General features: G+C 40.5%; 1 protein-coding gene across 2 annotated transcripts; it reads left to right on the top strand.

The window, feature by feature from the left end:
- The first annotated feature begins 33,810 nt into the window (after positions 1–33,810).
- On the top strand, positions 33,811–48,415 carry VLDLR (very low density lipoprotein receptor). Of its 2 annotated transcripts, XM_053932167.1 has the most exons (19): positions 33,811–34,024; positions 38,039–38,158; positions 39,097–39,219; positions 40,077–40,199; positions 41,478–41,849; positions 41,956–42,078; positions 42,164–42,286; positions 42,756–42,875; positions 42,952–43,077; positions 43,449–43,620; positions 43,969–44,193; positions 44,348–44,466; positions 44,834–44,973; positions 45,076–45,217; positions 45,530–45,676; positions 46,606–46,695; positions 47,089–47,166; positions 47,276–47,445; positions 47,766–48,415. In XM_053932167.1, exons 1-19 carry the CDS (start codon positions 33,811–33,813, stop codon positions 47,799–47,801), a joined length of 2,763 nt encoding a protein of 920 aa, XP_053788142.1. In that variant the 3' UTR covers positions 47,802–48,415. The 2 variants fall into 2 exon arrangements, with proteins under 2 accessions (XP_053788142.1, XP_053788143.1); XM_053932168.1 differs by lacking the exon at positions 46,606–46,695 and having other exon boundaries at positions 33,892–34,024.
- Positions 48,416–72,089: the final 23,674 nt, after the last annotated feature.

Raw genomic sequence — 72,089 nt, 5'->3', positions numbered from 1 at the left:
AACACATGCAAAAAAGATGTATTCATTCAACTGTAATAGAGGAAGACAACCCCTTCCTTGAACTGTAATAAAATGCCCACTTATGCCTATCTCAAGGATTGACCAAATGCAAAGACTGTCACAAATTAGGGTTTATGCTTACTATTATTTATCAAATATTTCCAACCAGAGAGTATTTTACATAAGAATCAGTTGAAGAAAGCCAACTGTCTCCTAACTGATTTCCACATCAGTCCAGCCAGACCATATCTTGGGCTGACATGCATGTCTTACCGAACACACTCAGAGCCATTCAAGATGCTTAAAAAAATGCTTTTAACAGATGTTAGAATATCTGCATTAACTTTTGTATTTCTTAATTACCCATACAATGTGTTCTTTGTATCAGATATCTTCTGTTGACTGGGAGGAGCATTGTTATTGTAGAGAATTAAAAATAACTTGTCTTCTCTACAAAATACAGCAAGTGGAACTTAAGGAAAAATGTAAAAAACCTAACTGTTTGCTTGTCATATGTACCCCTCTGTCATTCCAATTTTTTTATACTGAGATTATTTTCTTTTGTATACACAATAAATCTTACAGAGCATGTATTGTCTTCCATACAGGGAGATTCTATATAGTTTTAGTGGAACTCAACTAAAAAAATACTACCTTAAGTATATATTTACAGCTAATAGTAACATCAAATGGAAAACATTCTGTCTGATTTCCTCTTCTCCTCCCACCACTTTTAAGGTGAGAATTGGCCCTTGTTATTTTTTGCACACCTGCAAAATGCAAAAGCCTGTTTTTAGAACCCCGGGAGATTTTCCTGCTGGAAAATCCCACCATGCTGTTAGGATGTTTCTGCTGCCAGCTGTAGGAAGCATCTACATGCAGAATAAAAAAAATGCCCTTTTCCCAAGCATATTGCAACTGCACAAATCTGTACACTTTGTTAACAGAATCAGATTTGTTTCATATCTTCAGTTCACTATTAGCACCTAGAGGAAGATTAACAAATCCTGTGCTCTCAAAAAGAATAGAGAGTGCTTCTTCAAAATACACTGATTGGTTTATTAAATGTATTTAAATTTGTTGTATTAAATTGAAAAGGTTTTTGCTATGTTGGTTAGCTGCATGAGGTTTTTGGGGTTTGTTTGTTTGTTTGTTTTTTTGGTTTCTGTTTTTTTTTGTGCAAACCTTCAGCAACCCAATTTTGTTATAGAAACAGCTTAATTTCTACAATTAAGCCTGTTTTCTTTTTGCAGCTGCAAAGGGTGGCTAATAAAGCTCTTACTGCTTAGAGATGAGGTAAGCTACCCTGGCAGTATCCTCCCAAATCCTCTATGAGAAAAGGGGAACTGGTACATAACAGAGCTGACTATTTTCTTTCCTAGGGCTTCAATTAAGGACAGAAAATGGTTCCTCTCAGAGCAGAGGAAATGGTTGTTCAGTAAATACACACTGAAAAACAACATACCGCAATAGATAGACTGATAACAGTGGACACCATACACATTGCAACAATAGCAATATAACAGTATAACAGTGTTATGTAGTATATGTACATGTAGTTATGTAGCATAACAGTGGTCTGGATAAGCACGACTCCCCCTGGACCTCCACAGCTTGACTGAGGAAAGAAGCTATTCGGAGACTGAAAAGGAATGATGAGTGACAAGCACTTATGGAAGAAGATGCCTTAGAGGAGCTGTGAAGGAGCCCGCATGCTCCTGACAGCCAGGAAATTTATCTTACAGCCTGCAATACTGGATTTACTAGTGGTTTTTCACAATCTGTGTCAGGATAGGAACAGAGACGCTCATCCCCTGGAGGAGCTGCAACAGGAGTGAGTCAGGCATTAATAGCCTTAGTTCTCCTCCTTTCCTCAGGGGAACATCAATTTGCTGCTGGCTGTGCCTATCTTCTCAGCTCTGTGCAGATGACCATCAGCTTGCCTGGGAACATAACCCAGATTTCGACAGTGTAACTGTCATGTAGGCAGATACTGTCCATGTGCACAAAAACCAAAAGATGGGTCCCAGAGGAAGCACAGCCAGGATTGCTTCAGGCTTTTCAATAATGGAGTTCAACAGGACCCATGGCTGCTGCCGGCAAACCTGTTCATAACCAGTGATGTCTCTCAGGGCATCAGCATGCCTCCGAGGAGGATCTCAAGAGGAGCCAGTATGGTTGTGTTAGCACTGATTAGGGCGTTGAAATCCTTTGAAGAACTAGCTGAACAACTGGTCTTATCCTCCATAGAGCATCTCGCAGAGCGCGTCTCGTTAAGCCCTCAGGATATTTGTAATAAGCCTGGAAGAAGGCTTTTTATCACCTCCAGCTGAGCAGGAGTCTTCCCTTCTCTCTAGATAAGCAATGGTCACAATGACCCAGGCATGATCACTTCTGAGCTGGATTACTCTAATTCTCTCTCTCAAAGGCTGGATGCAGACTGCACCAAATTTCTGTTCTCAGGCTGTGACAAGAGTAAGTGAAGGCTCTGCTGTTTTATCCACTGAACTCCAGTAATTTTCAGAAGATAAGATAATAGCTTTGGTCCTTGTACTCCACACAGATAATGTGTGGGCCAAACAATCTGTCAACAGCCAATATGCCTAAAAAGCCAGTTTTCAGCCCACCATCTCCCTAGAGACTTCCCTGGAGCAATAAGCAAGGCAACTCCATGCAGGCACATGACAGGCAGAACCAAGAGCATCTCAAGTGAGAGGATCCACATCTAGAATAAGGAACTATAAAAATATAGTTACATTAGGAGTTCACAGTTTTAAGGATTTTTTTTAGAAATTCAGAAAAAAACTTCTCTGCTCTCATGGTGTTGGAGATATTCTGTAAAAAGGAACAGCATCTCATCCCCAGAGACTTCATAGCCTTTTCCAGAGTTTGTGTGGATTTGTCCACACAATGGCAGACACCTCTGAACTTGGAAAGGTAATTATTCTGCACTAGGGACATGACAGAACTCCAGTGGAAATTTTCCCAGGTAGGCAAGTAGCAGGCTGAAGTGGAACTGTTATCCCACATAACCCAGTGCCAGCTGATGGGTGCTGGGATGTGACAGGTAAGGGCACTCAGCATCTGACAGAACCTCCCTGTGACTAGTCCCAAGTTGTTGGCCCCATGCAATAGATTTGCTTGTTTCTTTGGAAGAATCTCCAGGATCTCCACTAGCTGTACAGTTTACAATGGGCCCAGAAATTTATGCATAAAAATAATCTACTTTGGCTACCATGCCTGGAGGACACCTTGTTTGCAAGCGTGAAACAGTGCATTACAAGGGCATGAGGCAGAGTGATACACAAGCTTGTTGAAATAAAGTATCATGAGAGGGTTACAAATTTACTGAAGTACAGTGCAGGATAAATAAAAGAGGTTATTCCCTCATTTTATTAAAAGAGAAGGAAGAATCAAGCCTGCAGGAGTCAAGAGCCATGACTCAAGAAGTAAGAACAAGACACTGTAAGTCAAACTGTTGAAAAAAACAAACTGGTTATAAAGCTAAAGAATAATCTTGATTGAACTTTGTGTTAATCTTAGTCATTAACACAGTATAATATCTGCCCATAGGTTATATTTGTCCCTTACACAGGCCTTTTCATTGTAGAGCATGTGCCGTGTAACAAGTGTGCACTGTGTCAGAGATGGAAGAATCCAAAGTCAAGGACTACAGCTTTAGGCTGTTACATATATTTTCATTTTAAAAGTAATACTGGTTTCAATTTTTCATTTTAAAAGTTACACTGAAGGTGTGCCAGCTTTGTGGATTTACCACCTAGCATCCATCTCTGCACAGAAATTAAATTAATACATATCTCGACTCTGTCTGTGAATTGGCTTCATACATACTGATGTATGTGGTTTTCACTGGGTGAAAGAACACATCTTTGTGGCCACAAGCTGAGAAAATAATCTTTAAAGGTGTTGTGGATGGTTTCCAAGTAGATAGCCAATATCTCTTCAGGTCCAGAAAGCCAGTTTGGTTTCAAAACACATCTTGTGCTTCAAATGAAATTAAGTTGTAAAAGCCCCTCTAAAGTCTCATTCTTGCTAAAGGTATCACTTACATAAACTTAACACTTCCAGCAACACAGTGTTTGCTACCCATATATATATTATCTTACATAACTTCTTCTTCTTCTCCTCATTATTTTTTTTTATTTACCTGAGTACTTTCTCCTTTGTTGCCTTCAAAATTCACATTTATATAAGTAACCTCTGTTCTTTTCTGGTTTTCCTCTTCTTTCTCTCTTGCTATTTCAATCGTTTTAGATGTCTGTCCTTTGAATGTTCTTTGCTCATTTCAGAAGCAAGATAAAAACCCTGCAGCAAGTCAACAGCAGGTAGTGCTAAATGAAGATACTTGTTCCACACCATGACATACCCTAAGTGAGCAGCAAAGCCTTTCCCTGTACCCAGGCTCCTACTTGGTCTATGTGGAGGATTTCAGGGGCTTGAAGCAAGGGGTGCAATGCCATATGTTGTGAAGATGGAGTTGTGCTGATCTGGGGGGGAAGAGATCGGAGCAGGCGGTGGTTACAGGATGTTTTAAGTTAAAGAGTACTATAAGAAGACAATTGTGCTCTTGGGTTTCAACAAGAATCCTGAAATGTGCTGAATCTACTGTTTCTTCCATTGCTTTGGAGTTCAGTATAAATAATTTTAATTCTTCAATTTAATTAAAGAATAAGTAGACTTAAGGTATATCTCCTCTTGTGTAGTCAACAAACAAAAACAATTTGACAAATTGTCTGCCTAACAAATTAATTTAGCTAAACAAGAGGTAAAGCAGAACCTACTAGATGAAGCTGGGTAGTAGTCCCTCCACAAGGACATTAAAATCTCAGATATGCTGTTATCTGATTCCCAAAGAAAATTAAGAACATTTAGAGCTAACTAGTGCTATTGCTTACACAGTAAGCAAGCAACTCAACAGGCTACACTTGAAGAGAATGCACAGCCCAGTTCCCTGAACAGCCTGAAGTCCAAGCTGTTGGCTCTCAGGAGAGTGTGAGCCACTGGGTTGTCTTGCTTTCTTTTCTATCTATGCTATCTTAAACTATCTGGCATAGATAAACCAGCAAAATACTGTCAAAGCACTTTCATTTAGCTGTGGGGAGACAACCTTCACTGAGTGGTAAGCACCACCTCTCTGCCTTTCCAGAAGTAAAAACCTAAGTAACAGCAGAGGCTATTATAGCCTTCTGTTTATTTTGACACTCTTTTTGTGTATATTCCTTTTTGTTACTGAAATCGGAAAGGTTCTTTCCTAAGCAGAATCAAATCCCTCTATGCAGGCTACAATTTTTCTCAACAAAGAAGTTGTGACTACTGTTGTTACTTTTCTTAAGCAAACAAGCCTCACCAGTTAGCTGTACTTTAAATTCGAAGTGGTTGGAGAGGTCTCAGCAATATTATAAACTAGTGGGATTAGAATCCTGGCTGCTTAAAGAACTGGAAACAACACTTATGTTTGCTGGAGTGCAGGAAGGAAAATTAAGTCTGAAGACAGAAGTTCACTGAATAGCTTCTGTCAATATGGGCCTTAAAGCCTGTCTGACTCAGATCCAGAAAAACTGCACTCTCCAAAATTCCTTGAATCCCTAAGGTCTGTAGCTAGAGAATTGAACTCAAAGTCCCTAAGAGTGCAAGAATGTAGGAAGGTTCATCAGTCACACCTAACAGCATTCTTGGCAGCTTTTTTGATATCCATTGAAGCTAGCTATCAGGAAAAGCTGTATAGTGTGGGCACTGAGCCATGCCCTGATTGATTTGAAGTCCCAGTACATGAGGTAAATGCAGACACTATGACTTGATCAGCACTAATTTGTATCATATGTTTTGGGAATAGCCATAAATCCATTTTTCCCAGAGATGTGCTTAATTAATTACTGATTTAATTTTTCCTATCAGTTAGAATTACATTACATGCTACCTATGTAATGTAAACCTTACAAAATGGAAAACAAGTAACTACATTTGGCTCCCACTAGCACTAATCATTGTCTGTGACTGCTTTAACAGACTGGCCCATCACAAAATAGATTGTATATCACATCAAAAGTGCCCCAGATGAAGATCTGAAGATAGAAGATGTCTTTTCAAAGTATTTTAATAAGTTTAATTGCTGTTTTACTCTCCTATCAAGTACACTAATCTGTTAATCTGTAGCTCAGCTTTGGTACACTTAAGCAGAAAAGACCCATATGCAGCTGTGATTTCCTTGGCATACCCAGGAGGACAGGAGAAACAGGATAAATGCCCTCTTGTTTTACTCCTTCACCTAGTATGCTGGTGGAGTTATCCTTAGCTCTTGGAAAGGTTTAGAGAAGCCCTAAAATGCTTTTACATTCTCAAGAGCATCATCTGCCAGCTCTGTATCATTCAGGTGCATTCTTGCATCCTGTCCTGGTAATGCTACATCATGGCCCTTGGCTGCAGGCCTGTTCAGTTTCTGTCTTGATATTGGCCTTTGCCACACACTTTAAATAATCTTCCCAGAAGTTAATAATCTGTAGCTCCTAACACTGAAGGCTTGAAGTTCATCATCTTAGAAGATGAAAATTTTATAGTCAAAAGAGAAAGATTTATAATCAGTTCCTGGCCAATTGCATAGCACCATGAACAGAGAAACTGAGAACTGAGGAATGTGTGATGGTTGTAGTTAATTAAGTACAGTGCAAGAGACAGACTCTGTAATTCATATTTCAAAGATTTGGTGAAGATTATAATAAAGCCTAGGATGTTTGTTTTACTGTGTTGTTAGCTCTCTGCTTTTGAGAGCTGTTTGAATAGAGTGTCCTCATAGCTCATTAGGAGCTGTTAAGCATGAGAGCAATGGCTGCTTTCCTGATTTTGGAGTTTCCTCTCATTTCAGGTCAAGGAAGTTCAGGATCTGGTCTGAGAATCTAGGAGTGAATAGTTTGGAGTTGCTTGAAGACAGTATTATTTCACAGCTTACCCCACTCAGAAACACACCGCTGTATCTCATGTCACACTCTTCTACAGTGCTGAAAGTGGTGTATGTTATTAGCACCATTTCCTTACAGGCTTACACTTGGCTCCTGCTTTTCAGAGAGTCTCCAGTGCCTATCCAGATACCCCTCTTACAAAACACAGAGGTAGTCTTTGATTTTTGTTCTGGTACCATTGGCATCCTTAGTAAGTGGTCCACAAAAAAGGACATTTGAAACAGCAATTTGAGATAAAGTCTGCAGCACATTGCATGTAACATCTGTCTCAAAGTCCTCATGAAAATAGCCATAAATAACTCATCTACATGTGATGGAGTTTTGTTTGCTAGTGATGATGACGATGGTGGTGGTGGTGGCAGTAATAATAATAACAACAGTTGATGTGAGATAGGCAAGGTTGGAGCCAAGAGAAAGGGATTTGTTGAAAGTTCTGCCTTGGAAAGAGGTGGAGAGGTCAACTCCTCTCCTTTTTTTAAGCTGAGACTGGTGACATTAGACATAGTGTTAGACACATTGTAATGATGAATATCTTGAGACTATTGATAAAATAATATGTTTTTACACTTGGCTTATGGTTCCCATTGAGACATTAGTGGCTACTAAAGTACATTACAGTCACTTGATGAAGTTTATAATCTTTCACACACTATTTTCTGGAATTGCATGAAACAATACTCAAGCAATGGGTAAATAGTGTGTTCACTTGTGCCTTCTCTTTTGAACAAGAGCTCTTCCACAAAAAAAAAACTTGTAGAAAACGCCTTCAAGAGTACATATATAGTTATATAATTAGTCTAATCTGGTGGTCCCAAGATGCTGTGGTCTCTAAGGGTTTTCTTTGATATCTCAGTTAATGGATGCTTGAACCAGAGCATAGCCTGCTTGGCCTGCCCACTTCCTGCAGGCACTTCTCAATTCATTCAAAACAGCCCAATGAGAGTATCCCTGAGTTTAGATCAAGCCAAATTTATTTTGAGAGACATCTTGTTTTCTAGCTCTTGATTCTCTCCATATATGAAAGAGAGGATTTTAGTACTTATAAGAGTAAAAAAATTAAAATTATCCCAATATAAATGAATATACCAAGGTACCTAGCAACAATACTCTGAAACTTTCTGCCACAGTTAATTACAGTGAAGGATGTAATCCCTCTTTTTTCTTATTACTATCACCACACAGTCTACTCATCCAACTGCAAAATCCAGTACACCAAAAATTTTTTTACTGGACTACTGAAGTCCAGTAATGCCCAAAACTCTTTACCAGGGTATGCTACTGACAAAAGCAAACGGTGGAGTTCCTTCATCTCTGGAAAGGGTGTCTGTACAATCCTGTAATATGCAGTAGAATCAGCTAGAAATGAAAGTTACAGACAGAGTAGGAATTTAAGGAGCTAGATGTTAAGAGAAAGAAGAGCCCATATGCAGAGAATGAACATGAAGAAGAAGGACACTTGGGAAGTACTGTCAGGAAACACACAAATCACTGGCAACTCAATCAATGGTGAAGGTGTTAGAAATAGAGAAGGAGCAGAGAGTAACAGCATGCCCTAATAACCTAAGGGCATTTATGTACCTTTCTGACTGCCTTACTTTTGGCTGGTCGTCCTTTCCCATGCGGAACAAGGATGAAAGAGACTGTAAATATGGGCTCACAGTACTGACAGACATTTCTTTTTTCCTCACCATCCCACTAGTTATGTGTTCACAGTCAGCATAACTAAAGCAATGTGGAATGCTCACTTATGTTGCATAACATTTATCCCACTAAAAAAAGAAAAGCTTCATTTTCACAACACAGCCACAGTAGCTGCTAATGCCAACACAAAAGAGGCAGCAGGAATGTATGGTCTGGTAGTTGAGACCATTGTGAACTTGCACACTGCTTAAGGACAGGGCCATTGTACTGTCACTCCAGGAATACTCTGTAAACAGAGAAATGCATGACTGGCTTTTGAGAAGCCATGGTTTATCATTTGCCAAACACTGCTTTGTTCTGATGTAATGCTCCTCCTTGCTCCTCCAAGAGCACATCAAAGTGGTGTAAATTGTAAGAAATGCAAAAGGGGTACATATCTGTGTAAATCACTGCTGGTTACATAAATCTCTTCACCCATGTGACACAACCTGGAGGAAATTACAGCTTCTGAGCATTTTATGGTTCTTTTCTTTTGTGGTTCTTCTGCTCGGTTCTTTTCAACAGAACGAATTTTGAAGAAATAAAAGTAGAAGAAGACATGTCAGAAGTTTCTTATAAAAGTATTTAATTTAGTAGATAATCTATTAAAAGCTGATTTTAAAGCTCCTGCTGTGCCAATGTCAGAGGTTAGTTATTAAATTAATTATATTGTCAGTACCAATACCTGCAAAAAAAAAAAATTATGCCACTTAAATGCTGTTGTAAAAAATCATTAATTTGGCAGATGAAAAAATGGACTATTTCAGGTGGTGTTTAACTTACTTTCACTAAGATGTTCCAAAAGTATCAGCAAACTTTAATAAACAAGGCTTAGGGTTGAGAAATTTTGAGCCTCACTTCATTCAGCATTCTGGTTAACCACAGATTTTTGATGTGGAAATCATAAGCAAAGACTGCAATAGAAGGTATATACTGAAGTATATACATATATGTGTGTGTGTGTGTGTGTGTGTGTGTGTGTGTGTGTGCATCAATATGTATATACACATAGAGATAGAGAAATAAATCCAGTGCTCAAAACCGTGGTGATTACAGTGAAATCATTCTCTTAGGCTAAGACCAGAAATGAGACAGAAGGAGTAAGAGCCTGCATTAAGTCCTGTTGCTAAAATATCTTTAATGACCATGCAAACAGTTGATGAAAGTGTCATGTGCCATCTGTTCATACTACATAATAAAGCAGACAGATAAGATAGCACATTTCCCTAATTTTTGTCACCTCTATGTGACAAAATTTCTTTGGATTGCCAGAGCTGAAGCAACACTTCTAAGTAACTCTGGAGAGCTGTCTCAGCATTCCTAATTGGAGGATAAGCAGAAAAAATCCCACAGCTTCATGGGCAGTCCCCTGTCTCAAAGTCGGCAGGTACAATCATTCACAAGCTGTACTTACACGCAGACTAACCCTAGACAAAATCGCAAATCGCTCCATTTGTGGATAAACTCTCAAATTGAAGGCCTTTGTTTAGTGTTCATGCTTTGGAGGTCTGGATTAAGGTGTGGGCTGTGTGCCATACTTAGAATTCTATTTGAAAAACTGGTCTCCTTGAATCTCAGGATAGCAAGGGAGTATGATACACCTAGATATGGAGATGTTTACAGGCTGCGGCAGAAAGCATCTGTTGGGCCATGCTCTAAGGCAGAGCTTTCTGTCCTTTTACATTTACACCCTCAGGGGTTACAACTACTAGCAACTGCTCCCAGTACTGTGTGAACTTACAGTGCAAATAAAAACTGAGGAAAAGAAAATAAACTTTTGAAACTGCATCTTAGACTTCAGTTTTCCATTTTAAAAATTATATAAATTCAAAAATATTTTAATCAGATCCAGAACTTGTCCATTTTTAAGCATTAATTGTCAGGAAATGTCTCACTGACCAAAAATCTGAAAGAGTACCTCATGATCTGACTTCATAAAAAGGAGCTCTGATAGTATGAATGAGCATGATTACTTCAGATTTTTGTTTTCTAAAACAGGGATTTAGGGCTGTTGTGTTGCTTGCAACTAAACTATTGTGGAAGATAGCTCAGAAGATCAAGTCTTTGCTTCATAGAAACAAACCAGCTGTCTCCTTGTCTTTTCTAATAAGGGTTTTTTAAAAATTATTTTTGGCAACAGAAATAATGTTATTGCTGAGAGGAAAATTGGTCTTGTAATAAAAACAACTTCTCACCCATTCCACCTATAAATTTTTCATTCTTACAAAAAATTCTTCTCAGGGAGCTAATTAGAAAGTTCTTTAATTGATGAACATTCTGACCATTAGGGCATTTTCAATTTCTCACAGCATCCCAGATGACACTGTTACAGAGAGGCATAACTGAAAAGAGACTAATTGGAACAATTAATTGAAACAACATACAGTTAATTTCAATTATAAGAATCATCCTGGCTGCTCCCTTGTCCCTTGTTGTGTGGCCTGCTGCACTGGGGTGGTGTTCCTACAGACTCTTCAGCAAAAGCTGTGTGAAAATCTCATCTGCTGCTGATTATTCCTATATTTACTATTTGTATTGTTGTAACACACATCAGCTCTATTGCTGCACACAGTATCCAGTGTGAGGTGTCTTATAAGAGCAGAACAGGAAGATTTGTGACTGTAGATAGGAGCATGGCTTTGCATGCTTGAATAACCATTTGGGAAAAAAGTTAAGCCACTCATTTGAATGCTTTGGTTTTTAAATGTTCTCATCACAAATTTCCTCAAGAAATGTCAAAGAATGCTTCTAAGCAAGAAGTCTGTTTCCAGATAAATTATCCAGCTCTGATACTTAATAAGCTCTGGGGAAATGTTCCAAAATGTGTTTTTTACAGGCAAAGGTTTCATGCTCCAGTTTGGATGCTCACAAACATTGAGCTACAAAGTCTTACCACCTGTTCATCCTAAAGCAGGAGGATTCTTGCTGTCATTTTTACAAGAAACAACTGTGTGTCGCTGTCTCTGGCACCCTGCTAAAGGGTGTGTACTCATACCCTGTCGGCTGATCTCAAAGTCATCACACTCCCTTGCTCCACTAGTTTCTGCTAGTCATAGTGATTAATGAAGTTATACTTCTGTCAAATGCATGCCAAGGTTTCCACTGCTTTCTGTGGGGTTAGGATTTCCTGCTGCATCATGTAGTAGATGCAGTAGCTTTTATGCAGTGTGCACAAACACCATATTCACCTGCAGAAGATCTCCAGGCTGTAGCTTGAAACAGCAAATAACTCTTTCATCTTTATAGAGCTGGTTTTGACCCCAAGACTTAAGCAGTGCTACAACTTCTTATGGGAAAATCTGTTTGATTTTTTTATACTAGAATTCATTTCCTATGCCATGACTCCTAAGTCTGCTACAGGGATCTTATATAAACAGCCTATTCAGCAAGCTGTGCTGAGTTTGGGACATGACTAATTATAATTTTATATGGTTGAGAGAATCAGGACTGTTCTGTAAAGAAAGGGCTGTCTGGAGAGTTACATTTATTCATAACATTCACCAGTATTTTACCTCACTTTCTCACATATTGTCCTCCCTTCAAGAAACTAGAGAAGCCATTCTTACACACATCAAATTAATTTTTCCTTCTGTATGATTCCCCATGCCCTTCTCATGGACTTACACAGTTCCCTATAGGAAATACCATAATTTCACAGTTCCCTTTGCAGGAAATATCATCTGAAGCTGCATTTCACACTGACATAATCTCTTCTGCTGGTAGTGAAGTGAGCAACCATCCTGATTATCAGCCAGATTAACAGCTCCTGGGCCTTTGAATCACTGTGAAGACACAATCTATGGAAAGTCTGAACAATGATACTGCCTTAAATATATGTCAAATCCTTAATCTTTTATTTTGCAAACCATGCTGTTGAAAAAGTAACTTTTCTTTTTCAATGCAGGCTATGTGGGTGGGCTTTACATTGAAAAAAAAACTAGTCTTGTAATGACTTTCTGAGTGAATAAAAGTAACCCTAATGCCTGAGAACCTACATCAGGAATATGATCTTGTATAATGAAGTGTGCCAGACCTGTTTATTGAGATTGGTCATGTTGGTTTCATTTTAAAGTACACTCTTAGGTAAGACAATGGTGCACTGACAACAGCTGTCTGCCAGACATCCACCCAATTGCTATTTCAGTGCCCTTCCTCAGCAGGAGAGAGGACAAAGAGAAATTGAAAAAGCACCTGGATTGAGATAAAGTCAGTTAAGTAAGAAAAGCAAAAGCTGCATCTAAAAGCAAGGCAAGAAAAGGAATTTACTCACTACTTCCCATCACCAGGCACATGTCCAGTGCAGGGCCTTGGTACCTATAAGGATTGTTTGGGATGACAAATGCCATGAGTGGAAGTGTCCCTGCATCCTCCTGTTTTCCTTCAGTTTTTATTGCTAACCATGATGCCATATGGTATGATAGAACATCCCTGTGATGTTTGCACCTGCTGTCCCAGTTAGTCCCCTCCCAACCTCTTGCCCATTCCCAGCCCACTGACCTCAGGAGGTAGAGGGCTGGTTTAGAGGAAAGGCCTTGACACTGCAAGACAGTACACTCAGATAGTGTTCCTAGATCAACAGAAGTTATATAACTGCCATGAGAACATTACCTAGATCCTCTGTAGGCAAAAAGAAAACCTACATTGCAGTGAACTCTGCAAAATGCCACTTGTCTACGCAAAATTAAAAATTACAGGAAATTGAAAAATGGCATACAGGAGATTTCAGAGTTTAATTAAGCTAAGTCATCAAATAACAGGCTACAAACTGCCAAACAGGTAGCACACGGCATCTTCAAACACAAAGGAGAGCTTCCTTTGACTTGTTTCCATCATTACTTTTCCACATTTTCACCTGGTCTACCACATTTCTATGGTTAGAGAAACCAACTGGAATGTCTGGTACAACTGGCCTGTGAATGAGCTTTGCTAAAATATCCACAGCTTCTGAGCCATTAAAAATCACAAAGCAACTGACTGCAGCAGAGGAAACACATTGTGAACTGAAAAATCTGGATGAGAGAATATTTCATATTTTTGTGTGTTCATGATTTCTTTCAAGGGTTGATGAGAGGGTCAGCATTCTGTAATCCTCTTGGCTCCTTGCTGAATATAGCCTAAAGCTCAGGATCTGGGTGGGAGATTTCACAAAATTTCCTTTGCTAAAATTCTGCCAGTGGCATCAGGTATGACTGAAATAGACTCCACAAATTTGTCATATGTTTATGTTCACATCTAGATACATCAGCACTCAAGATAGGTTGCTTTACATTTATTTTTCTCCTACCAATGTATTTCATGTCATCATGTCTCTATTATTCAGTAGAGATAAAAGAAAATTGAGAACTTCCATTTGTTCACACAAGAAGCAAGATAAGGACAATAAAATCTAAGTTACTGGCATAAATGAAGTGATCACTCATAGAAGGAATTTGCTCTGTGATGTAGTCCTGTTGCACAGTTGGTTAGATGCAGACAAGCTGATTTTAAAACTATAATAATTATTATAACTAATGTTGATGATGACTGGAATCAATGAACTGATACGCAATGCCAAGCCATATGGTTTTACACTTTCATGGCAGTGTTTAATGTTGTTCTTGTCTTTATGTTTACTATACTATAACCTAGGCAATATTTCAGAAATACTGATTTTTTTCTTTTGAGGCCTTTTGGCAATCTCAAATTTTAGGCATATATTACTTTCATTATAAATAGCCCTTTTCAACTAAGCTACTACTAAGCAGTTGCATCTGATTACCAGTATGATCACCAGTACTGTGTAAATTTTAAAAATTCTATAGAAGCTAGGGTATTTTCAGATTTTATAACAGGTTTTCATGACTTCTAATAGTCTTAACCAAAATGGAACATTCTTAAATAGTGGAGAATATGTCACTGATTCAACCCTTAATCCCTTTAGCTTGCTTGTGGGCTGTATGTACAAGAAACAGAATCCATGCATCCGGTTGCAACACAAAATACTTATGGATGATTAATTGATTCAGATGTAATGATAAATGTCACCTAAGTGAGCAGCAAAACCAGACTCTGTACAAAATTGGACATCAAGTCTTACTTTGATGTCTCTAACAGACTGTAACTCATAAAAAATGCTGGCAATCTGGTATTGGTGTGTGCCAATATCTGGGTCTTTGTTTATTATATTATTATATTATTATATTATTATATTATTATATTATTATATTTGTTTATATCTTTCATTATTGTGGTACTGAATAAACAAAGCTGCTAATCCCATTCCCCCTCACTGATGCAGGTGTAGGCACAAATCTCCGTCTCTCATTGGCACTCCTACACTGCACTGGCAACATAAAGAACCTTGGTAATTCAAAAATTGTAAACGTAATTTGACAGAACTCAAGTGTGTCTCTCTCACTATGCCACACTGATATTAGACAACCTTCTTGTCCGTGTAACTTCTTCAGTGTAACTTGTCATAGTAACTTCTTGGTTACTATGCAACTTTTGTGCTTCTGGGTAAGACATAAATAATAAGGGCTGAAAAAAGTAATCCCCAGAGACAAGCCAATATCCAGAACACAAGGCTAATCATACCTTTTTGTTGAAACACATTATAAATACGAACACTAGTAGATCAAAAGTCACTGCAGGAACTGAAATCTGTGTGGAAAAAGAACAGTACAAAGCCTGACAAAGAATCTGGGGCATGGTGCAGGCACTTCCATGCATAACATTTCATTACTTTTTTGAGTTTCTATGCAGACCTATGACCCACTTCAGTTCCCACTGAAATCCATGGCAGATTTAATAGGTGCTCTATTTTTTTCATTTTAATAGGCACTCTATTTATAGAAAAATGTGTAACTTAAAACGATGTGAATTCTAGTCTTGCTTCACCTCTGTTCCTCAAGGGATAATTCTTACTGAAGAACTAAATACTATTCCACAGCATAACTATGACAGTAACCATACACAGTGCCTAAAATGCCTGTAGTTAGTAGTATGTTTAGCATATTATCTTACACTGGAGAATAAACTTTATTTTCCAGCAACAAAGATACCATGATCACAGTTTGTCATTAAGGCTGTGCCTGCTTTCAACAGATCATCCATCAAAATAAAATCAAATTATTTTACACTTACTCATCTTCAACTTCTACCAATCGGTATTTGTCAAAGCATAAGACATTCAGAAAAGGCACTGATGACACATGAAAGCAGCAAAATATGGAGCTCTTTCCCATTAGTCAGTCTTCTACTCTCTTCTGCAAAAACATGTCTTAAAAGACATGTTTTAAAACATGTCTTGATTCTCTGATACACTCCACTTTTTAATTTTTTTAAGATGATCTGAGAAAAACCCAAACCTTCCCTGCTACCACATCTGGGAATTACCAAGGTCATTTCCCTACAAAAAATTTTACTCTCAATACCATGTACTCAAAGTTCAGTTCCTATGATGGGCGTAATACAGCATTCAGGACTTCAGAAAAAGTAACATCAGGCAAAAAAAACCCCAACAAAACAAAAAAAAAAAAAAAAAAAAAACCACCACCACACAGATATTGTCAGGCTAAACTGTAGTGGCACTTAAGTGTAGATTCGTAGATTCCAGTTATTCTTATTTCCTGCAAACCAGTGCCTGGCTCCACTGCAAGCCAGATTGGAACTCAGAAGCAGCGCCCACAACACCTGGGCTATGATGTGCCTCAGGAGAGGTGTAATTTGATGTTGAGCCATACAGGCATACTCCAAGAGTAGTAAGCAGTATGCAGGGATGGCTGTACAGGCAGCACAGTGAAAATCAGGGCTGCACTCGAATGAGTGGTTTCACCCGCTTCTCCCTGCCCACAGCCACTTTCCCTCTCGTGCCTGTGCCATCACTCATGTGGCCACGCAGAGGGGCTGGAACTCAGAAGCTGCTCAGCTGAATGCCAGTAACAGGGACATGAATGACTGGTGTTTAGCCAGGTGGTCCACCAGCCCAGTTCTCCATGTGGCTGCACAAACCTCATGCTTGCAGCAGAAGGCCATGGGGAGGAGCAGTCAGGCACGGCGGCAGGCACAGTGACATCTGCAGGAGCAGCCCGCGCTGCAGCTAAGCAGCCAGTGAGCTGCGAGCGGGTAAAGCCGTCCTACAGGTCAGGTGTGCTTGCAAGCCCTACACAGGACAAGGCTGGCATAGTACCATTTTCAGTGTGTGTTAGCCTGCCTCTAAGTAAAAGCCTTTAACCTCCCCTTCCATGGCCTTTAAAAGTATATGAATGACCCAGTCTACAAGTAATATACAAGGTTGCTTAATAAAAATAGTTTTGTTCAAAAGAGATCCAGAGCATTCTATTCATTTTTCTTAACCTGCGTTACTGCTTATCCTGTAAGTTCTTATGGGATGTGGATAAACGAGTTACAAAATGCACACCGTAGCTCCCCTTGCCTGCACACCAATCTAATTGGGCCTCTAGCCAGCACTGAACTGAAAACTCTTGCGACCTTGCGAGGGTGACACTGCGCCCAAGCTAATAAGCTATATGCAGAGGCTGAGTGATCTGGGCTGGGCTTCACAAACATGCTTTTGAACTGGAGCTCAACACACTGGCTGGTGTCCAGGAAGCTGAGCACGCATGCAGAGGGCATTCGTGCATGAGGTCAACCAACCACAGAGACATATTTACAGTGTCATCAGACTGCAGGCTACCGCTTCTCTCCACAAGATCTCAGTATCTGCAAAGCCTTTACTCTAGATTTCAACATATATGCCATGTATTTCACCTATCCTTCCATTCTGAGACAATGGGAACTTTCTGCATTATACAAGCTATCCAGTCATCTTCTGGCTTTGTTAACTCTAACAAATCATAGGATTTCATAGACTTGGCTGTTCCTTGCTGCAGGGACCACCCATTTCCATGTGGTTTGAGGAATATTCCTGTAATTACCATTGTTTTGCAATGCATGTGACACACCATGATGTGTCTTCCAGTTTGTAAGTGCTATGTCTCACAAACCTAAAATTTGGCCATATTTTTTATTTGAGAAACCATGCATTATGAAAGTCCTCTTCAGCTAAGCTTTTTTTTTAAAGACATCAATAAACCTATACAAATTATGACCATGTAATACAGTTAATGAGTGTTTTAGTTCACATTACTTCAATCACAGTTCAACATAAATAAAGGCTAATATGTTTTCTAACTTGGCCATCATTGGTTTTACCCAGGTCCTATTGCACACTTCAGTAGGGATATTGCAATTATTTACCACACCACCACTGACACAAAAACAAGTATTTTTACTACTTGTATTGTTTTATTAATACAACTGGAATTAACTCAGTTCTTTAATTCTCTCCCCCCACCTTCCCCCCGCCATTTTTTTTCTCCTTTCTAAGACCTGCTGACAAAGCTGGATGCCTAAAGCTCCATATATCTGAAAACATGTAAGGTTATGCAAACAGAACACAAAATAAGTGTAAAAAAAGAAACTGGAAAGCAAGACTATTCTCTGTCCATGCATAAGAATAATAGATTGTACAAAGTATAGAGCAGAAAATGGCAGCTGTAATTAAATGTTAGAGAACACTTCCAGCAGGAATAAGTAATCTAAAAGAACAGGAATGGGAGGGAGAAATAGGCCTACTATTGTGCAAGTGAGGCAGAAATCAAAATGTGATATTTCAAGTGGGGAATAGGAGCACCATGTTATGTTAGGTAGCTATTCTGACACCTTAGGTGTGTCTGGCAAATATCTGCATGCTAGATGAATGTTGAAATTTCTTTTGAGAAGTAGGCCTGTACAGCTAACACATGTAATATCTCAAAAAGAAATTCAGAGGTTTTTTTCTGAATAAGTTATGATATAATTCTGTGCCTTTACTCTGTAACAGCTATATAATGTTAAGAAAGGCCAGTTAGGACTTGCTTAATTTATTTAGAAATTGTCTGTATTATTTGCCATTATGTATCTTGCAGCCGTCTCAGTATTCATAATACCTTATTTAAACTGGAATTAAGAAGCATGATTCACAAGCTTGACACTGTGAAAACAAACTTGTATTAAAAATGGTACCATTATTTATGTGTTATTAAACAGCTGGAAAAATTCTATTGGCACCAAAAAATATGTATTTAAGCATACCACCTAGCACAATGAAAGCAGAAACTTTCAAATTATTTAATTAAGCTCAGTTAATGGCTGAATACAGTTTGCCTACACTGAAGGAAATAGCTCAGTTACCCAAAATCCAATAGCAAAAAATATGCAATCAATATTTTTCCCCTCTGGGAATGAGAGCAAGTACCAGCTGCCACACTGTATACATAACTGAGATCTGGCTGGAGGAACAGTATTCAGATTTGCATAAGAATGAGCAAGGGGTGTTTTCAAACTGCCTACGTGACCCAGGAACATAAGTGTTCCAAGTGCTCATAGTGAGAGTTAAAACAAGCAAACTAAACTTGATACTTTAAACTCCCCTTAGGTATCTTTACGATTACTCACTTAAATATGCCTCTAGGAGATGTCTTTGACAAGAACAGAGGGAAATCTGAGCACAGTAAGAACCCACTATTTAAATGGACGGATTTCCATCAGCTCCAAGGTGGGCAAGAGCTGGACTTCCATGTGAACAGAAGCATTCTCGCAAGATTTGCAGTTTAGCTGCATTTGATGGTAAGAAATTCCTGCTAATGTAACTTTGTTACATGGTACACCAGTGCAGCATACTGGTGTACATACATACATATGTACATACACTAGGAAAAAAATAGCTTGTGGCCATATGTTTTTAATATGTGATACAGCTAATCTAGTCCATGTGGGAACATGCACCAGCTCTTCGCAGGGCTCTAGCTGTACCGCTCACAGAGAAAGGATCTTAACTGCTGTTACCCAAACTCTTTGCTCTGTCACGGAGATCCAGCCACGGCATTGGGAACATTGTTGAATCTCTTGTGCTTTGGGCTCCCTCAGCCTGTAAAGCTAAGGTAATAGAGCATCCCAACTCCCATCCCTGCCCTGATGGGAAATACATTAGAGCCTATGAGCTTCTGCTGATATAGGACATGACTGATCACTGCAGTTACAACGTTTTCCTTAATCTAGGCCATTATGAGAAAATTAAGGCTCCTTTGTGTCCTCTGTGTTTCAAGACACAAATTTGGTTCCAAATAAGGAATTACTCCTTAATTAGCAAAGTCTTTCCAGCACCATGTTTTTCAAAGTTTTAAAATTTAAATAACAAAACAAACAAAAACTAAATAAAATAAAGCCTAAGGGGACAAATATTAATTCAACTGAAATATTGTACCAGTTAAAAATGGCAAAGTAAATAACACTGAAACATAAATACCTGAAACACAAATGCTTTGTCCTTCTGTCAGAGATCACTGTTTCTGTATTATAAAAATGCATTCAGCTATCCTACACTGTACTGGATATTAATATGTAGGTTTTTCTTTAAACTCAAATTAGATTACAATGTTAGTAGGTCATAATGGAGGTATTGTTCTCATAACATGTGCTCTCCTGTGCAGTTCTGCTGCTGATAACTATTCAAATCACGGAATCTAGGTGGAAGTAGAATGTTATAACTTTCATGTCAAGCCATCTAAAAAATGTGAATATAAAGAAATAATAAATTCAACATCAACAAGTGCTCAAATAAGTTTTTACTTCTGACATTACCAGTGAAGACAACATCCTCAGGCATCTTTCTAGTGAGGCAAACTCTATAAAAACTTACCCAGTCTGACCTTTCAAATAAGAAGTGTGAAGTTTACCTCTTGAAATCAGAACAGGGGAGAAGTGAATTTGGCAATGAATGTTGTTTTACCACATTGCCCCTGCAAACACAGTTTTGAGATGTTGATGTTTCAATGACAAAACTCAGCTTTCTGCATAAACATGTTGAAGCTACTGAATGGAAAAGGTGGGACTGAGAGGGAAGCAGGATGTTTATATACTGTGCCAGCTCTCTGCCCTGTGGCCTGGTGCAGTGAGGAATTACAGTACAGAAATCTTATCTGCTACTACATGAATCTACCACTTCAAAATAATTGTCTAGAGCTTGCAGAGGCCTCTAGTACAGGGGTAGGTGCCACCTGACTTTGTTCCTGCTTTGCAATCCGCAAGTGCAAAAGTACCATGTGATGGAAAACTTTGCCTTGGAAAAAGCAGAGGGCTGGGACAGGAGCCCAAGAAGGGTCTGGCTCATTCCCTTCCACCAGAGTCAGAGGCTGAAGGGGGACAAGCTGCATACAGAAAAGGAAGCAAGCTGCTGGCTGCCATCCTGCTCCCTGCCATCCTGCTCTCTGGCTACCTGGCTAGTAGAGGGTAAATTTCATCACCCACCTGCGTCATGACTGCTACGAGTAAGGAGCCCAGTTAGCAGTGTGTACACTGAGCATTTTATTCACAGAAGTCAGATCCTTTTGACTTCTGGTGTGAGCTTTCACCAAATCACATTCAGATCAATTCATCAGGTGAATTTGTGCAAGGACTGCTTCTGGGACACAAAACAGCTATAACTGAAGTTTTCACCTCTGCTAAAGTGCCCTTGAAAATTTCTTCATACATTAGACAGGCATGCTGTTAGCACCTGGCTTGTTTAACCAGGAATAAAACGATGTTATATAAATTTGCAAAGATACCCTCTCAATCTTGTCCAAAACATAACACAAACACTGCATCCTTAGCACAGTTAACTTCCTCTCTATAAGACTTAGTGCATCTTAAATGTCAGGTGGAAAACTGTAGATAACAAATTACAGAACAAGTAATGTCCTGCTGTTGCAGAAAAAGACCTGAAGTCTCCATTGTTGGAAGGTTTTAAGAACATGTTAAGACATGCTTTTTCCCACATCAAGAACAACCTAGGAGTATCAGCCTTTTCTAGAGGCAGGAGTTGGATCAGATAACTTTGGATAAGCAGTTCTAGCCCAGTTTTTCTATAGGTCTGTCTTGCACTGCTTACCACCAACCTGTACTTAGCCAGATTTAAGTTTACAAAGGCAAATACTAACATCAGCCTTTGCTCACCTCCAAGTCTGACAGAAGTTTCACTGGAAGCCTTAAAAATTCAGTGAAGATGTTAAGATGTTATTTATTACGTGATTAGTGTTAATTCTTAATAACAATTAATAATGATGAAAACAGCTATAAAATAATAGTATATAAGAGTTAATTCTGTCATAGTGGTAAGACAACTCTCTGATGATTCACATCACTATATTTTGGGTTTCTAAGGAGCAACTACATTTTACAAATATTCATTTTTTGAAGTTTTTTCTTCACTTGGGATGATCTGTCTTGAGCTTTCATGCAGAATATACTACCTTCATACAGGCAGATATGCAGTTGCTTATCAACTCGTTTGCAACACTGACAGACCATTTCAATTAATTGATATTACAAATGCTTTTTGTTAAAGTAATTGATTGAGCTATTAGTAAACTCTTCAAAAATAAGAGTGAAACTAATTAGTTAAGCGACCATATAAGCACTTCCCCAGCTGCTAATGCGAAGCTAAATAATACAACATTCTTAGCCAAAACTGGAGCCTGGGAAGAAATATTGCTGCTTCATTTATAGCCATAGCAAAATCAGAAACACAGCAGCTAGCTATACCCAGGCAGCTGCCAGGTGTGCCTTTGGCAAGAAGCTGCTCTGAGAATTCCTTTGGCCCACAGTTAGATAGGGGTGGAAAGCAGAAAAACAGACGCAATGACTGAACCAGAGGCCTGCGGTTTGACTACATAAAAAGTCCTTAACTTTCAGAGTGAGTAGCAAGATCCTTCTATTTAAAGTCCAAAAATTTTTACCCCAATATAAAGCACATATGTGTTGACTTTATTGAAGAACCTGGATTTAAATGGAATTAATGGGGAAAAGCACATCTAAAACTGCATAGAAAATACATCAACATTTCCTTAAAAAAGCTGAGATAGGATCTAGTTAGAAAGTGTGCATTTGGCACAGGAGAAATTTAGCACTTCACTACCCAGAGAGGGCTGGCCCTGAAATATAGAGATGCCCCTGCTTGATAAGCCTGAGGATGTCTGGGAAGATTTAGGTGCTTATGCTTTTTCAAACCCAAAGCTTTCTCCCTCAGATTCACTGCTCCTGGGGAATCACTAGTCCAGAACCAACTTCTGAGGCAGTAACTGCACTGAGAAGTGAAAACAAATAAAACAGGGCTAAAGACTCCATGGCACAGTGAGGCAGCAAGAAGTGGATAAACAACTATGGCAGCTTAACATGGCAATTGCCTTCCTGCTGAACCAGTCCTGTGGCTGTCCCTCAGGCTCACACGCACGAGTTCCTTCACAGAACTGTCGCAAAACTTAAATTATTGATATCAATGGAGCACAGCCTGTCAGGAGGTATCAAAGAACACTCTCCCTGCAAAATAAATATGAAAGAGAGTAGATCCTGCTGCCACTTAAAACCTGCTGACAAAGGGCTGAATCTTGCTCTGATCTTAAACCTGCAGATGGGCCTTCCAGCTCCAGCTGAAAAGCAGCATGCAGCACCAGGCCTGGTCACATTCCCATTTTGCAGTTAAACAGTCACGTTCCCAGGCTGTAGTTTCTTGCTGAGGCTGTTTATTTGGAGCCAAACACCATTTCTGAGCTAACTTTCAGGTTAAAAGCAGGAAGTCTCATTGCTTGTTACTTGCTCAGAGCAGTGTAACAACCATGAACAGGGCAAACTATCAAGTAACAGTTGTTGAAACCAGTGGACAGTCTGGAGACCAATGCATGACATTTCCTGTTTTTTCCTATCACAGGAATGAGTATTTAACAAAACCACCAAAGATAAAACAGGAGTGGTTTTTCTTGGCAATTTGAACTAATGAGGACCTAGAATTTCTAATTCTTAACAGGAGAGGAAAAGGGATCAGGAACTTTCCCAAGATTTCTTTTTGTTTTTCCCTGGAATGTGTTAACACCACAAGGACTTCTATATCCAAGCCCCAAATACAAGTAGACCTTGACTCTTTTTTTTTTTTTTTTTTTTTCTCTCCAAATAACCCAAGTAAAGCCTAGATAAGCCACACTGCTGTATTCCCCTGCTGAAATTAGTCAGAAATAGATATTGTCACTAGCACAGCAACAAATGTAGTGAAATACACAGGAAGAAGAAACAGGTTAGGGTCACACTGGACCTTTCTTGCATGCTTTTGCTGATGCTTACACAATAGATAAGGACTGCAGTGCACTTGAACATGACAATAATATGGCAATGAGAATTTACTAAGCAACAGTGAGAGAAAGATGTGGCCTGCTGGGAAAACCAGAGCAGAAGACACACTTAATTGCAATAGAAAATGAGACGAGATAGAACTTTATCTCACTGAAGCCACTGGAGTTCACAATCCTGGCTGCAAAGAGACATTTCAGTACAATAGCCCACTGGCCCAACATGATTGGCAGCTGTAGAAGGATTTATAAAGATGATGTAGAGAAACAGATTGACTTTTGTAAGCTCTTGAAATAACTAGCAGCTGGAGAAGCTCATCTCCGTCACCTAATCTGTCCAGCTCCACTTTGCAGGAATGCTCATAGCCTCAGTAACCCATCTGCAGTGCCACTGCACTGCCCTCTAGTTCACTGCACAATTACTCTCATTGTGAGAAACATTCTCTTATAACTTGAGATTTTCCTATTTCAGCTTCAGGCCATTGCACCTTGTCTTTCTTTCTGCTGAGAATGCAGGTAATTCCCTTCTTTCATTTATACTATTATCTCTGCAATTATTTATAGTCTGTAACTGTAAATCTCCTGAGTCCTCCATTTAACACAGCTCTTTCAGTGTCTTTTTCTACAGTCTTACTTTTCTGTCATCATCCATTACTGGATTAGTATCATCTCTGTTTTTAATAATTGTTATGATATGGGGTCTTGGCTGAATTCACCATTCTAACTGTAGGAAAATCATAGCTACATGAACCAGAGACTCGTTATTTTAATACTATTACTTGAGAAAAGGTAGTGTGTTTTATGTGACAATGAGACTCAAAAAGCACGGGCAACCTCATTTTCAAATGGCAAATCACATGTCCTAAACTTGGAGTATAGAAGCAAAGCTCTGAGAATTCTCAGAATGAATTCCCAAAATACGGCAGTTTCCTTCAACTATATGTAAGAAATAGAAGAGCAAGCAATTTTTTTCTAAATTAATAAATAGTAATGAGAACATCAGTCTGAAAGCAGGATCTCATAATAGAAATTATTAACAAAAACTTTTTTCTAGGTGACAGTTATTTCCTTTTACATATATGAATATGAATTTAAAATTTGAATACTGGTGTGTATTTACCTGAAAATAAGCCAAGAGCTCCAATAATAATAATAATTATTGGGAAAGGCATAGATAGCATTTATTCTACAAAATGGTTATTGTATTTTGAAATTTTTCTAAGCTTTCATTTTCAAAAAAAAAAAAAATCTGGCAATGTATTAACTGCTGTTCTGAGGACTGAACCATCCAGTCACTATTTCTGCTGTATTTACTACTAAATTACTTGAGCCCTGGCCAAAAATTGATAAATACAGCCCCTGGAAGTGCCTTCTGACACAGGAGACATATTTCCTTCATTTTACTGGGCAAAGAGACATCAAAAAAACTGATCTGTACAAGAACATTTGAAAAAGATTTCTACAAAGTCAAGTCATAAACTGAATCTAGATATCCTGGGCTGCTGTTCAGTATTGTCACAGCAATATTCTTAGAAAAAAAAACAGAGAAGGTAGTTGCAGTTGAAAAGCCTAAAGAATCACCTGTTATATGCAAATAAGATTTATATTCTTGTAATAGGAGATGCTATGCTGTATTGACACTGAAACGAACTGCAGAGATCATGATAAAATGGATCTCCAAGGAATCACAGAGACATGCTAAAATTGCAACCATGACAAAAACACAGCTTTGAAAAGATACTTACTCATATTTTAAAGAATTTAAATAATGAAATAATGAAATAATGGTTATGACAGTGTAGTAGTTTTGCATACTAATGATGTGACAGACTTCAGGAAAAAATATCAAAATCAATCTGGAACAGATTCTAATGGGACAGAGCTGGGCTCTGATATGGGCTACAAGACAGGATAGCAGGCACAACTCTACAGTGTTACGTGGTAGAAAGATATGTCAGAACCTTTTATTTTTACTTGAACTTTCCATATGCAGAAAAACATACTACTGATTGCTGTCAGTTCTTGGCTACTTCAAGCACATGAATGATGGTGTACCTTCACCAGGTAGCCAATAAACCAACACTACTGTAGTTGAGGAGTTTTTTCCTATTAAGTTATCCACATCAGAGCTGGTAAAATATCATTTGAATGATCACCAGCCAACTTACTTTAAATCAAATGAATTGTTTATTGTAAAAGATAAAATTTTAAAAACCTGAGAGAACTAGAGAATTCAAGAGTTTGCAATTCTTTCAAATGATCATTAAATGTATTAATAAATTAAAAAAAGAAAGTCCATTGCACACATATTGAATATTATATTAATATCAAAGATCCTCTAAGTGTAGATTTGTAACTAAATTAATACTTGATTCACTTTTCAACAGAACAATGACAATGCTGTCAAGTGTAGAATGGTTAAAGGAAAAAAAGGAAACAGTGCTGTGGCAAGCACATTTCTCTCTGTGCACTTCAATAAAAAATCTTGAGAGAGAGAGAAATGTGCTTGCCACACAGTGCAAGTGAAGCAGAGTTGAAACTCCAAAGATCTTGCAGAGGCAAAGACAATCTCCATCCTAAGATATGCTTTGGAAGAACAAAATGAACATTGTTTACATTTAAGGAAGACAATGGGAAAAGTTTCTCCAACTGCTCAGCCAGTCACCTACAGTCTCAACATCAATAATATACTACGTTTTAGAACAAATACAGAATAGAAAACTTCATAAATTTCAGGTGTGCTTGGAAAATGGGAGAAAGTAATTGGGATTTACAAGAATTTGAATGTACCCAGCTAACTTCACTCTTTCTTTCAATAAGCCACGTGAATTTTTCAACTTATTAGCTAGATCAAGTCCACGCGTCACTCAGTGAAGAATCTAAATGAGATGAACATCTAAATGAGAATCTAAATGAAATGAGGAAACTATTAGTTAAGCAGCAAATGCTGGCAATTTGTACAAAAGTTGCCAGATGGGGTAACGTATATAGCTTGAAGGGTATATGAGGAGTAATGGTGAAAAGAAAACTTTAGGATAAAGGAGTTTACTAAGAGGTGATCAGCCATGGGACCCATCAAATAGTATTATCACCAATCTTAAAGACCAGTACCAATACTCTAGAAATTAGAAAGGAGGTTAACAAAATCAAGGACATGAAGTTGGACAGCACGCTTTAACAGACAACCAACATACAAACTAAATAATAGAAATTGTATCAAAATCTCTGAATGGCCATGCAGAAATGTCCATTTCTCCCCTTTGATTATAAAGGTACACTTGCTTACCAATATAAATACTTAGGGTAGGTGGATATGTACACCAGAGACCATGACACCATCTGATGCAGTCAGAGGGAGAGCACATGATATCAGTCAAGGTACTTCCAGCAAGGAAAATGATCAATGTCAGCTTAATGTCAGCATGGAAGACTTGAAAAAGTCCTTCTGTGGAGCTCTTCAAGCCCTAAAGCACCACCAATCTTTCTGTCCAGTCAAGCCCAGGAAAGGTGGATTCAAGCTGAGAGAAGGCCTGATGATCCCAATCACAATGGTTAGAGGAATGGTCTCTCAACAGTGAAGAGCTTAAAAGAGTTTGGCTAGTTTAGCTTGGAAAAGAGAGACCAAGAGAGGACAGGGAAGAATGTCAGGCACAGTCACTGAACACAAGTCTCAGTCTCAGAAGCAACAGGAACAAAACTAACAGAATAAAGAAATTCTGTGTGCAAATTAAAAAGTAAACTGAATAACACAGAAACAAGACAGTATACTCTTCATAAGGTTTACAGTAAATGTCTCATTGTAAGCAAAAAATAATCAAGAAACCCTCATTTTCAGTTGTAACAATGAAACAATTGACCATAGAAGGACAGAATATACTTGTATCTATCCTATCTGGTATGTCCTAAGATGGCCCAGGCCTAAGAAAGTTGATTTTCAACCTGCAGAATTGAAGTTCAAGTCTATGTACTGCTATAGGCTGACACATTTTATTATACACGTTATGCTACTGAAATAAATTCAGAAACTGTATTTCATGGCATCATTTAATTTCACAGAAGCAATTTCCTTGTAAGCAAAATCCAACAATATTTCAACATGCAGAACTATAGTATCTTGCATATAGATGCAAAGGCATCAGAACTGATCAATTCAATGTAAGTTAAAATGTAAGGGAGTGCTATTATATTGCATTTCCTCTGGTTTATAAATCTGTCTACCACTACTTGCCAAACACCACCTGCAGCAGAGACAAGCTTGACCACCTGCCTGTCAAATATTACACCACTTCCCTAACAAGAGTATCCAAAAAAAAACTGTGAAATTTAAACATATGGAGAAGAGGAAGGGCTAATGAATGAAAAGGGCAAGAGTTTACAATACCCTTAGTGATGAAAAATTATATCTGCATTTAAAATGTGAGTAGGCAATGCAGAGTGTAACAACAAACCGTTTTTGCAAGAATTATGGGACAAGGAAAACACAATCCACTACTAAGTCCAAATAACTGATGTGCCCAAGTCAGTTCTCTCACCATGTCCTTAGTCTGCTCTTTTTTTGATCAGCAAGTCCCACAGTCTGTCTGCACAGAACAGTGAGAATTTCCCCAGCATGGTCCGCTACTGCTTATTCTTACACAGAGGTACACACAGGTTTTCTGCACCACCTGTTACCTTTTGTCTGAACTAAGAACATATTCTGGAATCTCTATATTTAGGATAATACACTGTATTCTGTTTCCACATTATCCCCCAAATCTAAATGCACCCAAAATAATGCAAGAACATCATGGCCCACTCCAAGCTTGCCAGTAATATCTTGCTCCCTCATCTATTGTCTATGCTCTACAGGCACAACACCACAATCGGAAGTTTTAATCCACTTAATTAATTACATTTCTTATTTCTAACCTACAACACATCATTTTTCATCCTTAGTAAAGAAGAAAACAAATATTAATATCCTTCTCCACTATAGAATTTTTTGGAACACAAATGTCAGATTTACCATGTAAAAGCATGTGTACTTCCACAAAGGTGAACATATTAAGAAAAACATGAAAAAAATCAAACTTCAAATTTGTCATTTTCCATTGGAAAGCTTTACAAACACACACTTTCAGTGGAATTTTAATACACTTTCATCCTAGCAAGTTTTCTCACAGGAATATCTGATCAGAATATACTCCAGCTTATGTATAATAAATCTTGCAGTATCAGCAAGATCAAGTTTTATTTGGCTTATTACTAATCATACAGAATTGGTGTCGCATCAGGGCATGATAGTCTACAGAGTTTCTCATTTCTAAAGATAAGTATAAAAAGTGCACAGCTGCGAAATTCGTAAGGGTATATTCTGAAGCCACATTCTATGCCACATCTGACAGAAATGGAGGCTCTTTTTTCACAACTAAAGTTGTCACATATTCACATATTACACATAAATCACATATTACTGAAACAAACAAACAGAAAGGATAATGGAAATTTTGGTTCCGAAGCATGACTTACAACTCTCCATTTCCAGGCTTACACACTGCACAGTACCACCAATGAAATCAAAGTTGTGTTTTGAAAACGAATTAAATGGTTCCAAAATTCCATTCCTAACATAGCATAGCTGTTATGAAGTCTTTTAGTACTGTAACATTAAGAAAAATGCATTTATGTTCATATCACACATGCTCACAAACAGGGGAGCCCCATTAGTAAGTGACTATACAAAGAAAACGGAGCAGTTTGGAGCAGAGAGGAGGAAACCCTGTCCTCAAATAAATCAGCAGCAAATTCCAATTGGTATTGATATTGGGAATTGTATCCATTTTTTTCTGCCATTGTGAAGAAAATAAGAAATAAGTATTTTCTAGGCTCCTTCAGAGATTAACTATCTATTTCTTGTACCACTAACAACCAAAAAAAAATTTTAAAAGTGGATTAAAATCACCAGTGAAACTTAAGTTCTGTCTTATTTTTACAGCTCATATAATGATGGTGGGTAAACAGGACTTTTCTGTGAGTCCTGATTCACTCCTAGATATCTTGAAGAACACAGGAATGGTGCATTTTTACTGGAAAGTTGTGTATATGTTTCTTTGTTCCCCTTCTTTTTGTGTAAAGCTGCAGACAGAACACAGAACATGGACATGAGCAGGACTTTTAAACAAGAGTATAAACCTTTATGCAATTTGCAGAGAAGCCTTCAAAAAAGAAAAAATAGGCCAATTTATCCCTCAGATACAGACATGCAATCACATGAATCAGGATTCTTGCACATACCTATTTTAAACTATTCCCAAAGGATGCATTCTCTCTCTCTCGTCCTCTGTACAACTCGTCTGAAGTCAGTAATACAGATCTTGGCTCTGCATGTCCAAAATACAGCCATGAACACACCTCCTTCATTTACTGTAAGTTCAGGCATGCAATCTCAAAAGCAGTTAATGCCTTTAACGCCAGCACACAATGAAGAAAATATTTCTGCAACTGATCCTAACACAGGTGGTTTTCCCATAATACATAGTTCCTGCTTTTCTACCCATGAGGCTTTCCTTTTCTTTAATAGATTAGGCTGAATACTGTAGACACATCCTCACTTCATGTCCTTCACCAAAGGAGCTGAATGCAAAAGTCCCATTGATTTAAGACCTGAGGCTGAATTAGTAATCCCAGTTCTTCAGTAATTCATTTAGAAATGGAGACTATATGGTCTTTAAGGCAATAAGAGAAAGGAACAAATCACAGTGAATTCATGTTATGTGTACTCCAGAAGGTCCTTTTTGTTCTTTACTTTTTCTTTTACCCCTTATCCTCTATAACCAACAGAGTAAATTAATTATCCCAAAGGATCCAAACCAAAGGATGGGATCACTTACCCATTTTTTTTTTGTAAGTCCAAATGCATTAACCAGTGAATTGATATTATAAAGTCTCAGGGAGCCAATATCTGCCACAATTCCCAAAAGGGAAGGTAATATGATGCCTTTTCTTGTTGCGTCATATTTTAAGGTGAAGGCAATGCATAAGTGGTTCGCTTAGCTTCTTGGCAGTACTTTCCAGCTTTTTCAATGGAACATCTCATATTCAAGAATATTTACCAGTTACAGCCAGAAAACAGGGTGGAGACTTGGAGACTTTGCTAAAAACAATTAGCAGTACTAAAACAATTATGCATAATATTCGATACCATATACCACTTGACTATGGGAACTTGCTTAACTGAGGTGGCAATGCCAGGTTTCCCTACAGACCCCCTCTCTGTACTGAGGTTGTGCACTTTCTTATTTACCGGCTGTCTGCAGCTTCCTGACTTCCCCAGAGCTGAAGAAGTTTAACTCAAACACGTTTTGCAAAAAACAAAGACTGCAGGTCACTAATGGAAACAAACAACTGTTAATGCATTTTCCCCAACAAAATGAATAAAGTTACAATTACAAGAGCCAGCTCACATTCCTTACAAAATTCAGCACCTTTCCTAAACCTTAGACCATGTAGGTGCTTTGCTCCTACATTATCACTAGCACAGCAGGGCTGTTATTCTCCCAAGTGCAATTTTTAACAGACAGAAACCCACAATTTTATTCTATTCTTATGTATGGATATATTCTAGCTTGTATCCTTGTATGAACAAATTACTCTCTATTCATTATACACACTGCACACCCCCCAAGATACCTTCCCATTCCCACATGAAGCAAGCCTTTGAAAGAATATAGCTGCTGCAAAGGCATGAAACCTCAGTGCAGATAGCACCCATCTTGCAGACCATGTCAAAGCATCCAGATTACTGCTCCTCTCCTGAACAGAGTTCCTGTAAGGATGGTGTTAAGGATGGAGAAAACTTTTCTGTCTGAGATCCCTTTATGGAGATGCCATCAAAAACTGTGGATTGTAAGATTCATGCACTAACTTACTCATGCATTTTAATATAGCTGAAGTTGTAAAAATTACTTTATACCGAGTTCTGCTTTGGAGTCCAAACCCTGAGGTGTGCAAAGAGCTAGGTACATCCCAGATAGAAAGTTGGACCCCCACCACAAAGCCAGGTGCAGATGATCGTGGAGCAGCCATAATGCAAGGCACAAAGAATAATTTTTCTCCCTCCAGTAAACCCGTATCTTCTACAGACAAACAAGGAAGGCCATCAGCTACTCGGATACAACAAGGTATGTCCAGCTTTGTATTTCTCCATGACTAGAGTCTTCTTGTGTATCAGGATATGGCTTATAAAATACTTCTGTAATGACAGCAAGACCTTTATGAAAATGCTGTTCAGCTCAAAGCACAGCAGACCATGCAATAGTGAGCACTGAAGGCAGTATGTTGTGTTGTAGATCTGCAAGGGGAATTATATTTTCAACATACTACTTACACTAAGCCACCTTCTTGAGGGCCCCAGTCAACCCCCATGTACACATAAGATTTTTCTTACTTGGAGCAGCATATGTTTGCAAGAACAAGGCTGTAGCATCTAATGCCACATACCAGGCAGGCTGGGAAAGCAGTCTTTGCCCCTGAGGCCATGAAGTGGAAGAACTGTAGGAAGGCAACCACTAGGAACTGCTCTTCATATTTACACACATATGAGAAATATAATCTCCAGATGTATTTCAGTTACACAAAATCAAATCTTAACTTTTTAAACAAGTCTCTGATACACCAACTATTTGCCCATTTGGATGGTGTGTGTAGTCATTCATTACATGAACTGCAAGAGATAATCCACTCCAAAGTTATTCATGCAGTAGTATGGTTTGTCTTTAGTGTAGTCATGATACAACCGGATGTGAATCAAAAAGAGCTTCACTCTGCAAATAAAATACAAAGAAATATGTTATGACATTGAGGAAACATGGAAAATCAAAAATACTCGCTTCACCAGAGGAATCATTCATGCTACTGGAAAAGACTTAGAGTATTAGACTAACAAATCAATACTTCATTTCCAAGGGAAGAAACAGCAACCAGCTTTTTCATCATTTTTTGATGGAGCTGTTTGCTGAGGTTTGTATCTGCACAATAGTATTAAAAGCACAGCACACACACCACCATGAACTAGCAGGTCTATAAAAATAGGGGTTTTTTTAGAAAGCAGAGTATTTTAGAAAGCACAGTTTCGAATTCTAAGGGTGCCGCGTACAAATGCAACTTTGTATTTTACCAGTCCTTCTTTTCTATGTATATTTCACCGAGACGTAATTGGAGGTATAAAACTCTACAAACGTGGCATAAAATGACCAATTCTCCTCCTTAAATAAAACTTTAAGCTTGTAATTACACGATTTTGACACATCGTTTTGCAAAATTTCTGATTAACTACGATCCCTCTATCGGATTAAGCAGAAGTAGTGCTTTTCTTCCTCTACAGCTGCGCCTGCTTCGTTTTAAATCAAGTTCCGCTACGGAGGGAGGGAAAACCGCACAAACACGCGAGCATGTACGCATGGGGCCAGTGGGCACCGCGTGGAAGAAAGCTTCTTCGGAGGCAGCCAGGGCGCAGCGCGGGTTTCGGCACGCCCGGACAGCGGGAGCCGCATCCCCCCTCCCCGCGGCCGGCGGCAGCGGCGCTGGGGAGACGCAGGGGAAACAAAGCCGCCGCTGCCGCCGCGTCTCCCGAGCCTCTCCCGCCGGGAGTGCCACGCTCCGCCGCCCGGTGCAGGGTCTGGCAGCAGGGTCGCACCGTGCCCGTCCCCGCCCTGCGGAAGGAGGGCCGGGTGGGGGGGGCGCGGACGGCTCTTCCCGCAGCACCGCACCGCTTCGCGCCGCCGCAGCGCCACTCACCGCGCCACCCGTGCCCCGCCGAGCCGCGCCGAGCGGTGTGCGGGCGCGTCGCGGCGGCAGCAGGTGCCGCGAAGGAGGTAGCGGGGGCGGGCGGTGCTGGCGAGCCAACCGGGGCCCGGCGCGGCGCCGTGAGTCACTAGCGGGCGCTCAGGGCGGCCGGGCGGCTGCTATAAGAGCGCCGCGGGGACGGCCTCCCCCCGTGCATGTCTCCGGCTGCCGCCTCTGCTCCTCGGCTCTCCGCCCGCAGCGCCTGCCTGCCCGCGCACACTGTCCCCGGCGCGGCGATGCGGCTGGACCAGGAGCCCGGAGACCCGAGCGCCTCGGCCGACAGGCGCGGCGCGGAGCAGCGGGGGGTCCCGCGCTGCTGGGCGCTGCTGCTGCTGCTTGCCCTTGGCTGCCTGCGCGCCGCCGCCGACGGTGAGTGCGGGGCCGGGGGAGTGGGCTGGGGCCCGCACCGCCGGGGCGGCTCCCGCCGTTGCCCCCCGCGGCGATTCCGTCTCCCACCGCCCTTTACTTTTGCCTCGCTCTCATTATTTTCTCCCGCTCTTTTGGCCTGCTTGCCCGCTGCCCCGGGGGGACCCGGGTGAACGGGGGCGGGCCCGCGTGAACAGGGGGGCGCTGCCGCCGCGCCGGCCCCGCCGCCCCCCGTGCCGGGCGAGGCGCCGCCTTCCCCCCGGGGCTCCGGACGGCGGGAGCGGTGAGGGGGGACCGAGCCCCGAGAGCCACCCGCCTGCTGCGGGAGGGGCCCGGCTTGCTGTTCGATACTAAGGAGGAGGGTCTGACGGGCTGGGGCTAACGCGAGAGCGTCGAGGAGGACTGGGGCTCTATTGTGGAGGGGGAAAGAGGAGCGCTTGGGAAGCTCGCGGCGTTAAAGGTGCTGTCAAACTGCGGTGCAACTCAGGCTTTGTGTTATCCAGCGTTGTTGGCATGGCTCTAGTTCAGGGTCCGGGGTAACCACCGTGAGGGATCTCCACCTGGTGGCAAGGCTGGGTCCCTGCTCCCGGGGCTGGGCGCTCGCCAGTAGCGCTGCTCGTGGCCAGCTCCCGGGCTGCCTCCCGGTGTAGATGCTGTTGCCCCTATTGGCAGGGGTCCTGCACACTGAGCCAGTTGGATGGTTATTTAAAAATAATTTACTCTTAAGTGGAGGTACTAACCTTTCTTCCCTGAGGACCTGAGCTTCAGCCTGTTCTCCTAGGTAGGAGGTGGGCACTTGAGGTCTTCATTGTTGTATGGCTCTTAAATCTCCTGACTATTGTCCTAAAGTAGGCCTAAGTGTCTGATCCTGGTGGTATTTGCTGTAACAATGTGCAGTAGTTCAGACACCATGTATGTTGGGTAGAGCCCTGCCAGCATGTTGTTGTATCCAGTCCTCATACAAAGAGAGAGGGTAGAAATGTCTGCCTAGTCACCTCTCGTCTCCCAGTTGTGTAGGTTGCTCCCATGCCTGCTCCGCAACAGACATGGTTAAACAGTTGTAGAACGAAGGACCAAGCTGGCTGGCACTGAAAGTGCTACTTCACTGTGCTCAGAAGTCATCACAAGAGATATGCAGTGGATGGTAATTAGTAGGCTAGCTAACCAAGTTATTCTGATTGTTCTTTCAATTTCAGTTAGTGGTCTCATCAGCTCTCTTCTACTAGTAATTGCAATTGCCAGGGTCTGGGAAAGTCTAAGCTAGTTCCTATATGAGGTCTCACAAGGTTTCCCAATCACGGTTGGAAGCTTTTCTGGGACTCGGTGTCAGATGACAGTACACAAGTGTCACATGTTCGAAGCTGCCCAGAAAAGTAATCTAGCGACATGCTTAAGGGGCTGAAACTAACAGTGATAGCAGAGATATGGAGAAAGGTAGTTTAACTTGGGTAGTCAGTGTAACTACCACAGTGTAAGAGTGACCCTACACCCTATTGCTGCTTATGATCCAACTTCTAGTAAGTATTTACCTGGGGAGCAATAAAATATGTGTTAGCAATCACAGACTCTGATGTTACTGGTTCTCGACATTTTTCAGCCTAAGCTGTATTCCAAGGAAGAGAAAATGTGTGATGGTGCTTCTACTGTAAGAAGAGCAGCTTTGAATGAAAGAGAAGCTTTGAATTAGTGGCTAATTGATGCTGATCCAAAAATCATTAGGTGTCAAGTGACCGAAGCTGCAGCTGAGGTATGACTCCATTGCTTTAAATAGCAGTGGATTAGACTGGTAGTATCTAACTAAATTGGTTACCTATCATTGTAGAATAGTGCTTGGTGTAGGACAGAGGATCAGAGTTACTGGCTGTAACTAGCCATCTTAACTGGAGCTCATTTCAAGTCTGTTAGAGTCTGACAGACATCTTCAGGAGCGGTAGCAGATGCTGACCTCTATCTTTGTGCACCTGTGTAGGTGTTAGGTCTTGTCGATCTTTTTTTTTTTACTTGTTTGTGGGCTAAAAGTAGTTGCTCTGACATTTCACTTGGTATCAGCTGCAGCAGCAATAACATATTCTTAGAATGGCTTGTTGTTAGGACTGTAATTGTAAAGTTAGAGCTGTTACTCCAAGCTCAGCTAGGGTTTCTGTTAGCCTTGTGTGTAGCTTCCCTGTAGCATTTGATCGAAATGCTGTTACATTTGTATGACACCATGTACTAGGCAGCCTTAGCAAGCCTTTTCTGGTTATTCTAGCTTGAAACAGAGTAACTAAGGGCCATGGAATTATTTTGGGATCTCCTTAGTGGCAGGCTTAGTCTAATATCTCTGTATGCTATTTTGGGAAAGGTTGACTGTTCTCACTCTGAACGCTTGGATGAGGAAGTCCTGAAACTATCAGGAGTCAGTTGTTGCATATTTTATGTAGCAGTGAAATATGTGACCAGGACTCACAGCTCTAACCTTCTTTTACAGGTTGCTGGACAGCAAGGTATCAGGCTTAAAACAAGCTTCTAATTGTGGCATCTACTTCCACTCGTTGGTGGCTAGGGTGTGCTGTGAAGCTCAAGGCAAGCTAATTGATTGACAGCTCATGACCAAGTGGTAGTAGCTTTACAAAACCACACTATTAGGAAGCATATACTGGTGTAATTCCCAACCAGTGAAGGAAACAGTATACACAAGAGTTGATGTTCTGATTTTTGGTATTTTTTGAACACAGTTCCCATGAGAAAGTTAGCTTTGTTCTAACAACCGGGTTACTGCTTTACTCCTTCAGTAAGGCTACTAAAACATTAGCAGAACTCAGTAATACGCTTTTTCACATCGTTGATCATGGATTTACATGAGACATTCAGCAGATAGAATTGCTCATGTTGTTCTTGCTTCTACTGTCCAGCATTTATTACTACCTCATGTGTGGTGGCTAGCCAATATAATGTAAAATGTCTGAGTACCTTCCTTCTGCTTGGAAACTGTCTTGCATCTTGCATGTCTTACAAAGAGGATATAAAAATAGCAAATAATACTCTACTAAAATTTGATGCTCTTTGAGGTCTGGAATGCCAGGACAAAGCACCCTCACTAAATGATGCAATAAACCAAGAAGGATCAGGAGTCTTGCATCATGCTGTAGGCATGTGCAGCCAATACTGATGCACAATCTTACACACTTGTCTGGGTGCATTAAGTGGAACAGCTCTGGCTTAGCTGCTGAAGAAGCAGGCTGCTGCTTTCAGTGATAGTTATAACAGGGCTTCCAAGACAAAGCATGTTCCCTAGAGGAATAGGGTCATACACTTCTAGAGCTGAAAATACAGTGGAAAATGCACTCTAAGGATCTTGCAGAAAGCAGTACCTTACTCAAACATACTAGCAAATCAAGACTTACCAGTTGTGAGACAGTGGACTTCATTTCAGAATTAAGTGATGAATTACTTTACTCTTTTAACATCACACTTCTTTTGATGTATACCAAGGAATGTCTCTGGATGCCACTGTTGGAGGAGTAACATATAGCATGAAAACTTGCTCAGCTACAAAGCAGTTATCTAAGCTACCTTTACAGATGTCTTAGGGATTCTGCTGTAATGTGTTAGCAGCAGAGCATTGAAATGCTAATCCAGCTTGACATTAATCAAATTTAAACCAAATTTGTTTAAAGTTTGAAGAGTTTTGAGAATGTGATGCTTGGTGCGAGACAGCATAAGTATTCGTGGGACACATTTTTAAAGGCTTGACCTTGTCTTGAAGAGGAAAACTGAGTGAGAATAACACTGAGACTGTTTGCTGATGTTTGGCAGGTGGATGGTTATGGTGCTTAAACTCTGCTCTTGTACTGTGAAGGAAAGCTTTCAATTCTATTTTCATGATTGAATAAGTTGATTGCAAAAATTTGGAGCTCAGATCTGGTTTCATGTTGATGTTATGCTCCTGATTAGGCTGGGTAACTTCTTCATGAGTGGGGAAAGTGAGAAGGTATTGCTTAACAGTATTGAGGCTTAGGTTCCTTTTTTTCACTGAAGGTGCGAGAGCAAAATGTGAAGAATCCCAGTTTGCATGTGGTAATGGACGCTGTATTCCTCAAATCTGGAAATGTGATGGTGATGAAGACTGTTCAGATGGCAGTGATGAGAGTGCTTGTGGTAAGCAACCAAAATAATACTTCTATAGTAGTACTTGCTAGCTGGAAGTGGGGACTTAACAGTAGATAGCTGGAGAGATACTTATCCTGCCCAGCACTTCTGGAAGTTGGAATACAAAGACAAATTTCTTAGAATAACCACTATTGATTCCTTGTACCCATCTGAGGCAATTGAATTTTCCTGTGTTATCTAACTCTCCTGAAATTGGCAACTGAGACAAAGCTTGTGACCAAAATTCTTCACTTGTGAGAGTAGTGACTGACAAGAACAGAATATAAGCCTGTGCTCAGTTGTTTCTTGAGTACATAATAGAAAACGTTTGCTATTAGCACTCTGCTGTTGGCTATTCCATGGCTAAAAGCCCTGTTTTATATGTGAAAGTGATTCTGCTATGTCTCTTGTAAACATTAAACCTAGCTTTGGCTGCCAACCCTTGCTTTAAGCAGACACAGAAGCCAAGATAGATGACTAGATTTACTTGCAGACCAGGCAAATCATACTCTATATCCATCACTGGTGTGGTTGAACTGCCAGTTCCTCAGGCAGACCTAAACTATTACCCTAGAATTACATAGTACCACGCTTCTGTAATGACAAATCAAATGCCTAGACTATAAACTCAAGAGTTCAAAACCTAAATGTTAATATCAACAGACCTTATTTTAACTCAGGTCTGTTTAAAGCAGCAGCTAATATAAACTAACCTGCAATAGTAGTCCTTCAGTGCCTGATTAGATTAATATAAATATTTCTCTATACACAGAATAACCCTGTAGGAAGTGTTCAACAGCGCTGTTTACTAGGTTGGTGGGGGACGACACCAGGTATCCACAAACCAAGGATGTTGAATAACTTTATAGGGCAACAAAGCTGATCCCTGTTAGCAATAAATAAGCTAAGCTCTGGTCCCTAAACAAGCATCTTTTTCTCCCTTGCAGTGAAGAAAACATGTGCTGAATCTGACTTTGTGTGCCTCAGTGGTCAATGTGTGCCTAACAGATGGCAGTGTGATGGGGATCCGGACTGTGAGGATGGGTCTGATGAGAGTTCCGAACTGTGTCGTAAGTGAACCTGGCGTTGTGGTGTAGCCAAGCTTGTGGGGAGGAGCATTTTGACTTCCTGCCTGCTTGCAGTCTGGCTCTCCTCCTAAAGCAGGGATGAACTTGTCTTGGGGAGCACCTTCTTAAGTGCTTGGCCTTGTCAGGAGGAGACTTTTCACTGCTTAGAAAGATGCAGAACTGAGTAGGCACTCTTGCACTTGCACTGGTAAGAGATAGCAAGTACCAGGTTTTCCTCACAGACAGAAGCAGCAAGTAGAACATGGCAGGCCTGACCGTCACTGTGGCTTGTCCACCAAGTGATTGCTGTTCTCCAAGGCAGCTACTTTGCAAGTGCAGCCCTAATACTACAGAGCTAATGTAGGGACTGAGTATCTGACTACATGTTGGGTGTGGGAAGCAGTAGTGCAGAGGCTTGACTATGAAGTCTCAGGATTAGCAGCTCTGGTCTGAAGTATCATAACTCATTAAGCAATATAGTTCCAGGAAGTGTAATTTTTCTGTATCAATAGGATCCACACTGGGGAATATTTCAGCCCAACTCCTAGTGCACTTTGGCATTAGTCCTCCCTACTACTATTTGTTGTAGCTCAAGCTGCTACAGTGTAATTGGCATGCAATCACAAAGCTACCACTACCAAAGGTACCCTTAAAATATTAATCTCTTAGGAACTGGAAGCATCTTTTTTAACTGAACACTACAGAATAGTATAGCCTTTTCCATCATTTTATAGAGATGTTGGCATGTAAATAACTGCAACTTTGTCCAGACCTGAAGGCTTTCAGTCTCAATTTTCAGCACAAATGCTGGTACCCAAGATCAGTGGCTCCTAGATTGAACTTAATCTTTTTTTCAATAGACACGAGAACATGCCGGGTAAATGAAATCAGCTGTGGTCCTCAGTCAACTCAGTGTATCCCATTGTCCTGGAAATGTGATGGTGAAAAAGACTGTGACAGTGAAGAAGATGAACAGAATTGTGGTAAGGAGAGAAATGGTGGTTGCATAACTGTGTTTGAAATTGACTTGTCTGGAAAGGAGTAGCTGGGCAGTACATCTGGGAAGATAAATTTTGATAGTATCAATATCTCTCCTACATTAGTCTTGTTTTGCAGCTACTTAAAGCAAACTTTTTCTAACACTCCTCTATCCTGCTAAATTAAGAGCTACAATAATGTAAGCTTTTTAATGTGTGTCTTTTTTTGTCTGCTAATTTTGGTAGTAGCCACAGGTAGGCTTAGTCACCTGGCAAGCCAACTGTCAGATCTTGTTTTCTGCAGAGTTTCTGAAATTGGTGCTTACATTAACAAATTATCTCCTAAAAGTGTAGTAGCAACTTTTAGCTAAGGGCATAGCTAATCTACTTTATAGTCCTATCCTGAAATATCTGTGAAGCTGGATTTCTGATGTTTGGGTGGCTGGGGGTTGGAACTTCAGGATGGTACACAAGTAAAGCTACTACAGCAGCATTAGAGCGCAGCATTCCTGGCTTGTTCAAAAGAATTTGTATACATATGAGTTTTCTGCAGTGTCCTGAGACATACTTGCTGTAACCAAAGCCACAGGGCTGGCTTCCATTGGAACCACCTTACCTGGATGGCCTAGTGAGACACAGATCTCCAGAATTTTGCTGTGTGTCTGTGGAGTTCCCATCTTACTCAGCAAACTAATGCCTTAATCTACAAGTAAATCTACAGACAGTGTTTCTAATGAAGCTGATAAAACTATGAGCCTAGGCATATTGAGCTATTAGCTACATTGCTGTTAAATCAGCATAATTTGTACTGACGTAAATTGCATGGGTGTGCTTAACCACGGGATCAACTCAGGCAAGATCTTGGTCTGTTATCCCTTCTGGTCTAGGCAAATGGGCCACTGCTGTCCTGGGGACCAGCGCAAAACACTTTAATTTCAAACTGCAATCCATGATGAGTTAGCATTTCTTTTACCTTCTGTCTTTGGTTCACAGGGTTAGACCCTGTTTTCTGAAAGACTTGAAATCTGAAGTGCAGGACAGCCTAGCTACTTCAGAAGGTTATTTTCACCCAGTAGTTCAAATTTGATGCCTATCACTTGCAATGTCCAAGGGCAGTGAGGATGGTCTGTGGAACCCAAGTGTCCTGTAGGTGGTCATTTAGGCTTCCCTGTTGCCTTATGCAGGATGCTGATCTTGTGTCAGCTAGCAGCTGCAAAACAAAATACCTTCACACAAAGGTGTGAAGTGACAATGTACTAATCTCTCTTACTCCCATTACCCCAGGCAATGTGACTTGTAGTCCAGCAGACTTCACATGCAACAGTGGGCAATGTATTTCCAAGAGCTTTGTCTGCAATGGTCAAGATGACTGCAGTGATGGTAGTGATGAGCTGGAGTGTGCACCTCCTACCTGTGGAGTTCATGAGTTCCAGTGCAAGAGCTCGACTTGCATTCCCCTCAGCTGGGTGTGTGATGATGATGCTGACTGCTCTGACCACTCAGATGAGTCTCTAGAGCAATGTGGCCGCCAGCCTGCACCTTCTGTGAAGTGCTCTGCCAGTGAGGTGCAGTGTGGCTCAGGTGAATGTATCCACAAAAAGTGGCGCTGTGATGGAGATCCTGATTGCAAGGATGGAAGTGATGAAATCAACTGCCGTAAGTTCACTTGGTCCTTCTCTAGGAGGTACTGCTTGACTCCTCTTTTATTTCCTTTGCTTCAGTAAACCTCAAGAGTAAAAGTCTGTAATGGCTGTGTCCTCAGCTTCTCGGACCTGCAGACCAGACCAGTTCAGATGTGAAGATGGGAACTGCATCCATGGGAGTAGGCAGTGCAATGGTGTGAGAGATTGTCTGGATGGCACAGATGAAGCAAATTGTAACAACGGTGAGTGTGGAATTGAGCAAGAGTAAAGTCTTTGCAGAGTATCTGTTGAAGCTGGTAGTCACCTTCACAGTCTTCATTATGTCAGTTATTCAGTGCTCTGGACCCGGCAAATTCAAGTGCAGAAGTGGAGAATGCATAGATATCAATAAAGTGTGTAACCAGCAGAGAGACTGCAAGGACTGGAGTGATGAGCCCCTCAAGGAGTGTAGTAAGTGAATAAACTCTTTGCACAATTCTGACTACTAGATATACTTGGATGTAGTCTCTGAGTTGTCAGATGTCAGCTGGAATGCCCGTTGGCACTTCTTGGTGGCAAACTTACAACTGAGACCAACCTAGTTAATAGCCTAGTTTTATTCTAGCCAAACTGGCTGATAGGATGGTTTCTCTGTAGTCAGGAAAGCACTTGAATGCATTAGAAACATTGAAACTTCAGGAACATCAGTCTTTATTGCTGCCTGTTTGTAAACACAGAGAAGGTGCTGGTAGCTGACTGAACATGAATTTGAGAGGGTTCTCTTGCATATGACTTCGAGTGCCAGAACAGTGGCAGATCATTTATCAGATGTGGCAGGCATTGTTAGAAAGTGGATGTGTACCTGGAAAAGTGCTCCATGGCTAAGACTATAAAGCTAAACATGCATGCCTTCTCAGAAGTGGCCAATTCTCTCTTCTAGACATCAATGAATGTCTGGTGAACAATGGTGGATGCTCTCATATCTGCAGAGATCTCATTATTGGCTATGAATGTGACTGTCCAGCTGGGTTTGAGCTTCTGGACAGGAGAACTTGTGGCGGTACGTATCTAGTAGTTTAACAGGGACTCTACTGTGATATTGGAGGTGAGCATAAATTAAACTTTTGTTTTTACAGATATTGATGAATGTCAGAACCCTGGTATATGTAGTCAGATCTGTATCAACCTGAAAGGGGGCTACAAATGTGAATGTAGCCGTGGCTATCAGATGGATCTTGCTACTGGGGTGTGCAAGGCAGTTGGTGAGTGTTGACATGACTTTTATATCCCCACTTTAAAATGAGTCAGCAAATGATGCACTGTTTATACTACTCTGGTTTTTACACTAGCTATTATGGTGTTACTGATCTCTACTAACACTTCAAATGATGCTATGATACAGCACTTAAAGCCTGACATAAACTGCTTGTGTCTGCTCCCTGGGCAGGAGGATCCTCCCCATCAAGTCGTAGAGGGAGAAAAGGATGAGGTATGGTACAGCCAAGACCTCTGTCAGCATCTGCTACCAAGGGTGGAATGGCAAATACTAAATATGATGACTCTTAAAACTTGTTATAAAAGAAAAGTATGTGACTGAATATCTAGAAGTACAGATAACAAACTCTGTTCACAGGGAAAGAACCAAGTCTAATTTTCACCAACCGCCGGGACATAAGGAAGATTGGCCTTGAGAGAAAAGAATACATTCAGCTTGTAGAGCAGCTAAGAAACTCTATAGCTCTAGATGCTGATATTGCTGAGCAAAAGCTTTACTGGGCAGACTTCAGCCAAAAAGCAATCTTCAGGTAAATGGGCTTAGCTTCTGAACCTAGTGTACTTCCCTAAACTATCCCATGGTTTTACCCAAGCTATTTCTCTAGTCTCTGGTAATGAAAACTAGATTCCTGTCCTAAAGACAAAGTACAGTTGATACAATCTACCAAGGTGTGTGCCCGTTGCACGTCCTAGTAACTGCTGCTACAGCTGCTGTACAACAGTAACTGTTGTACAACTGCTGCTTTGTACAAAAGGCACTCTGTGGAAAGTCCCATATGCATCTTGTTCCTGAAATTTTGTGCAGTATTTGCTGAGGTATGCCAAGAGATAGTATCTGCAGTGGAAGTGGTTAAAAGCAAGTAATTCTTGTCTTCCAGTGCCTCTATTGATACCCGTGATAAAGTTGGAACACACATCAGAATCCTGGACAACATACACAGCCCTGCAGGAATTGCTGTTGACTGGATTTATAAGAACGTCTACTGGTCAGACTCAACTGCAAAGACCATTTCAGTGGCTAGCCTAGATGGCACAAAAAGAAAGGTTTTGTTTCTCTCTGAGCTGAGAGAGCCAGCTTCTATTGCTGTAGATCCTATCTCTGGGTGAGTATTTGTCCAGGTTCTTTTAAAAGAGTGGACCTACCAACTACATGTTCTGATAACTGACTTAGGTAGCCTTTGTTAGTTATTGGTCATAATAAAGAGTGATACTACACAGTACTATAGTGCATCATACAACATAAATTCTGCTTCACAGCTTTATGTACTGGTCAGACTGGGGTGAGCCAGCAAAAATTGAAAAAGCAGGAATGAATGGATTTGACAGACAGCAGCTTGTGACAGCAGAAATCCAATGGCCTAATGGAATTGCTCTAGGTATGTTGAACTTGTCTCTGCCAGAGATATTCTGGAGCTTTAGCAGTTTTTTTGCTACAAAAGCCAAGGTCATTCTTCAGAGAACTATTTTCAGCTTCTGAGAAAGGGAAGCTTCTGTATGCCTGAAGACAGGCATCAGCACTTCTCAGATGCTGAAATAGTAACTTTTCCTGAACTGCTCTATATTATAGTTGAGGCACAGGCCACATAGGCATCACTGCAGCAGCCCTCTGTATCTTAGAATGGTAAGAAACTAGGGCAACACTGCCACCATTCTCAAACCTGTGCGTGTTTCAATTCTTGCAGCAAGATTTGGAGGTTTCCTCCATGTGGACACTAAATATATTTGGTCTTTTCTCCCTCCTAGATCTTGTAAAAAGCCGCCTGTACTGGCTTGATTCTAAACTACACATGCTGTCAAGTGTGGACTTGAATGGCCAGGATCGTAGAATTGTGCTGAAATCACATATGTTCCTTCCTCATCCTCTTGCTCTAACCATTTTTGAAGTAAGAATGACTTCCTATAGTCATTGTCAAAAATCCTCTTCTTGCTGGTATGAGGTTGATAGCATAATGGAGGTAATGGGATGCAATGACCCTGTCTTCTAGGACCGTGTGTACTGGATTGATGGAGAGAATGAGGCAGTCTATGGGGCCAACAAATTCACTGGAACCGATTTGGTTACCCTAGTGAACAACCTCAATGATGCACAGGACATCATTGTGTATCATGAACTTGTTCAGCCTTCAGGTAATTCCAATACAGTTTATAGTTAAGTCAGTGCATACTTGTAAGAAGCCTGCCCTGCCTGGATGGTGGCAAATGGTATCCCTTCACTGTAAAGCTTTCCATTCCTACTCCTGCTTGGAGCTTCTAACACAGGCAGCCCCATGGGGTTGAGAGGTCTAGTTGCAATTGCTCTTTCTTGGGCAGAGCATATATAAATCTATAACCAGCTGAGACAAGTAATTTTACTAAAACAATTACCGAGCAAATACTTCTGCTGCACACCTGGAGCATGAAGGCTCACTCTTGTTCACTCCTTAATTGCTGTACCAACAGGTAGGAACTGGTGTGAAGAGCACATGGCAAATGGAGGCTGTAGCTACCTGTGCCTGCCTGCTCCTCAGATAAATGAACATTCTCCAAAGTACACCTGTGCATGTCCTGCTGGGTACTTCTTGCAGGAGGATGGTCTGAGATGTACAGGTACTGTAACGCAACTGCAGTCATTCCCAGGATGAATGGGGAAGGAGTAGGAGAGTATTGAACCTGTTAGGGGGTAGGAAATACTGTGCTATAGGCTGACAGCTTTGCTAAAATTAATCTGATGTAATTAATCCTGGAGGGGAGGGCCTTATGCATTAATATGGCCCTTAGAGTCTGCAGGTGCTGTTCAAAGTCCATGCTTTGTTTCTGCGTGATCATTGTCATTTGCAACAAGATCTTGTACCTCCATGGCTTTCTGCAGACAGCAAGCACAAGGACAAAACATACTCAGCCTCTTATAAAACAGGAGTATAAACTAAGACAGCTGTACATATAAATACACAGGTCAAAAGCTGATTGGCTAATGTTGCTGTCCAAGGAAGTTTGTACCTCCCTTTCAGTCCAGATGAGCATGCTGCTGTACTACTGTTGTCAGCACTGACTATGCAGCAGGCTTGCTTTGTCCTGTTGAGTGGGACTAGAAACTCCAAGGTGCCACTGACTACGTTGTGTATTGATTCTGACTGCCACAGAGTGCTAAATGCAAGGATGCTGGCTTCCCTTGGCTTCTCGAAAAGGTTACTATGGGTATCAAAGGCTGTACCTAACCAGTAAACTTGTAAAACCAAAATCTTATTCAGAAAACCTTATGTGAGGCATGGGATGGCTTATGACTGTTGTGACTTTAAATGCTTGTAATTCATTCCTCATTAACTGTCTGGCCTTGTTCTTGGAACTACTTTTCATCAAGAACTCTCCGCTGAGGCTGTGCTAGTGAAATAGTTAATGTCAGTGTTCCTAGTGAAGCTAACAATCTGCATGATCATTTTTGCCATCTGCTGAACCTTCACTACCATGGCTGTCATAGCAAAGCCATTGCAGAATTTCAGGATTAACTGATCTATAATTAGTTCTTGATCTATAATTAGTTTCAGGTACTGGAACAACTGTGGCTTACACTGAGGCTAAAGATACCAGCACAACAGAAAAATCTCCAACTGTTGGACTAGTTCCTGGAGGTACTGGTCCCAATAACTCACACTGCTAAACATTAGAGAAATTAAATGCAAACTGACCAACTAGCCTACTTGGAAGTTTTTTCCTTTGCATGCAAGTAGAGAACACAGGCCAGATCACTTGAGTAGTATAGCAGCTGGAGCATGTCTTAAGCAGATTTAGTTCACATAGGACAGTGTGGAATCTGTAGGTCCCATGAAATCCCAGGAGTTCTCAGAGAAGGCAAGCAATAAAGAAAGCTTCTAACTAATACAGGATGAAGCATGTTAGGCTGTTCTAGCAGTGTATTTCTGACAAGCTAATCAAATAGGAGCTTCTTGGTTTGGGAAATGCTTGCATATGACAATCTACCAACTTGTCAGTATGCAAGCTCACTGCATTCAATTCTCATGCAGGATTCAACACTAGTGGTACAACTTCTGAAGTAACTGCAGCTGGAAGAACATCAGCAGCTTGGATCATTCTTCCTGCTGGTGAGTAGAGCATTTACTAGCCTTTTGGAACCCATGTGGTAGGACAAGCCACTCTTAGGAGCTTGACCTGACTCTACTCCATGTTTGCAATCTCTTTATCTCCCTGCAGTATTGTTGATGATGGCTGCAGCAGCTGGCTACTTCATGTGGCGTAACTGGCAGCACAAGAATATGAAAAGCATGAATTTTGATAACCCAGTTTACCTAAAAACCACAGAAGAGGACCTCACAATTGATATTGGAAGACACAGTGGTTCAGTAGGACACACCTACCCTGCAGTAAGTAAACCTATTAACCTATTATGTCTGAGACTCCAGATAATAATTGGAGTAGAAAGACTACCAAATGATAACTGAATTGAATTTAGGAGAGGTCTCTGCTTTTGAAAGCTGCTGGCTGCAGGCACTACTGGGCTAAATCAACTGACAACTTTACCCTATAATTAAGGTTAAAGTTGTGGTAGGTAACTAGTGTCTGTAGCTGGGATGGAGTAATCTGTGCTGAATGTGGTCACTAGCCTGCAGAATTAGCAATGATGTGTGTTGCTTTGTCTTTTATTAGTGCAACTGTAGCTAACTTGTACTTATATTTTTTACAGATATCTGTTGTCAGCACAGATGATGATATGGCGTGAGCACTGGATCAGCAATCACTTTCAGTTTACTTGTGTCTTACACTCTTTGGGGATAGTAACCAGGTTTGTGGCTGAAGAACTTCCTCCATTCTTGGAAGAAAGAAGATACTTTCTGCATTTATGGATCACTTGTGTAAATAGTTATTACTTTCTACAATTTAACAACTCTGTATATACCTGTCCACAACAATTCAGCTGTTAGTGGTTACAGTTTTATCCGTAACCCTTGGGTTGGTTAGTCGGTAACATCACTGACTAAATATAAAGCACTTTCCATAGAAAGCCATATTCCAGCCACAACTTGTAACACCTGTACATATGTCTATAGGCCACTTGTAAATAATTATTGGAAAATCACTATCAAGCACTTTGAAATACTTCAGATGTAAATTATTGTACACTCTCTTTTTCAATGATTGGGGCAATGGCAATAGGAAAAAACGGGTTATTATGATTGCCAAAAATTTGTAGACATAAGTAATTTTGTATGTATGATTGCTTCAGTCTTGTCTGTTACCTCTTAGAGGTCTACAAGAATGAATGATCTTTAAGAAACCACTGTAAAACTCAAATGCAGCCAAGGGGATAAAATAAAATGAGTCAAGCAGTTGAAAGTATTGTTCTTGATTATTACATTAGCACTGAAGTAAAACGATGTATCTCATAAGTTGAAAGCTTTAGTAGGCTGCACTACCACTGCCAGCCAGATCATGAAGTATTTCTTCAATTATTTCAGCAGCATTCTAGGCAGCTAAGACACTTGCCAAGTGACATGTTTGTTCTTGAGACTAATAGTCTGCATGGAGCAATGGACAGAGTGGGTCTTCTATCAGAGAAGCCCAGCTGATCTCCTAAGTTAGGACTGACACAGGCTAAAATGACACAACTACTGCTGCATATTTTGAGAGGCAGCACTGGCAGACATGTAAGATGGAGACAGGTCAGAGCGTGGTCTGCCAGGTGAGTGTGAGGTCCTTGCAGTGTCAGGCTATTGGCAGTTACTCCCCATAACTTTTGTAGTATGCGGTGCTATTTGACTGTTGCTAATCCTTCCCCCTTCAAGATAAGAAAAAAATTGCTTATGGTGGGAGGAATGCAATTTCAAGGCTAAGACATCATTTGGAAGAAGCAATAATCTCTTGGTTATGCTTTAGTGATGACATGTTAAATCATTCTCAATCAATCCTGTCTCTAAAATAGTAACAAAAATCATCAAGTCAGAACTTGGATCAGTTCCTAGGCTTGCTTCTAATGCCTGTTCTCATTGCAGCTAGAGCTGGAGTCTGTTCTCTTAATGGTCTTCCTGTATTGTGGATTCCTTTTATTAACAGATGAGGACAGCTGCCAGCTTGTACAGATTTAAAATAAATTGTTTCTAGCAAGTTTACAACTCTTTGGGGAGTTGAAGCTTCTAACCAGCTATCTCTGGCAAGTCTTGACTGCAGGCATTTAAGATATCTGGAACTTATGTAGACTAAATTGTCTTGCATAGATTAGGCTGTAAGGGGGCCTCTAAAGTTTCTGGCTAGCAATACTGTATCTATTTTACCAAGTACCTTTTGGGATAAAGTGCCTTTCATAACTTTGTAATATGTGAGGTTCATTAGTTATGGGTAGAATTCAACTTTTCTGGTTAAACTCCTAAATCTGGATACTCTGAAGTATTTGTGTATATGTGACAAAACAAAATGTAATTCTCAGTCAGGTGGTTAATTATAAATTCACATGGCAGCTAATTACAGGCAAAATGCTCTGCCTTCCCAGTCTTTGTACAGAACAGCTCTGGTTTTTTGATGAACTTCATTGCTCTTACCAGTATCATAACAAATGGTATAAGGAGAAACCAGTGAGACAAATAAAGACATTTCTTCCTGAGGTTAATATTTATTTGAAGTAGCAACTTAACCCTATTTTGGCAACCTGAGTAATTTTTACAGACACTGTGGACTCTAGGAATTTGTTTTCTGACTTTACTCCAGTGTGCTGAACAAAGAATAGTGCCTTGACAAACAAGATTTATTCCTATGGTCTTGAAGGGACTTAACACTTTTCCAGATAAAACTTACATGGCTTCATATAGCAAGAGGGGAGGAGTGGGGAATATAAGGCAGTAGCAGGAGATAATACAAAATGGCCTGTACTTACTTGCAAATGTTGCTTGGTTTTTAGTCTCACTAGGTTTATTCTTTCCTGCCCTTCTTCATTTTTGTGTTATAAAATAATTGTTTACTTCCACAACAGGCTTGGAGAGTGGTCAGAGATTCCTTCTGTAAAAACCGATCCAACTTGCATTGACAAATACCTTCCTCTCTTTTTTAACAGTTTTTTTCCCCTGCCATCTGCAAGTGTTTGACTCTGTTTAACTCCTCCTCATATGACTCCTTTGGCATCTAGTGAAGGTGGTATAGCCATACTGAGCACTCCTACAGCAGCACCCTGTGGCTGTGCTGGTTTCCACTGAAGGAATTCTCAGTCATTATCCCAGTCTCAGCTCCTCTGCTGCAGTCTTGTGGTATCCCAGAGCAATGGGACATCAATAACCTCTTTGGTCAGATTTCATATACGTTGACTTTATAGTCCTCCTGAAGAATTTTCTGCTTATAGATACAAAAATATGACTGTAATTGGTTATTGAGGTAGTATCAAGGTAATGGTATGGGTTTTGCTTCCCAGAAAAATAAGCCCTCTGGTTCTAAATGCTGCCTATTTCTGTTCAGTGTCTGCTGGCCAGTGTGAGTGCAAAGCTAAATTTGAATCTGGCTTTTTCTTTCCCTTGTAAACATGCAAGTTTCTCTTAATACACTCCCTCTGCTCCCACATTATTTTCTGCCTCCTATTTGTTCTGTCTTTGTTTTTATAGCACTGTTAATATTTTACATTATTGTTCAGAGGGAAATTAACATAAAGGGAATTGATTCTGTGCATGTAATTTTCTTCCTCTTCTGCACCTTGTTCCTCTACAGCTAGCTACAATATGTATTTTCAAACCCAATTTGTATTTGCCTACATTTTTAATGGACATACCTTTTTTTCCAATCAGATCTTTCCTGAAACAGCAAAGATGCATTTATCTATTTTTATGTAAGTGCTGAATCTTGCTAGATAAGAGAAATAAAGAAGCAAAGACTTAGGCTGGAAGAAATAGTGTGAGAATCCTCAGACAAAGGAAAAAAGCATACAGCTGCAGAACCTCTCTTCACTTCACAACCTGGATATAAGTGGAGGTCTGCCAGTACTTTCTGTAGGTATGGCACAACATGTCTGTGAAGAAATGTGCTTATGTACCTTCTTTGAGCTGCCTCACAACAGTGGTTGGTATTGTCACTTACTGGAAGAAGGTTCTGTCTGCTCTGTTGAAGCCAACTTAATACATTCCTTGCTTGCTGGTTTTTGCTTTTCCTCTCCTGAAAGAGCTTTGAAATTTGCCCATATCAATGAAAAATTTGTCAGAGCAGGGGAGGGACAGACAGGCTGTGCAATCAGTTAGGCTGCTGAATATTCAGGCTGTTAAATATCTAAAATAAAGACTGCCTGTGGAAAGAATGATTGTCTTAATTCTTCTTGCACAACCCTGGTTGGGACATTTCCACACTGCTGTCAAGCAGTGGAAAATGCTTTATATCATACATGAAACTCCCCCCCCCACCCCAAAAACCTAAACAGGTAACTGAAGGCTAACTTCACTAATATACTCTTTGCTATGTAATAAAATGCTTGAAGATAGGAAACATTAAGCATTAAATGAAAACAAATTATTAGGAAAAACACATTTCATAGAAATGGATTTTTGCTGTGATGATGTCCTCTGTAGAAAAACTAGACAGTTTTAAGGTAATTTTTCCCTCCTTCCTAGAGATCCTTTCCTGGAGTCAAACTTCAAAATACATGGAAATGTTTTATCATACTGTCAGTGCATAGACTTGAAGCTGATAGTTGTATAGCAATGTAAAAAGATTAACTTAACATTCAGAACACTTATTTCTTTCCAGTGAAAGTATTTTTGAAAGGCTGATCATTGAATACAGTGAATGCCACAACCATCTAGAAACAGTGCTGCATGTACTAATGTCCCCTTTGGGCATGTGTGCAACTGAAAAGTGTGGTTTGGTTTAGACAGCTTATTCCTTTTTTGGGCCCTTAAATATGTGAGAGATCATATATGCATTTAAATGAAGACTATCTTGAAAGTTAGATTATAATTCCATAGTGTGTTGTGGCTGCTATTGTCTAAGTAACAAATACTGTGAGTTTCTAACTTTTTGGCTGGTGCCTCTAGTGGTAAAAAAATTTCATCCCATTAACTTTCTACAAATAATAATCCTTAATGAAGCCTCAGTACAAAATTCAAGTTACATGTGCTATATTCATACAGGAGCAACTTGGTCATTCTGGTTTTACTAAAAGAAACTGATTATTCTTTAATTAGACAGCATTCAACCCACTGACCCTCTCCCCCAACTTTTTTTTTTTTTGGTGGAGGAGTATGTGAAAGTCATTTAGGGGCAGAGGATGGATGGTGTCTGTAGAATTTATGTACAAGTTGTTGGTTGTGATCCACGCATGTTATCAAATTCCTAGTGCCAGGTAAAACCTGGTGATTTTTTAATTGTAGTATACCTATATCATCTCAGAAACAGAGTTTGAAGAATTGCTTGGATGAAAGTGGGTAGCTGGCAGGTTGTAGCATATAAAGAGCTATTTCTTCATAGCCCTTTGTCTTTCTGGCAGCCTCCACTGCTAGTTTAATTTATGTAAGTGAATGCAGAGAAAGAAAAGTTGTAAAACTGCTTGCTTACAGAGAGCATAATTCAAATGGTGTCATGAGAACTGCATTTCAGTATTTGATATAGTGCATCCATCTCAGAGAAGAACCACTCAAAAAAGCCATTTCTCACCATCTTGGGTTTCAGATGCAAATACCCCCTGACTGCTGAGGACTAACATTTTGTTAGCTGTCTTTGTAATTTGAATGTCACAGGCAAGCAGTGGATGGTCCCAATTATGTGATGTCATCTAAGGGTCCCTTGTTGACCATCATGAATCTCTGTCAGAAGGCTGTTAAGTGCTTCCTGTATAAGCATGACAGACATGACTTTAACTAGGAACTACCCACACTTTCTTTTAGCATTCAGCAGTTAAATGGATCCACTCCAGAGTAGGCCTCTGCAGGTGGCTATGACGTATAGCTTTAATAATTAGACCTGACATTCATTCTGTTCTTCTCGTCTGACACTTCAGTAGCAGTTAGTTCATTTAACAATAAGTGGCAGATTTTTTACATGGTACTGTAGGGGCAACTGAGAAAATGAAACTGCCTTCAAATTACCTCAGAATAGAATGAAGAAGGAAGTCAAACAGCCAGCCTGGTCATTAGGAGCCTAACAATCACATTAATGAATCAGTGAAGAATTGAAATAATCACAACTTGTGTAAATCAATTATCTCCAGAGCCTGTTATCCTGTAGGGAAGAAGTGAAGCTTAACACTCTGGCTCAAGAGACAGGACTGAGCCAGGGATCTGCTGTGAGGAGCTCAATCCTCATCAGAGAATATTCTAGTACCTCTAGTGTGCTTAGATATGTGGCAGCTTTCCCTTTGCCTGCACTTCCTCTTTTAGTTGTTTTTGAGAAGACTCTTGATGCTGTAAAATAAGGTCTTTACTGTTAATCATAGTTCACAGGAGGAATCTGGCCTAAATTCATAACAATCAGAAGCAATTGCATGGGTAAATCCAAGAACAAAAGCAAGACATGCAGAGCCCCCACTGCTCACATTGCAAAAGGCAGGGCAACCAAAACAGCAGACAAAGTCTGGGAGGCCTCCATTAGGCCTGCAGCAACATCCCTAGGTGCTCCTTGAAGGAGGAGTCCCTGTCAGCAAGTCTGGGTCTTATGGAAAGGCTCCAGTCCTCAGAGCAGCATGCAAGGCCTCATCCATCTGTTGAAACAAAGGATCAAGGACTGATAATCGGGCAGAAGGACATGCTGTGTTTAAGATTTTCAGAAATTAATATTAAAAATGGAGCAATACATTGAAGACAAGAGCACAAAATCAGTTTAAGGCAAAAGTGAAGCTGCCATATTAATTCTTCTTGCAGGGAATTGTTCTCAGTACAAGCTGTTAATTTATTAGCTGCATTAAATACCATTCTCAAGTTTGACCATAAATGAAAGTCCAGAAGACCAGCTAGGTTCAGATGAGGATTAAAAGGGCCATTACCAAGCAGTAGCAGAGTATATACATTACCAATGATTTAATTTTGTTTCTTTGTATTTGTTACAAGCAGGAAGGAAATAAAATTAATGTCTTTTCATCTTGGCAAATTTGTAACTTGATTTGCTAGGAACTTACTGTTTGCTTTTAGAAGCAGTACACAGAGAAGTGTACTGACAAAGAGCCCAGTTTGCTGGAGAGAGGAAAGAAAACTCAGAGAAATCCTCAGCCTGGCACAGAAGAAAATGCCTTGCTCAGCAATTTATCTTAAGCACATAAGCTAGCACAGTTAGCTACAAATAGGAATTGTTACAGGATTCCTTGGCACTCTGGAGTTTCTGTGCGCCAGCCCATCATGTTTGATTGTTTAAGCTTCATGGACCTTAGAAATATGACTAGACGATATAGTCCTGTGCTTTGTAAGGAGTCACAGCTGCCTTCAGATTAGGTATGTATGAAAGGCTATTAAATAGCTCATGTGCTAAGTGGAAAGTGTGTTGCACTCATTCTGCTATTTGCTTACTGTTTCATCTAAGACAAATCTCTTCTGTGCCTCAGCTTTCCCACTTGTACCAAGTCGTGAAGCTATTGCAAACATAAACCAGAGCTTGTAAAGCTCTAGTGGAATGATGGGTACATGTGCATAGCGGTACTCATATGCAGAAGCACACTTGTATAAACAAATTTCACTTAAAGATGCCCAATGCCATGATTTAACCAAATATTAGCAAAGACCTGAGGTGAGTTGTTCTGGTGTTCTGCCTCTGTGTTTTTCTGGTAGGCAGTGTGGGTGACTGTCCTGGTTTTGGCCAAGGACAGGGTTAATCTTTGGCAACAGCCAAGAGGGGGAGTGTCCAGACCCTAATGTTATATCATATCACCTCAGATCACTGCCAGGGGCAGGCCAAGGGACTCTTTCTTCCAAGAAGAGTGAGATTTCTGGATGGGAGAAAGCATGGTGGGGAAGAGCTGTTTGGGATTCCTTCTGGGCTTTCCATGTAAATGATTTCTATGGCTTAAACATTTTGTTATTAATATTGTTGTTACTGTTCATTTTCTTATCTCATTGCTGTTTCCACTAAATTGGAACCTTACCTCAACCTGATTTTAACCTTTTGTGCCTCTGATTCTCCTCTCCATCCTGCTGGAGTGGGAAGTACGAGGGGAAAGGGGGGAGTGAATGGCAATTTGGTTTGGGAGAGACTCAGTGGGAGCATTGAACTGGGGAGTACCATTCCTAAACCACAGATATGTACCATAAGGATGTTTACTTCTCTATTAGTTGTAAGATTTTGCATTAAACATGTTATTCTAAAGAAGAGAAAACAGAAATTACATATATATGAAGTTTAATCCAACCACATAAATTGCGTGTATGTTCATTCTGCTAGACTTATTGCATTAGTAAGATGCATGTTTAAAAGAAATAGGAGGAGTAAGCACAGAATATTATGTCATTAACTGGATTTCAAATAGCCAAGGAAAAATCCTTGGAGGTAATTTTGTACAGCCTACTGCTCGGAGCAGGGCTCCTTTCAAAGCTAAATCAGGCTGCTAGGCTGGGCAAGTTTTGAGTTTACAACTTAGATCAGACTTTATCGGTCAATTTTGATTAACATATCTTTATGATGCTAGTTTATTTTAGCAATGAGTTGACAAAGTTTTCTGGTACAAGGACACAAAATAAGGCATTGTTCTTCGAAAAGAGAAATGGACTCAAATGCAGATGTCAGCCATCAGAGTGAGTAAGAATGAGTTCTTTGGCACAACTAGCATAATGCTTTCAATGAAAACAAATATATTTCAGGACCTGACTCCTGAAGCAAGCTTTATATCTTGACGTGCTTAAGGCTGAGTGTTTTTGTTAACTCACAGCCTCAGTCAGAAGCTCCAAGACTCATATTTTGCATATAGTCAGGTTACATGGGAAGTTCAACAGTAATCTGGATTTACTTTATGTTGTTTGGAAGTCTCATACTCATGCCTACTCTACTGGTCATGCATTAACAACATAAATACATTTTCAAAAGCTTCAAGCTAATAGCATGAGAAAAGGCCTTAAGGACATAGTGTTGCTGACCTTCAAATGTTTCTATTCAGTTTTATAGAACTATGCCACTAAGAATATTTTTTAAATCAAGATTTCTCTTAAACTTAACAAAATTATGATATATTGCTGTGATTGTGACATTTACATTGTGATAGTGCTAAACCATCTATGTCCCAAAGAAGTGGAGAATTTATCAAAAGTGTAAGTTAAAGGAGAGAAAAGGGAAAGTCTCTTGGGCTGATTAGTTTATTCATCCCAAAGACAAAACACAGCTTGTATCACTATACCATTTTGTCTTTAGGACAGAGGACTGGCATAGAAGCTGAATGTACTGTACCAATCAGCCCATCCTTTGCTGTGTTAAAGGAGGGCAGTTGAATAAAATGTGGTATTAGAAAACTGCCTGGTGGCATTAAAAAAAAAAATCAGTAATTTGTTAGGTCTTTGATAAAGCTGTAGTACTGAACATGTAAATGGTTTCCTGACCTTGCCTCATTTGGTTCCAATCCTGCACTGCCTTCTTCCTGGAAGCAGGCATTTTTTCACTGTAATTGGTCTTTTTTAAAACAGTCATGAAGAAATGGTTTATTTCTGTGTTAATATTGCCACACGATGCTTTCATTTTTAGTTTCTACAGTGCTGATCTTCCTTCTCAACACAGTCCTGAAGTCATTAGCAAACATGAGCAGTCCAGGATAATCAGTTACATAGGAAGCAAGACAACAGAGTCAGTAATGTAGGAAGAGACATCTTTCTTCTGAAAGCTATGTCACCCCTGTATTGTTGATGACATCAAAGCAATCAAAGGGTTTTTTTCCTTCTCTGCTGAGTGTTCAAGTTTGTGCTTGAAGTGCTGAGCAATCAAGTTCACGTGCTGAAGAAACAAATTTCACTGGTAAGTTTGCAGACCACTCCTCACCTGGCTTCTATCCCCTTGCCCTTCTGCAGTAACACAAAAGGAGCAGAGATGTGCCTGCAGGAGAACTGAACAAATTTGGAGTGTGGGGTGGCAGGAGATCACACTTAACTGGAGCAATGCTGCAGCCTGGCAGACTCTTTGCTGAGTGGTCCTCTGTGGGGCTGACCCTGTTGGCGCTGGGGGATTGGGACAGCCCTGAAGAAGCCAAGGAGCACAAATGTATGGTTGCTCAGTTCCTTCCCTTGCAGCTGGGACCTTTGCCAAGCACAGGCAAGACCTGAGGATGTCTGCTGTCTCTCCCCCTCCTCCCTGCAGCAGCTGTGCACTCCAGCACCCAAATAAGTCTTAATCACTCCATGGTGGCTCTTTTGTTCAACTGTTTTTAAAGTTGGAGACCCATTTATGCAGTCAAGTTAACACAAGATTCACGGCTTGAATCTGCATTGTTGTCTGCTTTGTGCAGTAATTTAATGGGCATGCTAAATGGTAGCTGAACAGCACTAAACCCTTGACCAGCTTTTTTATAATCTTTTTTTGTACAGACAATCAATTATACAAGAGGCAAAATAAAATAGCTTGTTTGATGTAAAACAAGCTGCAAATTTTGTCATATTGTCATTCACATCCTTACTACAATTAATTAAAATTCACTTCATGCAACTAAAAAAGGAGAGGTCCATACTAAGTACATTCCTGACCCGTAACTAGGCATAACAATTGACATTAGGTGTAGCATTGTGCACACTTAAGATGAAACAATTTTTTCCTGAATGTTTATGAAAGCTTGTCCTGTTTTCAACAAAATCAAAACAAAATTATTAGCTCTAGATAAAGGGGGGAAAACAATGGCACGGATTACAAAGAGAAGTGCCATGTATTAGGAGGGATTTTTTATTGGTTATTGCTTCAGTGTTAGATATAATTTCCTTTTTAACAGTAAAAGAATATAATTTTCTGTTTCTGATATGATCATGTGGAGTCTGGAGCACAGTGCTTTCTCAAACATCCACACCAGCTGGAACCCTGGGACTGGAACCTGGTTTCCTCAAAGTAGCAGCATCATAGCCGAAGCAATAGCCTGAAAGTAACATTCAACTAAGTTTAGCAAGACACATTTTACAGAAGAAAAATCTCCAGGATCAGAATAGCCTAAATTGTAGTGGTAATGAAGATATTACTGAGGTGAATTGGTTAAATTTTCAGCAAAACTTTTCTATCTCAATTATCAGGTATCTTGTTGACTGCTCTGTGTAGGAAACAGTAGTCTTTGTGCAAGGGGAAAATGTCTGTGATGCTGTAAAAGTCTGGAGTGTATATTTATTGCATAGCAATTTAATCTTCTTGAGTTGATAGGGTTTGCCACAATTATAGCAGCTTAAACCAATGAAGATTTAAGGACACACCCTGAATTTAGAATATCCCCCTCTTCTATGATAATTTTGATCTGCCTTTAAGAAATGAAAGAGAGTTTTCTTCAGTTTTTTTGGGTTGAGAAATCTATTTTAACCACATGGTGTTAAATGCCAGAAGGAATTCTCTTACTTGAAATTATGCAAAGAAAACATATATGACATATTTCAATAGTGACATTCTAAAATTCAAAGTGCCTTGGCTGATATAGGACATCTTCATAGGTTTAAATAATTAAATGGGTAGAATTATCTGTGTTGCTTTAAAAAATGGGGAAAAAAAACTAAAAAAAACATTGGAAGCAAAATTTTATCTTCTGATGTACTCAGATGCACATGTAAATCCAGAACTATTGTGAGACATAAACTGATTTGGGTGATATGTCTATTTAACAACCAGAAAGAGCCATGTTATTTCAGGGCTTCCAGAAAAAAAACTCCTATACTTGAATATGAAGACCATGAAACAGAGCAAATTATTGTTTTAAGAATATTATTTAATTTTTGGTAACAGAGGAATGTGTTTTAATGGAAGACATTTAATAAATGTAACAATGTCAACCACCAGCAGAAGCAAGAAAATTTGCACAGAGAAATAGCCTTTTCTAAAATAGCTGCTTATAGCCTTTATTTTTTGTCCTGTGCTTCCACCAGACGCTAAAACTATGACATCATGGATACTTTCCTCATGACACGTTGTTGTGTCCACCATGGAGGGCAACATGATAAATTTTCATCAGGCAGTCTGTCACCCAGCTGGCAGACAGTGAAATACAATACTGTCAGAGGGCAAGCCAATAAAGAAAAGAGGACAGAGACACACTGTCCTATGACCACCATTTTAGTTATGCTAATCCAACAAATTAAATGCAAGAAAATCTACTTAAAAGACAATGTTACGCTCCAGCTGCCAAAAAGATCGAGAAATTGCAGTGTGATGCTGCTTCTAAAATGTACCCTCTCCATGTGCACATGCGCACGTACACACACACACACACACAGAGCATGGTTATGCCACACTTAAAAGTAATGCTGAATGTTCCATTTAAAGGGAGGCAAGCAGACAAGATTAGTGTTGTTAGAAGAGCTGGAAATGGGTTTTTCTGTCTGGCCCTTTTCAATTTGTTCTCATATATTGCATTAATATTCTGTTTTCTGCTGTAAGAAAGAGGGAAAAGAAAAGCACCAGATAATAAATTCCTAGTTTAACATTTCCTTGCCTTTCATGTCAATGGGTTTTCCCAGGCTCAGGGCTGTACCTTTCACTATGGGGCAGTCTGTAATAATTCCTCTGAACAACTGTTATGCTTGAGTATTAATCTGTAGGCTTAATTCTGCATCCTTGTTAGACCATTTTCTATTCCTTTTTCACCACAGACAATGTGTACAAACATATTTTCTTTCCTGTGATTTAAATAAACATTTGTTTCTATGTCTTGGGATTCACCAAGAGTTACTTCTAATAAGGAGACAAACTTATTTTGTTTTCTACTATTTTAATTTTAGATTATGTTTTAAAGTTAATAAGTAATTGGTTTATTGAATTAAAATATGACCATTGTTCCTATATTTGTAAATTCTTTCCCAAGAGCTTCTTCTGTACCGGCTCAATTCTCTTGTGATTGTATGTCTTTCTTAGACAAGCTGAAAGGGGGTCATGTTACTAAACTGAGATTTTACTTTTTTAACAAAAGGAGTTTGGGTCCTGTAACTGGTAACTGAGGCCAAACACTGTACTATGAAGCTGAATAAAAACCAGGCTCTCCAGGCAGTTTCCTGCTCAAGGAATTCAAAGATGGCAAATTGAACCTTGAAGCAGAAAATCTATGAGCTGTTTTGCTATTGCAAATCTGAATTTCTCAGGAAGAGAGTAGGTGTACTTTCCTCCTCAGAGGGTAGGGTAGGTATCCCCTGACAGGTGGGAAAGTGGGTGAGGGGTTTCCACATATGAAATTATTTATACACCCAATTACAGACAGAAAGAACCAAATAGACAGAAAGAATCCAATAAACTACAATGAGAGAAAGATTAGAGAGAACATATAGATGTTTGGCTCATCACAGTATGATTACACACAACGTTGTTTTGGGGCTTCAGTAGCCCTCAGCCATTCAGCAGTGGCCTGGGAAAGGTCTGAAAAGGGATTGCAACTATTATTGACCTCATGAGCCATAAATCTTCCAGCATTATTATTTCTTAGTTACCAAGACACCTGGTGAAAAATTGGAGTTCCAGAACAACAGTCCAAGCATGCCATTAAAGACACAAGCATGATGGCGGCATTGGCTGTCTTAGTATCACACTCTGCAACTTGTTGCCCAAGAAGGTGTGAAACCCAGATCCCCATGGCTGGCTCCACACAGAAAGTGCAATTTCAAGTGATATTTTTTTAGGTCCCCTGGAATATCAAGTAGGTGCAATAACGGTTTGAAGCTTGGCACACTTTGAGGAAGAGGCAGAATAATGCTTCACCAGGGACCTCCCTATGGGGTTTTGGGCTCTCCATGCTGCTTCCACCTGCAGGCAGAGGTCCTGGAAATGGCACTTTGGTTTCTCACTTCTGCTTGGTGAAAAGCAGCAGACCCCAGAGGCTACCTGAGAAAGCACAGTACAAGTAGAAGATTTAAAACTGCTGCTATGGCTCTTTCAGTGAGACCCTGGGAATGTTACAGTTAGCAGGTGCATGTAATACACCTGCCTTTGGTGTCTTTTGATCTGGCAGGCAGTTGACTGGGGAAAATTACACACTTATACATCCAGCATAGCTTTAAGTAGTTTGTGTCTTAATGAATTAAAATTCCTTGGGTTACTAAGAATGAAGAACCTCCAAATTTTGGCCTATATCTACAACATGGCTTATTCAAGTAAATCCAGACCTTTCAGAAACCTTTACTATCATCAATTATATCTACCATATCCCCCAGCCTTTCAGCTATACTTTCTATGTTCTCTCATTTCCAGTCTGACTGACACAACAGTTGCTTTCAGGGAATGTAATCTTTAATTAATCAACCTACTAGCAGATGTTTTCTGCAGGCTATAATTTCTCATCTAAAAAGACATTTTTCTACCAAGAAAATATAAGGCTGTTAAAAAAAAACCAAAAAACCAATTGTAGCTGTAAAAAGTAGTCATTTCCTCTGCTGTAAACTTAATCTCATCACTGGAGGGATGTGATTTGGCAGCCAAATCTTCAGGATCTCTGCTGTCAGTGCCCATTATTGGACTTTCTGGTGAATGCTGGAGTGTTGAAGCATCATCACAAATAAATTATGCTGCTGACTTGTTTTCTCACAGAGATGGCTGAACCACAATAGTAGCAATAATAACACTTTTTACTCCACAATTGGCCATAGTGAAAACTGGAGAAGAGGTTCCAAAGCTTATATCAAGTAATCTAAATTGTTCATCCTCCTCTGCAAATCATAGTTTTACAGCTATTTACATATAGAACTGAAAAGTGTTGATGTATCCCTAACCAAAGTTTATAAATGTTAAGAAAGCACAGTGAGCCCCTATTCCTTAGCTGAGTTTCATGTAGCTACTATCACAGTACAAAAGCTGATCATTAACAATTCTTCTGGTCTTGAAACTTAATTTTATGGGTGCATCACATGCAAGAATATCTAGGGTCCCAGAGAATTTTATGACCTTAAGTCTTAGTCTAAGGTCACAGCCTGTGGCTGTCAAAGAAAACAAAGAAAGAATATATAGCATGTGTGCAGACCTACTGTTAATGTTATTGAGCATTTCACCTATCACATATTCAAATAGCTAAGTTCATTATCTGTCATTCTTAAAAAACTCAATTCATCCAATTTATCTATATAGCTAACGGATGTTCTTGTGTAGCACTGCGAGTTTAGCCTTTTGTTTCCTTGTAAATATAATAATAAATAATATTTGGTAATCTGTGCCACATCTCCAGCACCTGTAGCCTTAGATAGGCAAGGCCCAGTGCCTTCACACACTGTTGTCTGTCTGCAAAGGGCAGCAGAATTGGGCAGCAGCAATGGGGTGAACTGCATGGTTCAAACTGTGGAAACAGCAGCAAGCATCTGAGCCTCAGTGGCTGCATGAAATCTTAGGTCCTAATGGCATGAGTCACAATAGATCTGCTTTAGTGATAGAACCTAAAACAGAACTTGTGGGCTGTAAAGCCTGTCTGTTTGGGGTACTGTCTAATCACTGAACAGCCAGTGGCCATTTGCATTCCTACTAGCAGCTAACAGAGAACTGGAAAACACAGGATGCACATTTTCCTCTCATTCATTTCCCTGTCTTGCCAGTCCTTTTATGCTCTAATTAGACTCAATAACATGTCCAAACAGCTCCTGAATGGGAGATCTCACATGATAAATTCACATTTGACAAAGTTATGCAGGGGCAAGCCAGCAGGGAGCTCCTGTCACAGTGACCAGAGTCAAACTTTTACTCCCACAAGTGTAGAAAATCTCAGTCTTAGCTGAGAAATCACACTGGAATTCCTCTTAAAAAAATGAAGCTATATTGCTTCAGAATTTTGTAGCAGGACACAGCTGCTTTTCCTATCCAATTCAGCATTAATCATTACAATCTGCCTCAATAAAAATGATTGGTGTTTTGTCAAATCCTATCACTTTAATGTTGCAGTGTGGCCACTGTACATTTTTATTTGGCACACATCTGAAGTCTGTAAATTTGAAAAGGCTTACTCCAGAGCCAGAAATCAGCAATTAAACAGTTAGGACATGTTGAACACTGAGTGTGAAGCTTATTGCACAATTGCAGAGAAAATGAATGTAAGATTATTATCTTTATTTTAATGTTATTGACATTTCAGCATAACCCAAATCCTCTATAAAAGTAAGGGCTGCATTGTACTAAATAATGAATAGAAACAGGAAAAGTGATCCTACCCTAAAAGATTTCCAGTCCATTGGGAACAGAGTGTAATATAAAAATTAACATTCAGGCAAAATATAAAATCACAACATTCTTGAAAAAAATGCTTTTTTCATTCTCATAATATTCATGTTTTCCATACTCAGGACTAGATTTATTAACTGAATTGACTATCACAATCCTTAGAGACACAAAGTGAAGCCTTCAGGGATCATTCCAAACACCAGAGTCCTTAGCAGTATTAAAATACTCCTCCCAAAATAGGAGGGGGAGGGGAGAGCTGGGCATCTGTGTTAGGATTTCGCCAAGCTGCTTTCCCCCAAAAAAGAACATGACAATAGTGCTCCAGAAGTTTTGTAGACTTCTGGTAATTTTTAAAGAGTCCATAGGTTAGCATACTTTTGGTCAACATGCAACAGGCAAAATGGGAGCCAAAGCAGCCACAGTATCGAGGGAAGCAGCAGAAACTAAAGTTGGAAAAGCATTTTTCAGCACCAGACCAAAAGAGTTCATAGCACAATCAAATAATGGATTTTCTGTACTTGTATTGATGCAGCTGCATTTTAATGAACAGAACTGGTAATGAGCTAACTGTGTCTCACAATCATCTGTTGTTCAAGCAGGGAATCTACCTGCAGGTGCAGCAAGATCCTCTCTTTCCATTTGTAATGGAACCTCTGGAGATTAGAATAGATTTACCCCTTGAGGACAGTCTACCTACTGGTGTTAGACTTAAGAACCTAAGATTTGCTGTTAAGCTTCCTGGGGATACACCAAGGTCACAGATGATCTATGCCATGTAGTATTTTCTTAGTGGATTATTTTTATTTCATTATCCCTTGTAAGTTTTCTGTCTTCCTTGCTACTTTCATTTGTAAAGTTCTTTTAGTCCCTCTGTTGAAAACCTTGGTTTTGTACATACAAACAAATTCACTTTTTCATTCTTCAAACAAAGAACTACCTAGTAGGAACTCCACACATAGATATGTCTTACACCCTCCCCAGGATTCACCTTTTCTCAGGATTCACCTTTTCATCCACTCAAAAATTTCAGCCTTCAAAAATTAGAGACAGCTTGTTTTTTTCCCTTAAAAAAAAAAAATTAAAAAAATAGTTCTTTCCTCCTCACAGCCTGAACCTTTCTTTATTCTCTTAACTAACTTCCCAATAGTTGGGTCATACGTATTCCTTGTAACCAATACCAAGGACATGGCAGAAGAGGCTCAGTTTGTTCATCTTTTCACTTACTCAGGGTGCCTACTATCCAGGTAGTATCCCTCTGTTATCACAGACGAGCAAAGCAGCAGGGACTAGTCCTTCTGGAAAGGTGAGATTGGGTACAGAAGCACCAACAGCTCTGTTAGAACTGGTTTTGGCAGAGTAGAAGAAAAACACTTATTTTTGGTTGGCCAATATGTACATTTGTATTCTTCAACAGATGTTTAAATAGTCTATACAAAGATTTCTAAATTCCATTATAAATATTCCTTCAAGGTAGTGCTACTGATCTTTAAAAGCAGGAACCCCACTAAAGGATAGAAAGTAGAAAAATTTACTATCTAAGGTAGAAATACCCTAATTCAGTAGAAAAAAATTGTTATTTATATAAATTTTGAATTATTCCTTGTTTCTCTTCTGAGCACAACTAAATTACTCTGAAAAAGCTACAGGAGAACAAAAAGCCCAATGAGAAATGCTTTCTCATTCAGCTGCAGTTTTAATATGATCCTTTGTTTCAGGTTTACAACAGCCAGAAATGTTGCAATATTGCATTTTAAAATCTTTTATACTCTATACTAAACTTCTGATAGATTTCAAAGACTGCACAAATGGACTAGCATAGGATCTACACTGTCCTGTAATTATGATATATCATTGTATTATATATAACTTATGATCCTACAGAGATTTTAATCTTTTACCTCATCCCCAAGCACAGTGGCTGAATTGTGAGCAACCTGACCAAAGCCCATATGATGTTCAGAAAATATACATACACCATTCAGTCCCACAATGGCCTCATATTCTCATCCATTTCCTGCTTTACTGTGCTTTATTGTGCAGTGTTAAGGATCTGAGTATGTGCTCTATGCCAGCTGGAGATAGCTGTGATTCTGTGATGAATGAAGCAACCCATACACTGTGGGAGCCTAAGTTTACAGCAAAACATCTTTAGTTGGTATAAATTAGCTGGAGTCCTTTAAACTTAATGGAGTAGTGCTGATTTACTGCCTGGGAAAATGGAGATGTTGGTTACTGAGGAGTGTGTCTCTCAGCAGCTCATTAATGAGATCTAATGGTATAATATTTTTATACCTCACAGAAACCAGATTGAATGACTCTTAGCCTTAGATGTCCTGAGAGAAAAAGGCTGTAAAGTGTGTTGTAATTCCTATACTAACCATTTGTCTATGGAACTGGTGATTCAAACTTGCATGATGCAGATAAAGAAAGCCTGGTAATATCGAATTCTACATATCCTTTCAGTTCTCAAGGGAGTTAAAAAAGTGTACATACTTCCAAGAACTTTTGACCTGCTTTTCCAATTGACAAGGTGATGATCAGTCAAAGGTTAGATGTGACCTTAGAGGTCTTTTCCAACCTAAATCGTTCTATGACTCACAGCCAAAAAATCCTTTCTCAAATGACAGGATAGTTGAGATGTCAGCTAAACTCCTCTGGCTGATACATCAACATTTACTGGAATCCTTGTTCTCTTCAACCTGTTTATCATTCATTTTTAATGATTTGTCTGAAGATTGTTCAGCGCTATCCCAGACATAAAGATTCTTCAGGTTATGTTATGCCCTGCAGGCCCTTCACCATCCACTCTTCTGATTTCAAATTATATTGGGTACATCACATTTTGGCCGAAGCAAATGAATTGCTCATGATACATTTTACCTCAAGAATTACTGCATTTGAAATCCTGTGCCAAACAGGTGATTGTAGAAGGGTATTCTGAGTACACTGCCAGAATGAGTAGTGTATTGTTCTCTTCTCAAATCCTTCATTAATGCAAATCCAAAATCTGACATACTTCCAGCATCACAGTTAGAGTCCCTGAACAGATTGTTACTCTCAGAAGTGAAATCAAATACAGTAAATTGAAAGCACTTCTGACTCCCTCTTACCCTGAGGCGCAAAATGACAAGCGTGCACCTGTGGTGGTAGGCCCTAATCACTCTACTTTTTCAGTTTTGCTTTTTGAAATGCCTTCTGCCTTTTCTCCCATATCTCATCAGCCAAAAACGCAGAACCTTTTTTTGATCTTTAGTAGAATTCAGTGGATAAAGATGACCTTACGGCAGGAGGGAAGGCTGATAAACTGTCTCCAAAAGTGAAAACTTCTTTCCTGAAGAATAATCTGTTATTTTTAAGGTGTACCATGATGAAGGCACATCCTCCTGTGAATTACAAATTTCATACCATGAAATACTGAAATAAAACTTTTTTTTTTTTTTTTTTTTTTTTTTTTTTTTTTTTTTTTTTTTTTTTTGCAAGAGAGAGCCTGGAATTCAGAGGGGAACATTATGCAAAAGTCCTCAAACTGCCTTTTGTTTCCACAGCAATTGTGTCATTCTAGTAACAGATTCTCAGTGTGATGGTGAATGAGTTGTTACATATTTAGGTTATGTGCTGCAAGAAGGAGGAAGGGCCATATGGAGTCTCAAGGTAGCCAGCTCCTATGAGGGTACTTCAGCTGTTGAATTGGTGGTACACATAGCAACTGACAGGATGGTACAGTAGGATAATGCACGACATTGGACTTAATTTTTTTGGACTGCTGAATGGTTTAGATTTTACAGACGTGGAGATGTTTTACCTAGTCACCTTAAACCATTTGGGAGAGCTGTGTTCTCAATGCAACAAGTGAAAAATGCCACAAGAAGGACAAGTTGCATTATCATAATTTCATTCTGTTGTTCTGATTCCAGATGTGCTTGCAAAACATCCCCTCTGAGCCAGGGAGCAACCCTTGCTCAGAGCAACCCGATAAGTCCGCTTTATCAGGCAAAGGCGAAGGGTTTCCCTTACCCTTTCTCAAGCAGTAGCAGCAGATTACCAGCCCTAGGAAAAAAAAACAAAAAACATATTGTGCAGGCTTAGAAGAGGAATACACTCTGCTTTCTGTTTAAACAAATCCTTTAAAACACTTCATGCAACCGAACATTTGAAAGTCATTTAGGCAGAAATGAAACTGGCACCACTGTATGAGCACCAACTACAGAAGAATGTGCTGCAACACTTGAGCCACTTATCATTGCTGCCAACATTATTTGTATTGTCTCATGGCTAGGAATACCAAATATTTAATCAAATTCCCTTGATTTTATAAATACAGAATACCAAGGCCGTGCTGCCCTCATAACTTCCTGTCAGTGGGCACATTACAAACAACAGTTACAGTAGATGGATAAGGTCATCACATGAGGAGAAAATACCAGTTGTGCCAGGGCATATCAGAGGTCTATCTCACCCACTGTCTGCTCCCTGGCAGTAGCCATCTGTGGGTGCCTAGGGAGAATTTAAGGACATCATATAGTGATACTTTGACAGAACACTTTGACAGAATATTTTGTCACTTAAATGCAGTTGTCTTCCTTTACAACTGTCCTTCATGTTTTATTCTAAGAATTCATCTAGTCTCATTTGTGAGCTATGAAAACTTTAGCACACACAGTGTTGTTGGGTGAGGGGCTTCACAGATGATCTGGTTTTGGCTAGAGTGGAGTTGCTTTTCTTCACAGTAGTTAGTATGGACCTGTGGTTTGGATTTTTGCTGAAAACAGTGTTGATAACATGGAGATGTTTTCACTATTGCTGAGCAGCACTTACACACTATCAAGGCATTTTCTGCTCCTCGCCCCATGTCATCAGAGAGCAGGCTGGCCATGCAGAAGGACAGCTGACCCCAGCTGACCACAGGGATACACCATACCATGTAGCAGTCAGAGGCCCTGAAAGGCCTCCCTGGCGGACACTCGCCTAAGATAAGAAATGCATAGTCATGATGAATGGACCAAAGCAGTCCCTCTTCCGCCCTCGGACCCTTGTTATCTCTCTCTAAGGCTATAGGTCGTATTCTCCTCAACCCTGGCCATTGGACAATTTCCAACACCCCAGTATCCTACATAAACCCCATCTCTGCCCAATTCGGCAGAAGATTTGTCACTGGAAACTTTCGCAGGAGCTGCCAATAAAGACACCGCTGTGGAACTCCACACAGACTCCTCCTCTCTCCATCCCTGTGTCTGCTGAGGCACATAGGAAGCAACGAGCTGAAATCACTAAGAGTTGAACTCACTAGAGCTGAAATCACTCCAGAGTTGCTCGCTAGATCGCCTGCAGCTGGGAGCTAGCCCAAGGGCCCAGACATGATGCATCTCATCAGCACAGCGCTATCTGGGACACCTACGGCGGCAGCTGCCCAGGGGGCCGGACGGACCCCTGGGACCCCAAGCTGCCATACGTGGCCACTTGAACGGGAGAACTGGCATCCTGGTACTCCTGAGAGCAGCATTCCTCATGGATCGTTACTGCCTTGGGCCCGCCACAACCCTCTGAGGGTAAATTCTCTGTTATAGAAGAAGTTATCTGAAGAGCTGTCCAATGAACCTGAATATCACCATCTGGGACGAGCTCCTCAGGAGTTGGACAAAAGCAGACCACCCACCCAGCAGTCTTGGACCCACACTCGGCTGAAAAAAGTGTAACTTTAAAACAGCCTTTCTGCACACTTTTATCTTGGGTCCCTTTTTGGTGTTTTGTTTTGTTTTGTTTTGTTTTGTTTTCCTCCTTTTCACTGCTGGGAGGGGCAAGGGAACTATATAGCAATGGAATCAAAATCTAGTAAATTAAAAGGATCCCAGAACCAGAGAGATTTATATTTACAAATCCTAGAAATCCTAATTGCTAACAGCTTCTCTTTCTCTAAAGGCAAGCTTTCAAAAACTAACTTGAAAAAATTTATAACATGGATCCTTTCTCAGTTTCCAGACTAACACAAACATGATGGGTTCAGACTCTTCTTGGGACACAGTAGGGACAAGAATATATGGTTTCCAAGCTAATGAAAATTTCTCTGTTACCAAATTCTTGCCTCTGTTTCACTCTATCACTAAATCGGTGGAAAAACCTAACACAAGCAGCTTAACAGCAGCAGAGGAAATTCCACCCTTATTTCCTATACCAGTCCCTTCAAATGCTAATTTGCCAGATAAAAGTCCTCTCTGTCGTCTTACTCCTTCCTGGGATGGGGAACAGGGGAATCACGCTGCTCCCACGCACCCACGGGGTCTGCAGAGCCCGCCCATCCCTCAGTCCCATCCTGGGCGCGGCAACTGCGGATTCTGCTCCCTTGGTTACCCAATGCATTGCACGGTGCACACACTGCTCTCCCCCGAATGCTCGGGTCTAACGGCGTCAGTCTCGATCCGGTCTGCCCTGCCTTGCTCCAACATGCCGTGCAGCCCGCCGCGCTCTCCTCCTACCCCCGCCGCTGTGCCTCTCCCCTCCACTGCCGTGTCCCTCACCACCGCCGCGACTCTCCCCATCCCTGTTATCACCCCTGCCTGCCTGCCCGCCCCAGCGAATCTCTCTGCACCCCCATGGTGCCCATGGCAGCAGCTCCCCTCAACCCCACCGCCTCCTCTCCCCCACTTCTCCCTTGCCTGCATTCCCAAGCGCTGCATCCACCCGCCCACCCTCAATGCCCCCCTAACGGCACCTCTGACACCCCCCACGGTGGCACCCCACTCCTCCATGCGCAGCAGCCCTGCACAGGCTGCCCCAAACGTGGTGCTGCCATTACCCCCCCACTGCTGCCTCCCCCAAGCCAAGCCCAGCCAGCTGCCCCATCCCCCCCCCACACTCTGTCCAGTCCCCACACCCCTGCAAAATGTCGTTCCAACATGCCCAAAAAAGCATAGAGCACCTCCTGACCACACCTTATCAGAGGACAGTGAGTCTGAATCTGACACAGACAAAACTGATCCATGGGCTCTAACTAAAATGGAAGCGACTCGGGCAGGGGATTGGCAGCTCAGAGAATTACTGCCTTCCCAGTAAATTATATAAAGGGGAAAAGGGGGGGAGGGGCACTACTAGAACAACGTGGGAACCTAACATAAATAAAGAACTGATACAACTATGAAATATAGCCAAAGAATATGGTAGAAGTTCACATATTTTCAGAAATTTCCTTGAAGCCCTTTTTTCTGTGCATATTCTGGTCCCTCACGACCTTAAAAAGATTGCCAACTGCCTTCTTTCCCCAGAAGAATATATGCTATGGGAAAGACAGTGGAAAAGGCAATTAAAAACCTTATCAGACACCTATGCTCAAGACACAAATAGGCCAGATTTTACAGTCCAACAGCTGGCCAGAGAAGGGGATTTATAGAAACCCTCTGACCAAGCTAACACCTTACCTAAGGCAGCACTGCAATTGGCTGTTGCAGCAAAAACCTCCTTGCTTCTTAACCCACATTACTCTATCCCTATACAACACTTCTCTAGTATTAAACAGGAGTAGATGAAAGCTTTATCAGGTTTGTAGACAGAATTAAAGATGCTCTGGAAAAACAGAGAGCACAGAAGCAAGAAAAGAACTGTTGTGCAAGCTTGCTTTGTCAAATGCAAATGAACAATGTAAAACAATTCTGAGGGCCTTATCCTTGGATACAGAACCCACCATAGAGCAAATGGTGGAAAGCTGCACACGTCATCTGTCCACTGAAAACACAGTGACCCAAGCAGTCTCTAAGGGTATTGCAGAAGGAGTTTCTGGTGTGTATGCAGGAGTAACTTCTAAAGACCAGGCCCGCTGCTATCTCTGTGGGGAATTTGGACATTTTATAAAGGACTGTCCAGACAGGTCACCTACCCGAAACCCCCGTAACACCTACCAAAGACCCCAGAACCAGCAGCGCTACCAACAGCATTCGGGAAACTTCCAGCGGAGCGTGGCCAGGCCCGGCGCAAAGACAACAAATCAAAAGCCACCCAGATCCAGTCATGCGTCATCCCAGCAGATTCCAGGCCACATGGAGAGGATCCAACCCATGGAGCGATACAGATGGGAACACGGCACCAGTTGGTAACTGCTTTATCCATTGACTTTAATAATAAGGATGTTTATTGTATTCCCACAAGCAAGCATGGGCCAAAAGGTGGTTCTTTTAACATTTTAATGATAGGGGACACTCTCCATGGCCCAGAGGAAATCTTTGTCATTCCAGAGGTACAAACAGTGCACCCAGGACAAGAAATCTCTGTCCAGCTGTGTTGCATGGATTTACCATTTTTTCTTTCAAAGGGAACTCCTATCGCACAAGCCTTTCTACTCCCAAAGAATCATGGGGAACAGCTTCCTCTCAACCCTACCGGAATGTGGGCACAAGCTGTGGGACAAAGTAAGCCTACCATTGAGTGCGGTCTATCCTACAGAGGAGAAAAGTTCCACCTGCCAGGGATGCTGGACACCGGTGCGGACGTGACCAACATTGCTTGCTCAGAATGGCCAGCACACTGGGGACTACAACCAGTAGCAGGAATGATTTCAGGGATTGGTGGAGCCACAGTGTCCATGCGAAGCAAGCACAACATCCTTGTCGAAGGGCCTGAAGGCAAGCTGGCAATCATCTGCCCATTCGTGGTAAGAGCCCCCATCACCCTTTGGGGAAGGGATGTTCTATCCCAGTGGGAAGCTTCCCAACGTATTCACAGTCAGGATTTCTGACTGGGGCCACTGAGGAGCGCGCACTACCAGATACCCCTTGGCTCACCTGGAAATGCCAAGACCCAATCT

The sequence above is a fragment of the Vidua chalybeata genome, chromosome Z (assembly GCF_026979565.1).
Source record: "Vidua chalybeata isolate OUT-0048 chromosome Z, bVidCha1 merged haplotype, whole genome shotgun sequence".
NCBI classification, from domain to species: domain Eukaryota; kingdom Metazoa; phylum Chordata; class Aves; order Passeriformes; family Viduidae; genus Vidua; species Vidua chalybeata.
The sequence above is the reverse complement of the archived record's forward strand: the minus strand, read 5'-3'. Positions and strand labels throughout refer to the sequence as shown.

What these genes read in the sequence shown, in the direction of transcription:
- VLDLR (XM_053932167.1), top strand. Translation starts at nt 33,811, where the DNA reads ATGTCTCCGGCTGCCGCCTCTGCTCCTCGGCTCTCCGCCCGCAGCGCC. An exon ending in TGAGAGTTCCGAACTGTGTC is followed by an intron (nt 39,220 to 40,076) that starts GTAAGTGAACCT and finishes TTTTTTCAATAG; the next exon opens with ACACGAGAACATGCCGGGTA. An exon ending in GGATGGTCTGAGATGTACAG is followed by an intron (nt 45,677 to 46,605) that starts GTACTGTAACGC and finishes ATCTATAATTAG; the next exon opens with TTTCAGGTACTGGAACAACT.